This window comes from Hevea brasiliensis, chromosome 9 (assembly GCF_030052815.1).
Source record: "Hevea brasiliensis isolate MT/VB/25A 57/8 chromosome 9, ASM3005281v1, whole genome shotgun sequence".
NCBI classification, from domain to species: domain Eukaryota; kingdom Viridiplantae; phylum Streptophyta; class Magnoliopsida; order Malpighiales; family Euphorbiaceae; genus Hevea; species Hevea brasiliensis.
In genome coordinates, this window is record NC_079501.1 from 32,774,779 (window position 1) to 32,846,475 (window position 71,697).

The 71,697-nt window shown below is 36.5% G+C and overlaps 4 protein-coding genes, 1 long non-coding RNA gene and 1 other non-coding gene across 8 annotated transcripts; 3 read left to right on the plus strand and 3 right to left on the minus strand.

Moving 5' to 3' along the window:
* Positions 1-522: 522 nt before the first annotated feature.
* On the minus strand, positions 523-9,646 carry LOC110634127 (uncharacterized). The gene is made up of 3 exons (XM_058153701.1): positions 9,135-9,646; positions 8,790-8,919; positions 523-1,041 (listed from the first exon to the last, which is right to left on the minus strand). Exons 1-3 carry the CDS (start codon positions 9,549-9,551, stop codon positions 821-823), a joined length of 768 nt encoding a protein of 255 aa, XP_058009684.1. The 5' UTR covers positions 9,552-9,646; the 3' UTR covers positions 523-820.
* Positions 9,647-9,793: 147 nt separating this feature from the next.
* On the plus strand, positions 9,794-11,705 carry LOC110634128 (uncharacterized). The gene is made up of 3 exons (XR_009151378.1): positions 9,794-10,057; positions 10,227-10,797; positions 11,052-11,705. It is a non-coding gene; the product is annotated as an uncharacterized LOC110634128 (long non-coding RNA).
* A 4,985-nt stretch (positions 11,706-16,690) lies between these two features.
* Positions 16,691-19,203, plus strand: LOC110634131 (reticulon-like protein B3). 2 transcript variants are annotated; one of them, XM_058153704.1, is made up of 5 exons: positions 16,691-17,261; positions 17,923-18,103; positions 18,185-18,326; positions 18,667-18,736; positions 18,844-19,203. In XM_058153704.1, exons 1-5 carry the CDS (start codon positions 16,931-16,933, stop codon positions 19,011-19,013), a joined length of 894 nt encoding a protein of 297 aa, XP_058009687.1. In that variant the 5' UTR covers positions 16,691-16,930; the 3' UTR covers positions 19,014-19,203. The 2 variants fall into 2 exon arrangements, with proteins under 2 accessions (XP_058009687.1, XP_058009688.1); XM_058153705.1 differs by lacking the exon at positions 18,667-18,736 and having other exon boundaries at positions 16,889-17,261.
* A 274-nt stretch (positions 19,204-19,477) lies between these two features.
* LOC110634130 (peroxisomal ATPase PEX6) lies at positions 19,478-26,830 on the minus strand. Of its 2 annotated transcripts, XM_058153703.1 has the most exons (17): positions 26,585-26,830; positions 26,203-26,411; positions 25,111-25,232; positions 24,912-25,000; positions 24,789-24,824; positions 24,492-24,585; positions 24,182-24,224; positions 23,937-24,034; positions 23,368-23,432; positions 22,725-23,221; positions 22,559-22,646; positions 22,320-22,463; positions 20,930-21,498; positions 20,697-20,835; positions 20,544-20,612; positions 20,242-20,373; positions 19,478-19,995 (listed from the first exon to the last, which is right to left on the minus strand). In XM_058153703.1, exons 2-17 carry the CDS (start codon positions 26,403-26,405, stop codon positions 19,882-19,884), a joined length of 2,502 nt encoding a protein of 833 aa, XP_058009686.1. In that variant the 5' UTR covers positions 26,406-26,411; positions 26,585-26,830; the 3' UTR covers positions 19,478-19,881. The 2 variants fall into 2 exon arrangements, with proteins under 2 accessions (XP_058009686.1, XP_058009685.1); XM_058153702.1 differs by lacking the exon at positions 26,585-26,830 and having other exon boundaries at positions 26,203-26,564.
* A 13,564-nt stretch (positions 26,831-40,394) lies between these two features.
* Positions 40,395-40,478, plus strand: TRNAL-CAA (transfer RNA leucine (anticodon CAA)). The gene has a single exon. It is a non-coding gene; the product is annotated as a tRNA-Leu (tRNA).
* A 432-nt stretch (positions 40,479-40,910) lies between these two features.
* Positions 40,911-44,445, minus strand: LOC110663917 (uncharacterized). Its single transcript, XM_058153706.1, has 4 exons — positions 44,021-44,445; positions 43,508-43,663; positions 42,414-42,485; positions 40,911-41,963 (listed from the first exon to the last, which is right to left on the minus strand). Exons 1-4 carry the CDS (start codon positions 44,174-44,176, stop codon positions 41,295-41,297), a joined length of 1,053 nt encoding a protein of 350 aa, XP_058009689.1. The 5' UTR covers positions 44,177-44,445; the 3' UTR covers positions 40,911-41,294.
* Positions 44,446-71,697: the final 27,252 nt, after the last annotated feature.

Below are 71,697 nucleotides of genomic sequence, written 5' to 3' on the forward strand. Positions count from 1 at the left end.
AAAAAAATAATTAAATAATTACATATTTTTATTAATTGAGCTAATTTGAGTATAAATTAAAATTTATGGATTAACTTGGATCAAAAATTAAAAATAGACTAAATTAAACTTCTCCAACAAATACAAAAGTACAAATTAAACCCTATTCTAAATAAAATTCTATAACAATCCTCCATTGCTTAAACAAGCATTTTTCAACCTCGAAGTACCAATAAAGTAAGAAGAGGACTCCACTCTCAAAAATTGGACTCAAAAGGACCATTTGTGGAATCTGTTAATCCACAGTCCAATAATGGAGCTTACTGTGAAACGACTATGGCATACATTTTTTTTTTTTTCCAAATCACCATGGCATTCATTACTTATGAACCTATTTTTCACCCAAAAAAAAAAAAAATTATGAACCTACTCATCATAGAATAAGTCACAGAAAGGATCAGGCCTTGTTCCCCCCAAACTTCCAGACCGACAAAAGATAATCCTGTATATTAATCCCTTCAGCAATTAGATTCTAAAAATCAATTAAAGGAACAAGAAAAATTATCCTAGAAATCCATAGTCATTATAACAAGAATAATGATTATAAATAAGGAATTATTTCTTGGATCAGTAACTAGCAAGTCCAAAAATGGCAGGCTCTGACCTCCACTATTCTCTCACCCAAAAGTGAAAAAGGAATCCAAAAAACAAAAAGATTACAACCACTCTAAGATTGGACGGACCTGCCCTCTACTATACAGTACAATAACTAAGTTTTGATGATCAGAGAACTACTTTTGCCTGTAAATGCTCCGAGGAGTGGGGATGAATCCTCAAGTGCTTATTTAGATTTCCTTTGGTCAGAAACCCTGGCTCCCATGATCTTAACAACAGGCTGTTCTTCTGACTGGATGAGCTGTAGAGCTGGATGAACCTTGAGGTCTCCCATTACCAACTTTTGGCCCACGTCCAGTTCACTTAGATCCACCTCAATATATGGAGGAATTATATCTGCGGGGCATAGGAACTTGACGGTCCTCTTAATGATATTCAAATAAGAACCTGGCAATTTTGTAAGTATAAGAAATGCTTCCACAGATTAGGTCAATCAACATGAAAATTAAAAAAATATATATAAATGACAAATTTATTTGCACATAAAAAAAATGCCTAGTGAAAGAAAAAAAGATAATAGCTTCCTGCAGGAATATTATCTCTAGAGGAGACTACTCGCTCACTAGTCACTGCTACAAATATCTTCTATGACAATCAAGCACATGATTAACAATCATTACCAAGTAGCTTGATTCTGTGAAAACTTATAAAATATATATTTAAGCACCATTTTTCCCACTAAGCATGAATACTATCCATTGTAATTGCCTATCAATAAAACCTCGCAATGTCATGTTAATAGGAAAGTGTCCTGGTTGATGCCCATCTAATTTATTTTCCCTTGATAACTAAATGCTGGTTCCCGAGGGGGATGCCTGATATAATTAGAGCCTGGGGTTCCAATTTGGAGGTCTAAAATTCAAGTAATTGCAATGGGCTGCGATAAAGTTGGCCATCCCATTGCATATCTCACCAAACAGACCAATAAGGAAATAAAAACATGTTTATATGACTAGGAAGCACTCACTGAAATCGATAGTAATGAAAACCATTGTGCACAACCATTTTAGCTAGGGAAATGACCAGGGACTGCACTAACGGCAGCTAACAATAAAGTAAGCACAACCATAAGTGACATGAACTTGGCTAACTCCACCTCAAAAGCTAGCTCGTAAGGAGAGGTTTGCAAACCCATACATATTACACCCATAACCTCCCTGCAGAACCGATGTGGGACACATCATTTCGGACCCTTTAGACTGAACGTCCTCACGAAGCAACCGGAGTCATGACTCGTTCACCCCGACCTCTCTCGAAGAACGTTAGGGAATATTTATACATGGCCCAGCCCCATCGATTGGACACACCAATAAGTAGGAGATTTCCAAGCGAAGCAGTTTATTTTTTTTTTTCAGACATAAAACGCCTCAATGAAAAGTGCATCTATTAAGCTCAGGTTGAAAATTTATCAACTCAAGCACTTCTCATGTCATTGGTTAGTTGCTTAGTACCTGTACCAAGTTTATTAACTCGAATCTGCTTCTATAGTTTCATTAGCACACTGTAATCAATCTATCATCATTGCCTCTTGCCATGCAATCTTATGTTTGGAGACAGCTATAATCAATTGTATACAAGTTGGTATCATTGCCGAACACAACTACACCTTCATAACAATTTTTAATGAAAAACAGCGTCCGAAAAACCTCAGTTGTTTTGAAATTGCAAAAGGAAAAGTTGAAAAGGATGTCCTTAGATTTCAGGTATGAGATTTATAAAGTCAATCTAAAAGGACTGTGGTAAGCTAAAAGCTAGAAAATGAGAATGGATATAAAAGTTGAAATGAAGGAAAACATAGATATGAATCAAGCTTCAACTACTTCAGTAAGTACTTAGATTCCTCATAAGGAAAACAACTTGATACTCAAGTTACTTTAACGAAACAACTAACATCAAATTGACTTGCAAATATGAAACTCAACAAGGTATGTAGAAGATAAAAGAATGTTAGGGAGGGTCTGTAGAGAATATGTAAGTTATTGGAGGTGGGACAGTTGTTAGGAAGTTGGGGCAAGTTGTTAGGAGGTTGGAGCTGTTAGCTGAGCTAGAGAAATAGTTATAAGTGCTTGTTAGGCTGACAGATTGGTGATCAAGGCACGTGTCTTGTGTATATAAAGAAATGGTAACCAACTTAATAAAGTGATTTTTTATTCCCTTTTCCATTTTATGTTTCTCTAATATGCATTCTCTCATGGTATCAGAGCATTGCTTGCCTCTATGGATAGAGTGACTATACCAAACACATGCTAAACTAATTCTAATCAGATAGATCATAAGATGCGGTTAGATCTGAAGAAGCAGCTTTTCCCTAATATCTGATTTTACAATTGCTTATATGGCTACTGGTAGCTCTAGTGAAGTAGGAAACTGGATGGATCAATCAATTGAAGAGGTGTTTCATATCCAAAACTCGGATAATCCGGTATCTTGTTGGTGAGTGTGCCGCTAAATGGATTGAATTATCTCGCCTAGAGTCGCTCAATGGTCATCGCGTTATGTGCGAAGGACAAGATGGGTTTCATAATTGGGAAGGTTGAGAAGCCACCAAAAGATTATCCTCTATTTGAGAAATGGAGGCGCACAAATTATATGGTAATTTCTTGGATCTTGAGTGCTATTTCGAAAGATTTAGTTGAATCGTTCTTGTATGCATCTTCAGCTAAAGATTTGTGGAATGAAATAGAACAAAAGTTTGATGATAGTAATGGGTCACTTTTATATCATATTAAACATGAAATTTGTTCATTTACACAAGGAAATATGTCATTGATGGTGTATTTTTCTAAACTAAAAGAGATTTTGGGACGAACTGAGTTGTTTGAAACCAAGCCCTGCTTGCACTTGTGGCGGGTGTACTTGTGGGGTTACAAGAGCCATTGCCGAGATGGATAAGTATGACTAGTTAATCCAATATTTTATGGGCTGAGATAACTATGATCATGTGAGAAACCAAATTCTTCTCATGGATCCTTTGCCACGCGCAAATAAAGCCTATTCTATCGCATTGCGAGTAGAGAAACAGCAAAATGCACTTGTTTTGGTAACTGAAATGGGTGAAAATAAGGTTATGGTTGCTAAAAGTGGTTTTAACAAGAAAGATGTTGGGAGCGGTAAGTGTGAAAGGGAGATAAGAGGATAGATTCTATAGCTATTGTAACAAGAGTGGTCATGTGAAGTGATAACTTGTGCTACCGAGGGTATCTAAATAAAGGACACATTGACAAGGGTACTATTTAAGGGAACTCGGGTTCCTTTAAAAGATATACAACTACTTTCGAGTACTTCTGTGGAATATACAACTACTTTTAGATGGGTGTAAGAGCATTACAACTACTTCATTATGAGGCAATTGTGGGATAGCAAGAATGGAGTACCAAAGTAGCCTTTTCTTTGGTGCATTAATGGAAGAATTAGAAGTAAGACTGGGAATGTTCTAAGTTAACTTTTCCTAATATGAAGGGTCTTACTTATAGAACAAGTAAACCAATACCTAGTAGACACTTGTAAAGGCATCTCAAATAGGCTGTTCAATTGCAAGGGTCTGCATGAAAAGTCTAAAAATATTATTTTAGTGCAATAATGACTTTGACATTTCTGACTTGATGGGGATGGAAGGTATTAAGGCAGACCTATAGAACGAATAACTTATGCAACCTGCTCCTTTGGGGTAGCATATTGACCAACCTGTTTATCCAAGACATCCAATGAAAGTAGGTCGAAACGAAACGTGAGCTACTTCTAAGTGGGATAACATCTCTTAATCATTTCATAGGGCCATATGAATCATGGTTAATAAACACGATCACTTCATCCAGGAGATTTACATAGAGTCTAATTATCCTGCATGCCTCGTCTTTGGGGTATCTCCATTGTGAGGGTACCCTTTCAAAGTAAGTAAAGCTTAATAATTAGATTCTTTAAGAAGATAACCAATGGTAATCACCCAACTCTCAATGGAGTGAATTTGTTACAATTATAAAAAGTCGAAGTCAGATGTACGACCCCCTTTTCTCTTTAATTAAGGCATGATCCAAGCCAAAGTAGTCATATGAAGAAGTGGGGTATCAGATATTTGGGTAATAAGAGATATGACTTCTTTCTACACTTACATGTATCTCTTATTTAAGGACTTGGCTAATTATATTGTATCATGAAGGAGTGTTTCATATTGCACAGTACCCTGAGTGGTTTCATGAATTTAAGCAAAAGAAATCAAGCAAAGCAATAACATATGCTGCTATTCAAGATACGCCTCTTGATTATGCACCAATTGATTGGGGAAAGAATTTTTCCTATAGCCATGCAACAAGGAGTGGCTTGGTGCATGAAGGGCAAGGTAAGCATCGAGTATGAAGGTCCCAATTTCTCTAATTATGCAGGTATGGTTGTTTGTCATTCTCTTCTGAGTTCTGAATATAATTGGAATGGTTCATGGATTATAGATATTAGCACTTCCACTCACATGATATATGACCATACACGACTTCATTCTAAGTATCAACCCGCTAATCACACTCATTTTTTTACCTAATGGCATGAAACAAATGTTCAGCACCATAGGTATTGTTTCTCTAAACCCATGCTTGCATTTAACTAATGTTCTTTGTATACCCACTTTCAAACATAGCCTATTATCCGAAGGAAAACTTGCCACTACTATGAATATCATTGTCACATTTTTACCTTCCCATTGTCTTTTACAAGACCGATGGACTAAGAAAATTATTGTTATTGGACAATTGGAAGGTGGTCTATACAGATTGGATGAGACTTCTTTTCATGTAGCCAAGGCATGTATTAGCCAAGTTGTACCCGAGTTATCTACTACTATTGGAAGTTGTTGCAATGAACCCAATGATACTTGTATTGTTATGAACACTACCATTTCGAACGATGGTCAGTTGTGGCACAACAGATTGGGCCATGCTACCCAGAATACTTTTCACATGTTCCAAATGTTTCACATACAAATGGTATCTTGGGATTGTAGTGCTTGTCACAAATCTAAGCAACAACAACTCCCATTTCTTCCTAGTAACACTCAATCTGACTTCCCATTTCAGCTTATACATATTGACTTGTGAGGACCTTATAGAGCTCTTTCAATAATGGGAACTAACTACATGCTTACAATTGTTGATGATCATAGTCGTGCAACTTGGACATATCTATTGCAAGACAAAACTCAAACACATTCCACGCTCAAAATATTTCTCAACACTATTGCCAATCAATTCTACATATCAGTCAACACGATTAAAAGTGATAATGGCAGCGAGTTTCTTAACCACGTGTGCTCAATAGTTCTAAGAAAGAGGTACCATTCGACAACGATCATGTGCCTATTCCCCACAACATATTTGTGGAAAGAAAAACAAGCAGCTACTACAGATTGCTAGATCATTAATATTTCAATCATCTCTTCCATCAAAATTATGGGGAGACTCCTTATTCACTGCTATGTACATTGTCAATCGCCTCCCTATCAAATTGTCGTAATGGAGGACACCAAACGAAGTTCTTTATAGCAACATTCCTGATTATTCATACATGAGACATTTGGATGCTTATGTTACACCACAAACACTTTGCCTCACAAAAACAAATTTGCTCTATGAGCCTACAAGTGCATTTTCCTTGGTTATCCCCTAGGTGAAAAAGCTTACCGCTTATACAATCTTGATACCAGTTTTGTTCTTATATCTCGCAATGTTGTCTTTAAAGAAACTATTTTTCCTTTCTCCTTTTCACCAATTTCATCTATTCCATCTTCATTTGACGCTCCTATTCTTCCAATACCAATACATGATCAACCTTCCATTTCTCCTCAAAATGTCTTACCCACAAATCATACACCAATACTCTCACAATTTCCATCGCTTACCTCACACCCTATTATGCCTTCATCTCCACAACCTACACAATCCTACATAATGCACCTACACCTCGTCCATCCTTACACCAAGATCAAAACATTGTTCAACGGAAAAGTAGTAGAATCACTCATAAACCCACTTGGCTACGTGACTTTGTTGCTCATGTCCAATCTGGTGATCTCCCTCATTTGTTCAATCAATCAACTAACACTGGTCCAACATCCATTGCAATGTCATTAGGAATTTTCCTCACCTCTCTTAATTCATCTTCCTTTACATTTCACCTTACTTACCTTCATTTTATTGCCAATGTATCTACGATTCCCAAGCCTACTAGTTATGTTCAGGCTAACAAAGATCCTAATGGCACCGTGGAACAATACAAGGCGAGATTAGTTGCTAAAAGCAATAATCAATTGTCGAGGCTTGCTTACACTGCTAGTTTTTCTCCTGTGGTTAAGACTATTACTGTTCAAATTCTTTTGGCACTTGCTTTTGCACGAAATTGGCCATTACATCAACTTGTTATAAATAATGCATATCTTCATGGTTTCACTGATGAAGAACTATACAAGAAATCTCTAGAAGGGTATGAAAAGCTAAGCTCGGCCAAGTTTTTAAATTGGTGAAATCTCTTTATGGTCTCAAACAAACGGGCCGCCAGTGGAATAAAGAATTGACTTCCAAATTAACAACTTATGGCTTTACTCAATCCATACATGATAATTGCCTTTTTATTAAAGGCGCAGGCAAAGATTTCCTTGCGTTGCTTGATACGTAGACGTATTGATTATCGATGCCAAGGAAGCTAACATCATTGCTGTCAAGGATTATCTCCATCATTCTTTCACGATGAAAGACCTTGGCCATGCCAAGTATTTCCTTATAGTCAAGATTGCTTGGTCTACTACTAGTCTATTCATTAGTCAACAAAAATACATCTTTGACATTCTCACCGACACCGGAATACTTGACGTCACAATAAAGGAATTTCCCATGTCAAAGGGGCTGCACTTTAATAATTCAGCAGGTGAAGTCTTTGTTGATCCTAAACACTACCGACATTTGGTGGGATGCCTCTTGTACCTTAATCTTACCCCGCCCAATATCTCTTTTGTGGCACAATGCTTAAGTCAATTTCTTCAACAAGCCCGCAACCACATTGGGATGCCTTATTTGCTTTGCTTCAGTATTTGAAAGGAACACCAAGGGTCTATTTTTCCCACCAACACAAGCCTTCATCTTCGAGCTTATTGTGACGAAGATTGGAGCACATGTACCTTGACAAGAAACTCACTGCAGGATATTGTGTGTTTTTCAGGCTCTTCACTAGTTTCCTAGAAGAACAAAAAGTAATGGCCAAAAACCACTTGTGAGCTCCATGGATGTTATACTTGTTGCATGACTTGCAAATTCCGTTATCGCTTCCAATTTCTTTATCCGTTGTTCACATCTCCGAAAATCCAGTGTTTCATAAAAGAATGAAACATCTGGATATTATTGCCACATCGTCTGTCAACAAGTCTTCCGCAAGTTCATTGTTACTCATCACATTAGTGCCAAACTGCAGCTTGCCAACCTGTTTATGAAACCTCTAATGGTTGTTTCATCATTTTTTGTCCAAGAAGGGATTGGTTTCCGTAAACCCATCTCTATCTTGAGGAGGGACTGTACAGAATGTGTAAGTTATTGAAGGTGGGAAAGGTGTTGCTGTTAGCTGAGCTGGAGAGGTAGTTATAAGTGCTTGTCAGGCTGACAGATTGGTGATCAAGGTATGTATATTGTGTACATAAAGAAAAAGTAACCCAACTTAATAAAATAATTTTTGATTCCCTTTTCCATTTTAAGTTTCTCTGATATGCATTCTCTCAGGCTCTACAAAAGGAAGCCTATACTTCACTTCTATCTCATCTCTTACTTTACCTAGATGGCAATACAGAAGGCTACATCTCAATCAAAATTGCATTCGTAATCTGATCATTCTTAAAGAATATCAGCAGACAGCTTTTCAAAAATTCACTATATTACCAGAAGGAGAACATGATACCTGCATTATTGAATGAATTGAAGTTCACAAGAAGAAGATACCTACAAGTTTTTGTTTTCATGTATCTAAGATGGTTTGTAACACAAAACCCCCATTTTAGAGATTACAGCTTAATTGTTGCATAAGTGCATAATTACAATAATTAGCCAGAGAATTATGGAGCCAAACCACAAATTAAAAGTGTTGTACGACAAAAAGAAGGAATGACTAACCTTTCCTGAGTCCAGGAGATACGTCTTCGCCTGTGAAGACAAGAGGAACATCAACCTTCAACAACGCAGTGGAAGGTGCCCTTATGAAGGTGCCATTAATGGGTATATCAGTTATCGAGTGCAAATGAATCTGAGACAATTCAACGAGACAAATCTCAATGTTAATAACAGCATTTTCGAAACTTGATTCTAACTTTTTCATATAAGCTTCCCCATCTCATTTGGGTTAAATATCCATCAAACTTCTCAGGAACCAAACATTACCCCCACAATTGACTTAGTAATCCACATTAACATAGGAAAATCCCGAAATGCATCGACATTGAACAAAAAAGAGTAAATTACCAATCTAGGCAAAACCCGGACTTCCTCGATGATCTCGTCCGACTCAAACTCCGGTCTGACCTCAAGTTTAAAAAGCCTGGACAAGAAGAATGATCTTCCAAGCTTATTAACCAAGTTCCTAACGTGATTCGACTGCACCGAAATCAGCCTTTTATTACCGCCATGCTGCCCATCTTCCTGCTCGAACAGGATGCTCGGGACTCGCCCAGCTTTTCGCTCTTTAGCGGCTATGCTCTTGCCGGATGTGGAGCGAGGGATCGCGAGGATCGTCTCCACTGGACCGGGCTTGGGGAGTCCTTCGAGGTAGGTCAGTGGGGCGGCCTCGATTGCTGGTTCTTCGATGAGAGCAGCGGCGGACGGAGAGAAGAAGCGTAGGTGGAAGGATTTGGCCAATGCAAAGCGGTGGATTCTAAACATAGTGAGATAGAGAGAGGTGGGTGGAGTGAGGGGTTCAAGGGAGGCTTTTGCAATTTGGGGGCTCTTTGTGACGCAGAAGAGAGGTTTTTCGAGAGTGTGAAAATGTGGATGATCCGATTGCCTGTTGGACGGGTCCCCGAGAATTACAAACGGGTTGGATACGGCAGCGTATCATACCTAATATTCAAACGCTGCCGTATATATAGCCAATGGCACCTAGCGCATATTCGTTCAGATGTTCTGTTTTTCCTTGTCCGTCGTTAGCCGGTTGTAGTTGCACAGGCAACTAACAAAACGACACCATTGAAGAACATCAAAAAAACCCTCATCGACACCGCAGACGAAGAGTTTAGATTACGAAATTATGATGCTTAAACATGGATAAAATTGTCAAACGAAGAAAAATAATGTCCAAGGAACTGGCATATCGGTCAACTAAGGCCTCAATCCTCTGGCTCACAAGGGCTTCTCTGTTCTTAGTTGGTTCTTTTTCTTGGAAAAATAAGGTAATATTCCTTATTACTATTATATTTTTTTTGCTGTTTGTGGTGTCAGTGCAATCTTGTAGTATGTTTGATATTTTAATCAAGCCATGACGGCTTGCTGGTGGTATTAAATTGCTTGAAGATACGGCCTCCTGTGACTTTTTTTATCCTTGCTTTGATCTTTCCATAGATACATTCAATGGGTTTTGGAAATTTTTGGAGATGAATCCCTAATAAGCTTTGAAAATGGCAAGAGTGTTTATCAAGGTTTGTACATATGCCAATAGATCTCTAAATCTACTCAAATCTGTCGCTCTGCATTTGTCTTTATATCTGAATTATTGCTTAACAAGTTGCTTTTCCTATTATACATCTTCATTCTCTAGGAAACTAGAAAAGCGCTATATACTAAAAGTTCTTCTTGCTTCTACTTGACTTCTAAGGAGACAGCAGCCAGTCTCATCAATGAGACCTTTTCTTTTCATCTTGGCACTGTAGTGGTGGTGGTTTGGTTGGTGGAATCCAAGAATGGACCACCTAACTCAATGAAATTAGACTGTAGATTCCCATTTTCACTTGATAATATAACCTGATTTATGTCCATCCAACCTTACCCTTCACAGAATTCCTCTTCATCTCTTGACTTCCCCTAATGTGTCCTGTAATTTCTTCTCTCCAGTCTTTCTCTGTTGAGGTGAATTCTGCAGTGAAATTTTGGTAGCAAGCTTGCAAGACTATATAATTCATTCAATGTTCTATTGGTACTTATCTTTCCCTTTTCATTTCCTGAGTGTCTCAAAGTTGATCTTTTTAAAGAACTAACACTTCTACAATACATAAACATTTTCTGTTTCATTTGTCACATAAAACACTGCCATGTTCCTGGATCATGGATCATGAAATAGCTGTCTTTGATCTCTTATTGGCCTTTTTTAACATTGCTAAGGATCTAAAATGCTTCATCTGCATTGTTGATTTGTTAATTGTTATCCTCTTGTTTGCATTGTTTGGATAGCAATGGAATGGTATCTGCGGAATCACAGAATTGGCGACTTGCATGTGCCTGGTTATGTGAATTGATGGGCTTGATGGCTACGCCCAGCCAGTTTTCAGAGAGAGATGGGCACAAAATATTAAGGTATGCTACCCTCTGCCTTTGGTGATGAATAATCTGCCATCAGTGTGCCTGTTTACCGTTAAGATTGGAGGACTAAAAAGTAAGTATTATTTTAGATACTATTAAAAAAAATAATTTCAAAAAAAATTTGTTTTATCATTTTAATATTTTTTATAAATAAAACTTATCAAATTTAATTTTAATTTATTTTTTAATACTACCTCACTAATATATTTAAAAAATTATGTTTTACGATAGCAATTCTATATACCAAAATGCCAGGACTATATGACTAATCTCCCTTTCTATAAGCTTGTTTATGGGGTAAATTTAATTGTTCTTAGTAGTCATGTAGGACTGAGCATTCTATTCAAATCGAATCAAATAGAATCGAATTATGAAAACTAAATTAACTGAATTATTATATTTTAAAACTAGACTGAATTGAAATGAATGAAAAATTGAATCGAACAGAACTATTCTATTTTTGGTTCAGTGCAGTTCAAACCAATCAGTTTTTAAGTTTTGATAGGTTTTTCAATTTGGACTTGATTTCAAGTTATTTAGTATAATTTGACATTGATTTAAACCTAATAACCATTAATCAATGAAATTAAATAATTTATATATATATGATCACATATAATTCATAAATTCCCTATAAAAATTAATCAATTTAAAAATCAATAAAGTAATTCGGTTCGATTCAGTTTGGTTCAACATATTTTTTCTTTTCAAAACTGAACCGAACCAAAATAATTGAAATTCTTATAATATAAAAACGAATCAAATCGAATCAAACTGAATTATCTTAAAAATCAAATTAATGATTCGATTTGATTCATTCGAAACAAGCCCAATAGTGCTCACCCGAATAATCATGTGGAATCCATGGATCATGCAAGACACATATTGATGATGACATTTTGTTCACATCTCATATTTGAGACTCAACCATTAAATATATAGGTGGTTGAGCCTTCAATGCTGTGGCTGCTTTAATTTCTTTTCTTTTTTTTTAATAATTAGGTTTGATTAAAAAAAATAACTCCACTATTATTGAATTAAAAGCTTATTAATAGAATCTATATATAATACAATTACAACTAATTGTAACAACCGATCAATTTCACTCTAGTTTTAGATTGAACAATTCGTGACGAAAAATATGCTAAATTAGACTGCATAGAAAAATTGTTTGAAATCGTGATATCAATTAAAAAAAAAGAGTTTTGGATCTAATTCCTATTCAGTTCCAAATTTAATTATACAATTTCAAAATCATATTTTCTTAATTTTATTCTTTTTTAATAAAAATAAATCTATATTTATATCTATATATAAAATATAAATATATTCAAAAAAAATGTAACGTGACGTTCTTTATTATAGATAGGTTATAAATTATTTAATAATTACTTTATCAATACTATAATAAATAGTCATTATTATAAGGTAACTTATAATATATTAAAAAATATTAATTATATATACTTATATTTATATTATATATAGATGAGTTTTAATTATTTCTATTATGAAATAATTAAAAAATTTTAGAGATAAAAGTAATAAAAATAAAATTTAAAATATTATATATATATATATATATATATATATATATATATATAAACTATTAATAGTCACAGTGAATATCCTGAATTGAATTAAACTGGATTGTTATCAATCCTGAATTTGATTGGATGGATTCTAATTTGATTTTAAACTTAATTTGAACAGTGGCTGGTCTAACTTATTAAATCTATTTTAATTAATTATGATTCAAACCTATTAATTTTGCTGAAAATATTTATTTTGACCATTTTGATCAGATTTGAACTCGAAATCTCTCTATTTTTTATTTTTTTTAAGATGTAGAAAATCGACCAATTCATCCCTGATTTAATTTTTCTTAATTCTCCTTTTTATTTAAAAAAGAAAAAAGAAAAAACTATGGTTGAATTTTAAAATTTGTGCTAATTTTATCATATCATATGATTAAATTAATGATACACATTAAAATTGTTTATTAGTAACTTGTCAGTCACCATGAATTAAAAAAGTTGGATGCAAATATTATGATTAAATTAAAAGGTTAATAAAGGATTATGTTTTATGAAACTGATGTAAATATTTAAGTTCTATTTTCTAACATTGAATTGAGAATTTTTTTTAATTTATTATAGAATTGATTTTTTTTTTCAATTCATTAGTATTTCTTTAAATTGTTTTATGTCTTTTGCTTAATAACCAAGGTTTTCAAGATAGTATGACCTATTGTGGCCACGGATTTCGGTTTTGAAATTAGGGACTTAGCATTTAATTAAATAATTTATTTTTAGTTTATTTTTAAATATGGTTTGATTCTAATATAATCTGTTAATCTATTTCTATGGCTAATTATTAATAGCCGTCACTCAACTTTTGAACTTCATTTTTTTTATTTATTTTTAATTTATCATTATAAAATCTCTTAATTTTTAAATTTGTTACACTTCAATCATTTAAGTTAAAAACTCCTCGTATAATTAACTAATTTTATATGTGATAATTCCATAGGATAAAACAAAAATAATTTTAAAAAAAATGTCACATATGGCATTCATATCACCTTCTCTCTCTCTTCATCTAATCTATCTTTTTGCTCCCTCTCTTTTCAAATAAAAAAAGAAAATTCCTTAAAACAATTTTTTAGAATTTCCTTTTCCAGTCAATTATAGTTAAAGAGGAATTCTTATTTTTTTGTTAGTTCTCTAATATGCTTTCCTGATGCTTTTCAAATTTGTTACAAAAAATACCCGATTTGAATTTCATATGTGGCAGTTTTTTTTTTATTTCTTTTTATTTTACATTGTGGCACAGCCACATATCAGATAGGCTAGAGATATGAAGGATTGCTGGCGTGAGGGATTAAAGTGTAACAAATTTTAAAATTGAAGGACTTTATCGTAACAAATTGAAAACCGAAGACAAAAGTATAATAATTTCAAAAATTAAGGAATTAAAGTATAATAAATTTCAAAATTAAGGAATTTAATAATAACAAACGGAACATGAAAATAAAAATATAACAACTTAAAAAATTAAAGAATAATTAGTAAAAATTAGCTCGATATCTATATATAAATTAGATAATATTTTTTTAAAGTTGCCACTTGTCACTTGTATATTCTTAGTAGTGTCTTCGTGATGCTTGCAATGTAGAGATTAATTTCTTTATAATTAATAACTATTACCATTTATATTGGATATTTATTTTTTTCTATTTTTAAACTATTTTATCATTATTATTTTATTTTTCATAATTTAAATGATTATTTTATTTATTAATTGATTATCAAAATTTAAAGTGTTAATAATTAAATTTATTATATTATTTTTTAATTTATCAAAGATATTATATATATATATATATATATATATATATGTATAGAGAGAGAGTAAAACTTTCTTTGAAGTTATCATGTGGCACTTATACTTGTTGTTGCTACATTACACTTATCATATAAAGATTAATTTCTTTATAATTAAGTAGCTACCGCCTTTTATATTAGGTATTTAATTTTCTTTTTATTTTTCTTTTAATTTTATAATTTAATAATTATTTTATTTATTAGTTGATTATCAAAACTCAATGCCTTAATAATTAAATTTATTATTTTATTTTTTTTATTTTATTAAAGATATAATTAATATTTTTTAATGCTCATGCATGTATCTCATAATATTCATATATTTTTATCATATACTTCCTCCATTCACTATTATTTTTTGCATGATAATTAAAAAATCAATTAAATCACTTAAAGTATAATAAAATACTTAATTTTACTAAATTACTATTTATCTCACCTAATTAAAAGAGATAGAAGATGAGGTATTAAAATGAGTTTTAGAAAATCATATAAATAATTTTTGTATTTAATGGAGATAACGGTAAAATTAAAAAAAAAAATATCCTTAATTTTCTTAAAATAATAAATAATTATGGACAAAATAATTTTTTAAAAAAATAAATTAATATATATGTGTGTGTGTGCATGCATTATTCATTCACTTATCCTTGATGCTCACATATGGCAGTTATCACACAGTGATTTTTTTTTTTTAATAATAAATAGTTATTACATTTATAATAGGTTTTTATTTTAATTATATTTCTTTTACTTATTTTTATTATTGATATTTATAGTTTAAATGATTATTTTTATTCATTAATTGATTACCAATATTTAATGCGGTAATAATTAAATTTATAAAATTTATAATTAATATTTTTTCCTTTAATGTCTATGTATTTCATAGTATTCTTATATTTTTATCATGCATATATATAAATTTTTTTTTATTTTTACAATTTCGTAGTATGCTTCATTGAATATTATACATTAATTTTATAAAAGTAATGAATAGATTATTATTGAAGTACTTGAATTACGTTTTATATAACTAATTTAGAAACGATTAAAAATTTAATTTAAAATGAGAGAATTAAATAAAATTGAAATTAAAATTTCATGATTTGTTAATTATTATACTTGACAAAAATATTTCATTTAAAATATGCTTGAATTGTCCATGTTAAAATTATTTTTAATAATGTGCAAAAGTATAAGTAATTCTCTAATGTATAAATGAAAGCTAAGCCATAGAAAATACTTTACAAAAACAAGCCAATTGGCTTCTTAATTTTTAATTCAATTTAAAAAGGAGAAAATAATTTAATTTTAATTAACTTATACCAAATTAATTTTAATTATATTTTTGACATATTTAATATTATTATTTAAACTGTTGTTAAAAAAATCTTTTTTATATACTAATAAGAAAATATTAAAAAATAAGTTAAAATTAAATTTAATTATAAAAAAATTAAAATAATAAAATGATTTTTAAACTATTTTTTAATAATATTTAAATTATTATTTTTTTTTATAAAAAAGAAATTATAACTTTCCAATTTCAATGCCAAAACACGCACTCTAACCTTATAACAACTTGACTATAATTTTTTTTTTTATTTACAACCTTAACTATAAATTAATATCTCTTTCATTAAATTATGATAATCAATGACTTCGAGTATCATCAATCCGTGAGATTAGTTATGTCATTCGGTACGCTCTAGCGTTACACGTGACTTTCTTCATTTCAATCTCAAAATACTTCATATTATCTTAAAAAAATTTAAATTTAATATATTATAATTATAAATTTTTTATAATTATAATTATAATTATATTATTCTATTTTGATTCAAGTTTTTTTGATAATATGATAATTAAATATTATTTTTATTTAAAAGTGAAATAAAAGTTAATGATGAATTTTATAATTATTTATTTTATTAAGTGTCATATTAAATTTAGTGATAAATTCTTTCCATGAAATTGAATTAAATTGTTAATCGATAATGTGAGCTCACCATAGTTATCATATCGGAAGTCCTTTTTTTTACATTTAAAAAAAAAAAAAAAACTCTCAAAGTAAAAAAAGAAAGGGCTTGACTAATCGCTTCTCGAATCTTGTACCCAATTTAACGGAGTCCCCGGCCATCCGTGATGAAACAGAAATCGGAGGAGCCGTCAAGTTTCTGGCGTTAATCCTCGGGCCTATAAAATAAAATGTACTCGTTCGTTTATCTCTTTCCACCTGGACGATTACCGCCCAGGCATGTAGCTTCGGTTGCCAACCCTATCAACGGCTAAGATCCATATTTCGATCTCAACGGTCACGATTCGCTCTTCTACAAAACGCCTCTTATTTGGGCCAAGAGAATGCGTTATAGGCTTATTGCAAAGAAAGGAGATTCTTTTGGAGTTTCGCTCCTTCTCCGTTTCGATAGTGTAAGGGTTTTTAGGGTTTGGCTTTTGTATTCTGATCCAATGGCGGAGCATCAGCAGGAGGAGTCGGTGTCGGAGTCATTGATGGATAAGATATCGGAGAAAATTCACAGTCACGATTCGTCGTCGTCGTCGTCGTCGTCATCTGATTCCGATAATGACGAGAAATCAAAATCGACTTCGTCTCAATCATCCATGAAATCCAAGATTTATCGCATGTTTGGCCGTGAAAAGCCCGTTCACAAGGTCCTTGGTGGCGGCAAACGTGTGTTTCATTTCTCAACTTTGTTTTATTGTTTTTGCTATTTAGTATCATTTCTCTGTGTTTGGTTCCGGAGATATGTGTCAATAATGGTAGATATTTGACTTTGATCTGATCTCGCTGTCTCTCTTTGTTTAGTTTATTTATTATTCTTATTTCTTGAATGTATCTGGTTGTTATTAAGATCTAGATTTGTTTTTGCGTGTTAGTAGATCTGGCTTCTGTGATTTTGATTAATCGGTACGTATTTGGGCCTAAAAGATAGGAATTTCACTTTGTTGATCCGAACAGTGCTTGATGAGATTGGTTCCAATAAAGTTAACTTTATAGCCCAGTGAATCTCGCCGGTTTTCTGCTTCGTTTTGAAGCAGAATTAAGCTAAATAATTATATGTTAAGCTTAATAAGTATTTTAGTTTTTCATTGGCTAAAATTTTTCAGCGCAAGTACTCTGCTAGTTTAATTTGATATCGGCTATTTTCCTTAGAAAAATAAATCTGATATTGTGACTAATAAATCCCTAATATTTCTTGTTCTTCTCATGAACTTTTCTGCATCATTGTAAGTCGTTGATAATTCTGATGTGTTCTGCTCATTTTATTGTGATGCCAAACATGTGCTGTATACTTTTCTCTAATTTGTATAAAGTTGTATGTATGAAATAGCTGCCGATATTTTCCTCTGGAGGAATAAGAAGATATCAGGAGGAGTTCTTGCGGCTGCAACTGCTGTGTGGGTTTTGTTTGAATTGATCGAATATCATCTTCTTACTTTGGTTGGCCATGGCTTGATACTTGCTTTAGCAATACTGTTCTTGTGGTCCAATGCCTCCACCTTCATCAACAAGTAAGTATTGGATTTAGTACTGCTAACACACTCAAGAACCTGAGTTTGATGCTCAATATAGCCCGTTTTGTTTGGCTTTAGGAGCCCACCACGTATTCCAGAAGTCCATATCCCTGAGGAGCCTGTTCTTCAGGTAGCTGCTGCACTTAGGATTGAAATCAATCAGGCTTTCTCTGTCCTTCGGGATATTGCATCAGGAAGGGATCTGAAGAAGTTTCTCTCTGTAAGTTGTTTCCCTTTATAATTTCATTCTATTACCTTGCTGGACAATTGTTATTAAAGTTGACAATGCATCTTAATTAATTTAATTTGTAAAAGAAAAAGCTCGATATTGGCATATTGGTTGATATTTAACAGTACATTTTCCTTCATCTGAATTGTTGCATTTTGTAATTGAGTTGCATTTTAGTGATGTTCTCAGAATTGTCTCAGTGATCTTCTGGGCATTATGAGCCCTTCATATTGCATACTAATGAATATTTGAACTGCTGGCCGTGATGCTAAGTGAGTGTTGTGTGTGTATTGTGTTAACAATGAATTTCAATGGTATTGTGTCTGAACAGGTTATAGCAGGCTTATGGGTCTTGTCTATTGTGGGGAGTTGGTGCAATTTCCTGACCCTGTTCTATATCGGTGGGAAGCCACTACTGTAGCTATAATTTTTATTTTGGCAAATATTTTTTTTTTTAATTCAAATTTTGCTATTCTCTTAATACGAAAATTTGTGGTTTTGCTAGCAGTTTTCGTACTGTTGCACACAGTGCCTGTTCTCTATGAGAAGTACGAGGACAAGGTAGATTCATTTGCTGAGAAGGCAATGATTGAAATCAAGAAGCAGTATGCTGTCCTTGATGCAAAGGTTTTAAGTAGGATTCCAAGGGGGCCATTGAAGGACAAGAAGAAGGCTTAGAGGGTTGGTGTTAGGTTTGGACACAATGAGTACCTGTGTTTTATGACACTCTGCCCAGTATTGTAGAACTCTGTTCTTTTGATTTTAGATTTTGGGTTCACGGTGTGGATGAAATATGGAATTCTTATACTCGCATATCTTCAGTTACTTATGGTTTATTAATTATGAATGGCACATCGCGTTTACCTTATGCATTGGTGTGGTCTCTGGAGATCGCATCATAAATGCTAGCAACTTTATGAAGAGACTTTAGAGATGCGAGATTCATGTTTTTTTTGTGAGATTTGGTTTCATAACAAGGTGAAGATGGCTATTGAACTTTGTTAATTAAAAATGTTGCTAGCTTAATTTTCATATATCCTTGGTTGTCTAATGAACTTTCACTCACGTTGGATGTGCGCTTGTTCGGGTTTCTCATGCATGGAATTGAAGAAATGGTTAAAAGGTGAGGTGGCACAAATGCGAAATGAAAATGGCCTTAGCCATTGTTTTCTTCTTTAAAAATACTTATTTGTCCGCAATGCAAGGATGTCAGAAAAAAAAAAAAAACCTTGTCAGCCTTGCAACATTAATATTAAGAGAATACGACAAAAAGCAGCGAGGAGGACACCGGTTTATTTCTATTAGGCAGCATGGCCTCTATCTACCCAGTGGAGTGTAGCATGAAGCAGCTGCAAACCTGGTCTACCTGAAGCGTTATACACACACAAATCAGCTACATAATATTACGTGATCGCAGGCTTTACCCCTGTGCTAGTTTTCCCATCAAGAAGCCGCCTTAAGCCATCATCAGCATTTTCCTTTCTATTATCCCCAGAAAATGCAAATGGAGCTAGCGTGAATGTGGGTTCTATCCCCAACCCCAATATCATAAGAAATAAGACAACTGCTGCTTTTTTCTCGAACCCCCTTCCCCATACGAGTCATTCCACTGTTTCAACTCGCTCATTATAGATCCCTCAGCTGCAAAGCTAGCAGCAACCTGCATTGCGAAGGGTAACAGAGTTATGAACTATATTTCTCGAGTAAGGAGAACGCAAACAGAGAACTGATGTCAATTCTACTCCTGGAACATTATTCCAAGAATAACCTTAATTACAGACCAACTTCAATTCATATACATTTATGATTCACCTTAAATCCTACAGAAATAAAGGGAAGGAATAGAAAAGAGAAAGAACGCTGCTCCCTCATCTGATTTCAAATTTGGCACAAATTCATGCATTACCTGATTTTTCGCTTGTCTGAAGTCTTCCATGTTTAATGGCCTAAGGGTTATTACCCTGTCCTCTTTGTTGTCTTCTTTTGCTGCTGCAGTTTGGCCCAACTTTTGTGCTTCCGCAGCTCTCTGTTTCTTTTCCTGCAAGAAGAATTTTTTTTTTCAATATTTCCTCGGCAACCTTCATGTAACATGAAAACATATTTTGCCAGACAAAATCTCTCCTCAAGATGTTATTTTTTTTTGGGTTAGAGAGAGAGAGAGAGAGAGAGAGAGAGAGAGAAGGTAATTGAAAGAAAAATGCAACTTGCCATATCCTTTAATCTTTCTTGCCGTATCAACTCTCTAACAGGCCGATAAGCAGCAGTTGTGCACAAGTTCTGTTTACACGACGATTTCATGGTCAACCAAATCTAATGATAAATTAGAACACCAAAAACTTGTAAAAAAAAAAAAAAGCAGACCTTAAGGTCACTTCCTGTAAATCCTTCAGTCATAGTAGCAAGCTCCTTAAAATCCAGTCCTCCTTCCACCTTTTCCTTTGACAAGAGAGTTCTAAATATCATTTCCCTGTTCTCAGGGGAAGGAAGTCCAACCATAATTCTGCTCGTTGTAGTAAGAATTAGTCCAACAGATAATCATTACGTCTTAATATCTGAAACTAACAAAACATAAGATTTTAAAAGAGCAGAAGTACCTCCTCTCAAAACGCCTAATAATTGCTTCATCAAGGTCAAATGGTCGGTTGGTTGCAGCAAGAACAAGTATGCGCTCACCCTGCTTTGTCATAAGCCCATCCCAATGGGTCATGAACTCATTCTTTATCTTTCGCATGGCTTCATGCTCCCCAACTCTGGTCCGCTGCCCAAGCATGCTATCTACCTCATCAACAAAAATAATAGTTGGGGAAACCTTGGCTGCCAGTGTAAATAAAGCTCGAACATTTTTTTCATCTTCCCCAAACCATTTTGAAGTGATTGTAGACATGGATACATTAATGAAGCTTGCTCCAGCCTCTTTGGCAATGGCCTTGGCCAGCATTGTCTTTCCTGTGCCAGGAGGCCCAAACAGCAAGATTCCCCTACAAGGCTTTAGAAGTCCTCCTTTGAATAGATCCGGTCTTCGAAGAGGAAGCATCACCAGTTCTTGAAGGGATTCTTTGGTCTCCTCCAATGCACCAATATCAGAAAATGCTACATTGATCTCATTTGCTGGTATGACCTCAGGCCTTATGCGCTTCTCAAATTCATTGTCAGGAGGAACTTCCTGATACAAAGTGATTTTAGTGACATTTAGAAAGTTCTTAAAAAAAATTATGGTAAGATGTATGAATTGCATTATTGCATAAATATAAATTTCACCATTTTTCATTTTCTTCTTTACAGCTAAATTTTATTCATTTCTCTTAATTTAGGTGGTTGTATCAACACCATCATCAAGACTTCAACCCAAAGTCTTTCTTTCCCACCCATTGCCCCCTCTCTTTTCTCTCTCCATCTCAGTCTCTCTCACACTCTATCCTCAGTCTTTCTCACATTCTCTCCTCTCCCACCATTTCCATCCAGGCACCAGGTGCAGCCACTGCGGCACAAGGAAGAGAGGGATTTTCGCAAGAGATGTCCAAAAAAAAAAAAAAAGAGGGGAGTTAGGTTGTAATTGTAGGGGAAGGGTATTTGGGTAATTTCTCTCTTTTTCTTAGAAAGAAAATGACTCGTATAGCCATCCCAACCAGTTTGAAATTAAGGTTTAGTTGTTGTTGTTGTTATTATTATTATTATTATTATTATTATTATTTTAGCAAAATGATGCCAAGTAACCTATAAACTAGTGATATTAGGTTACATAATCTTTAGGTTTACTCAAATTGAAATTCAGGATATTTGTGGTACAAACTAAAATTAAGAGATGGCTAATGCAATCACCTAAGTTTAGAGACGAGGTAAAATTTAGCCTCTTCTTTGCATCCAATATTTAGGGTTTCATATATGATTCTTAATTTTAAGCATATGATATGTACATGTGACTGCAGGTGCAGAGGTATATATGCACAGATATCATGAGAACAGTAAAGAGAACAGTAAACGTACGAGAACTTTTGAAGCTGGCAAAGAATTGTCACCATCTGTCTTTACCCCTGGATCCGGCTTCTCTGCTTCAGTTATGTTTTCAGGTTTCACGGTATCAACTTTTGTTTCTGGCTTCACACCAATGATCTCAACTCCTCCGGATTCCTATAATCATCCAACAAGAAAAATGATTAATATTAGTTCTCTGCCAGTGCAATTGTTCTTAAATTCAAATCTAAGCTTGATCAAATGTATAAAACCTTGGACATTTCGGCTTGTGCTTCCAACTTCAGTGTATCTTTGTCAACAGACTTGCATTCCTGGAATATACTCAGTCCATGGGACAAACTGTTTCACACGTGGCATAGTAATTACATTAACACAGCCTTGAAGATGAAAAACACCATTCTGATATTCTAATCTTACCTCTTGGATGATATAATAAGTTTTCCATTTCTGTATTCAGGATCTTTGCTATTCATTAAATGATAAGAAATTGCAGACACCACAATCTCTTCTATGTAGTTGCTGAGAACCATTGTATCTGCCACGCATAATAAGTCAAGATCATCACAATCAAGATCATTTGATGACAACACTTCCATAATGTGGCTTTTATTATCCTGAACTTGGATCATCTTCATATCTGCCTCCAGTTGGGCTTTCCAGCTTACAAGATGGTTTTCGTCTTTGGGAGGCCTTATCTCAATGTTGTAAGGAAAAAGATCAAGAAGCCTCTCATCCAGCTCTCTGTTGTCATTGCCCAGATCCACAATTTGTGAACCAAGGATCAGCACTGATCCAGACAATTTCTTCAGCATCTTCTGGAACAAATTATATATCCTTTGTGACCTAGATAAGAACTTATCAACATCCCTCAGATACAGCACAATCGGACTGGCTTTAGACACATACGCCAAAACCTGCATGTGAATGAAAAATTGAATAACTCATCAATATCTTTACAGAGACAAAATAAACTATGCCCCAACATCAAGCAAAAATGTTCATATGATACACCCGTGTTATGGTTTGCAAAGCTGAAGCCCTCCATCAAATGTTTAATTACCTTGTAAAGGGACTGTATAAAAAGCTTCTCATCAAAAGACCAACTGCTTATGTGCTTCAAAGGAACTATAGGGAAGGGAAAAAAATGAGGTGAAAAGATAATCAGTAAAAACAACTGTACAAGATATGATGAAGTTATAAACTAGCCTCAATTCCACTAAAAGACATGGTAAAAAAACAAGAATCACAGTTAAACAGGGGGAAAAAGAAAGAAATAATCAAAGAAAGAAAGAAAGAGAAAGAAAAATAGTTAGTTTTCAACAAGCAACCTGCAATCACACATCAGGTCAGATTTGATGTCAAAACAAGATAAACAAGTAGTGCACTGGTATTTTAGGTAAGTACAATCATCAGCACTTAAATGTAATTGAACATTTAACTAGCTGCATCTACAGATATGAAGTATCTATGATGCATGAGGATGAGACTGCTCTGTGCTTCTAGGTTTACAACATAATGCTGACAGAATCAAAAGAAAGCCAACTTCATTGCATACACCACTCTTTAAAGGTAAATGGAACGAAACATCCACAAGATATCTTCCAAAAAGTAAATTTCCAAAGAAAGAACCTGTATTTGCAGGAGTGCATTGTGTAGCTAGGCTACTTAGATTAGCTGCAGAGGCATTTCTTCTTAGCTTAAGAGAATTAGAGGAACCTTCAAAGCCCCTGTAGTAATAGGAACAAGATAATATATATATATATATATATATATATATATATATATATATATATATATATATATATATATATATGTAACTTAACTAGTTAAACATTTCCACAAGATCAATCAAGCACAATTTTATCCTACAATACCTTGAAGAAATATCCACACCACTATATTGCCTTCGTAGACCACCTGAAAAATATCACCTTGGTTAGAAGATAAGTCTTTTAAAATTAGCATAGAAAATAAACCATCTCTGTAATTAGATAATCTGACAAAATCATATTAATAAGTGTGGCACGAAGCTACCTTTAGAAGCTCTTAAAAGATCCTTATACATCCTAGAAAGTCAATCAGATTTGTTATGACACTCAAGTACTGTTAGCATTCACATCAGTGGAATTTCCCGATAAGACTTCTTCGGTAAAATGAAAAAAATTACGTATTTCTTTACCATACCTTTTGGTTCTTCCTTCTGAGGATGGATTGGTAGTGATCTAAAGAAGCCAGACAGTCGCTCCAGTGTAGATTCTGAAGTAGACCTCTTGAAAGACTACAATATAAGATCATGCATTTAAAAGACAAATAAAATAAAGTTGAATTGTTATACATTTCTGATATAAATCTCTCTCTCCCCCTTTCAAACTCATAAACACAAAGTCACAGTGAGAACAAAGCATGATATAATCTGACACAAAAGCAGAAGGACAAAAATCCAAGTACCAAACATAGTCAGAATAAATCAGGAAAGCTTACTGATTCTTTCATTGTACTGCCATATTTGCCCTGAATCTGCAGAAAACAAAACTTTGTTGATATATGAGTCCAAAAACTAGAAATAAACAAAAATACAAAGAGTTCGCAACTGCACTAACTTACCTTGAGAGAAAAGCTAGTAACATCTAACAGCAGCAATTTAGTTTCAAAGTAATGAGATAAAGCCTTGGCAAGCATTTGCTGGTAAAGTTCTTCAGGATTTTAAAAATGTAAAATTGCAATTAGAATTTCTTCAAGTGAACCAAGTATGCAAGTGCATTAATTATATACAAAGCCAGAATACAAAATCCAGATAACTAACCAGCAGGGCCTGAGAGCAATATAGCCCTACTTGCAGGCGCAAGGTTCCTGGTATACTTGGAAACGTCAGCATGCTTCAAGTGAACATATGCAGCATTTGTTAGTAATGCCCTGGTCTGCTTACTGTTAATACGATCAAGAAGGATATCAGAGAGCAAACTTTAGCACTAGAATAATACTGTTCACAATAAACAAGTTTCAGTGGGCGAAATTTCTTATTAAGAACAAACAGGGAGTATAAGATGTTATTTTATAATATTCTTCTCTGGATCCCAAATATTTCATATCAGTATCACCAGCACTCCACACAAGCTATAAAAGCTAATGAGGCCTCGCTCTAGTGGTAAATGTAGTTAAGATTGAGACCTTAGAACCAAGAAGTTTCAAGTTTGAGTCCTACAAATATTGGGCTGATTATATTTCCATATTATTTATTTATTTGCTTATTTTTACTTTGCAAATATATTTTAGTTTTTAAATTTCAATTGTGACTAACATTATTCTATGTCGCAAAAAACTATGATTCAAAATCAATGTCTAACCATGCATAAAAAAGCTATTTGATGCTAAACAAAAACAAGAGATTCCCATATCTCTGTAACCCTTCCCTGTATCTACAAACAACATATGGATACACTATAAAATAATCAAAACGATAATTGTGCTCTGATACTCCATTATTTCATGCAAAAACAAGCACTTTACACTCCCATTCTCGTGGCCTCTTCTCCAAAATACCAATAATATTCATTAAATGGTACCATGCTTCCATAAATGGCCGTGCAAATCATATAAATCCTCCACAGAAGAACAAGTTTAGATAATATTAAAAAAAATTATTTTTTTATAGAAATTAAATGAAACACAAAATTTGCTACAAAGTTGAATATCAAACTTTGATTATAAAAAGAAAGAAATGATTTGTGATGGAAATATAGAGGAACAAAAACACAATAACCAATAAATTCATTTCATCAGATTCTAATTTTACACTCTGCTATTGTTTAGCAAATGTGGCAACAAATGATTCAAAAACAACATCTTCTTGACAAATGACAAAGCAAGAAGAGGATTGAGAAAAATGATTATGGACCTGAGGTAGTAAGGGAATTGGTCGAAGGTGACACCGGTTTCTCTGCCATCAATCACTTGCCTGAACATTTCTTGCTCCAAGTTCTCTGCGGTTACAGCGTTAAGAGTCGCATTCAATTTGTTCTGTCCCGACGCCAATCCCAATCCTACCCCCACCCCAACACCAACGCTCAAAGCCGATAACAGCATATGCTTGTGTTCCATTTGATCCTTCACAAATTCAAACAAAGATGACGATCAAACAGAAAAGAAAAACAAAATAAAACCCAGAAAAGGCGACGCTTTTTTTTTTTTTCTCGAGAAAATTCAATTTCTAAGGAATGGAACGAAACAGAGAGTGGAATGTTATCTTTTGTGATTCAGACAGTAACCGAAAAATATACCGAGGTATGCGAGTTGCCACAACCGCTCGCGTGTCTGTGTTACTCGTGGAAGGTGTATCCTATAATTATTTTATTATATTTTTTATTAATTTATTTAAAGTAATTATTAAAAAAAATATAATTTATTTGATAAAAAAATAAACTTATGATCATAAGTGGCCTAATAGCGAAAGAGTGGGATCTGGAGACACTAGAGGGTGGAAAGGCGCGGTGGAGAGTGGCGGCGGATGAGAGGTGGTGGGAGAGGTTTTGCATGGTTTGGTTCCCTTCCCGCCACATGGCGGTTGTTGAGCTTTTAAATTGGAAAGGATTTGTGATTGGTGCTGCTCACTGTTCAAGACAATTTGCGTACGTGTCACTCCTTTCACGGTTTCTCAGTTTATGCAAATTTTCCCAAATAATATCGCACTTTTTTATAGAAAAATTATTATGTTCACCTCTGCATATATATTTTTATTTTTTATATTATAAAATAATTATTTTTTTATGAGAGAAAAAGTATTAATTTTTAATGTTCACAATATATTTAATAATTAGTCTTTTTTATATTATATTGAAATAAGATATTAAATATTGTAATTATAAAAAAAACTTATAAATTTACTAAGTTAACATAAAAATTTAAGGCAAATTATAGCACAAGAAAGATGAATAAAAATTAAAAAAAATTAAAAAAAAAGAAAAAAAAAAAAGAAAGAGGAGATAAATGCAAATATGCATTGGACGTAGCATTACAAACAAACAAGGAAGCATCTTGTTTGACGACGATGGAGCCGAAACTATGATCAGAGGCACTTGCGCACTGTAGTAGTAGTGGCAGCAGCAGAGTTACGTTGGTCTCTTTATATTTGGACTGTTGGTATCTTCTGATGGGTTCAGGTGCTGACGTAATGACAATTGACAAGTGAACCATTGATACATATATATGAAGACAACGCTAATAGTGTCCAGATCTCATCTTAATGCATACATTTCCCTTGCGCCTCATAAGGTTTCATTTAATGGTTAAAAGGTAGATGTTAGTCGACTGTTGAATTTATCAAATATCTTATATCAATGGTTGAAACTTGAAACCTTGCAAGCAATCTTTAAATTTTCCAATTTTTGTGCATCAAACAATAAATGTATACTATGGTCATTTCCAAGAACATTGGATTTGGTACGATGAATTATGGAGTGAAACCAGAGCCTGCAACTTATGATGCCATGAATAATGGTTGCATATCAGAAGATATCATATTGGAAATGAGGAGCAACAACTCAGATGGCAACGTAGAAGATGGGGAGCCATAAGAACAGCAAAGCCATGTTGGGTGGCTAGCAAAGTTCCGCTGCTTGCAATTCCACTACAGCTGTATTACAAGTGAAATAGTGACAGAGAAATACCACTCTATTGGGTCTCATCGCATGGAGGAGAACAAATTAGCATGCAGAGAATTGCTCATGTCCTGAGCCTGATCAGTGATCCCCACATAATATATATAGGCCTGTGTCCTATATGTGCTAATGGCTAACCTCCAAAACCCAAGTGAAGTCTTTGCATGATTTGCAACTTGGCACGTCTTGTCCAATCGAAGTTCCATCCTGAAAATTGACAAAACCAAACCTGACGAGAGCGAGAGTGCACAGAAATTCAAAAGAAAGCACAAATCATCCATTTTGTACTGGCATAACCCTACAATCTTGCCTTCTCTCTTTTTGCAATAATAAAGCGCTGTGTATGCATGTCACCCATTTTGAAGAGCTGTGTGTACATATATGGGATGCATGTCGCACCACGTTATGTGTTCAGTGCACATAATTGATACAAGGAATGACTCATCATCAAGGAATCTTCAATGAATTTGATGAATAGTGAAATTTCTGCTTAGACGTAACCTGAAATTAAAAGGAAAGAAGTAATAGAACGATTCAAGTGGAAGAGATACTTTAGCATCTAAGTCGACCAGAAGTTAAACGGAGGTGTAAGAGAGAGGATAGGAAAAAAAAATTTTGATAATAGTTACTCTAGAGAATAAATAAGGCCTAGGAAAAGTAAATACATGCCTAAAGAAATTTATCTTTATATAGTAGCTAAGAACAAATGTAACACACTAAATTTTTAAATAATTATTTTGTGTTGATATTGATGAATTCATTAATATAATTATTTAAGTGACCAGAATCAGCATTCTTCTTCCCTTCAGCTGCTGCAGTGATATCTAATAGATTTGTGAGTAGATATTGATTTTATTTATAATTTCAATATTATTATACATACAAGGAATGCTCATACATTTACTTATAATTATATATATATATATATAGTTATTATAGGCATGCTTTGTGTTGTATTATTATTTGATGAAATTAATATGAGTGTCCCCTTAGGGTAATTTGGAGCTGTGTGTGTGTGTCAGCATGCGTGAGGTGTGGTACTGGATATGGATAGGACGAGTAGATCGATTTGAGCTAGTATCGCTTGGGGCCCAGTCCTTTTTGCTATAAATAGGGTGAGTACGACTTTGAGTTGATCTCGCTGACCCTCGCATTTGGATTATTAAGAGAAAGTCCGGCTTGAGTTGATCTATTCGGCAGACGTTGGAATTAAGAGAGCTGTGTAGGAGATCAGGTCTCATATGTATATATTTAATTGATGTGACACACGAGTGTGTGAGTGCTCTAAATTATTCTTTGTGCGAATATTGTTCGAACTTGGTTGAATGTATTGATATATGTTACATTTTATCCTTAGGAATACATTAGCTTTAGATAGTTATAGAAAATGTATTTAAAATCAATATCTTATTCTATGAGTCAAACGCTTACTCCTGTTCACCTTATTTTTCCAGGTTATAGGAGGTTCTCTTTCTTTGTGATTAACTTGCTTCATTCCTCGCAGGTTTACTAGCAGTAAATATTAATATTTCATAGTATTGATTAAAAATCTAGACTCCGCATGTGCTAGAAATATTATATTTGGTGTGGGACTGTAAAAGATTATTTGTTTTAAAATTGTAAACCTATATTTATGCATATGTGGTTGAATGGGATGAATATATACCTTAGATGAGAGAGCTGAACTCCCATTTGATATAATTGTATGTTGACGATTGTGAGGGTGAGCAGAGCTCCCTAAATTTATATATTTTGTGATCACAGGTCAGGTGAGCTAAAACTCCCCATTGGATAGTTCAGTTTATGGCCGGACTCTGTCCGGTTGATTTCTTAAAAATGGACTCTAGATATGGGCTTTATTGTTAGGCTAAAATTAGTTAGGCTTACTACAAGCTTTGGGGGCCTTATGTTGACCCAAGTCCTAATTCTGGTTCGGCCCATAATTTGGATTGTGACAATAAGTCCCTCATGAATATGTTACCATAATAAGCTACTTTTAGGCTATAATCAAGTTAACAGTTGTCAATAAGATAGGCATGATCTAACTTAAACCCCTTCAGTAAATGTATAAAAAAAAAAGAATAGTACTTCATAGGCATCGTATCCCTGTCAAGTATTGAATGTACTCTTTTATTTAGATTATGTGATGTTGGGTCAATTTTGCTGAGTCAGTTATGCCTTACCTGATTGGTTCATTAACCAACTTGGTCATCTTGGTTGCATGGTGTCCAACTTCACTCCTTTTCATCATCACCTTGTCCATAATTGCTTCCATAATCAAGCATCCTCTTTTACTATTTAAAAAGGCATATGTTTGACTTGTCAATCTCCATATGTTGCCTTCTCATTAATTATCTATTTTTATCCTTCATTAATTTTTCTTTACTACGAACTCATAAAGTCTTCCCTTTTGAGGTCTGGGTGCTTGTTTGCTTCCTTTTGCATTTCTTCCTTGATGATGCATGGTGTTTCCATGGACAGTCCTTTCAATTTCCAAAACGATTTTGTGTAGTTTGAGATATTTTTGGAAATCACAAAAGTCTCATCATTGGAAATTGTTTGTACATTTAATTCTTTGGAATTGGGACTAATTATTTTAACTACTTGAATTGATATGGGTCATTGATTGCCCTTGATCTTAGAGGCATAATTGCCTACAATTGCATTTCACATATAGTTTTTTCTTCACTTTACTTCCTAGGCTTCTCCCTGCTTTCTTCTATCTTATGAAGTAATATTTTACATTATTTTCTGTACTTATAATTGAATGGCAGAACAATCACAAGTTGGTGTTTTAAAAAAAATTGCAGTGTTGCTTGAAGGTAATGATGTTTTTCTTTTTATATTTATGTTATTGTGTTGCTCATTTGATTTTACGATATAACTCCTGACTTTATAACTTTTTCAAGCTTTTAAGCTAGTTCAACGACTTTAATTAGGATCATAGTAAGGTGGTAATTAAGAACCATGCAATAAGGATCACTAATAATAGAGATCAACAGATTGCCATATCTTAAAAGCCAATAATGATTTGAAGCTAAAGCAACTTTGAAGCAAGGTGAAGTTGGGAGATTTTGTCAAAAACCTTCAAGAAGGATTGAAGAGTTTCACTTTGTTGTAAGGCTGACTAAGTTATACGTACCCATGGACTCCCTCAAAGGTCCAACGGTTTAAAGAGGGCAAGTTTGGACATCTTTACTGAGGTTGATGAGTTTCCCGAAAATCCCAAATGTTTTCCCACACAACTTATGGAGACAAGCTCCCTTATGTTTTGTGTAAACTAGGATTTACAATATGCGATCTAGATCTCGGATCATCTTATTAATGGAATTTATGCTCTGCTAGCCTTTAGCCACTTCAACCCAGTTCTAGAACAAATAAAAAGAAAAAAAGGAAGCCCATAGTGTGTGGTTAGAATCAAGCCTAGCTGTGACGCCCCTTACTCGTCTACTGTATAGCTGAGCAAGAAGTGCCACATTCGGTGTTGGAGCACCTTATCTCGTTTTATTATATCTATTGTAAACTTTTGATGTCATTTAAAACATATATTTTATGTGTAGATTTTTTTTTTTATATCTTATTTTTGTGGAGACCCGGACAGAGCCTCTCCTGTTTTATTAACATCTTGCGGGTTCCACTAATCACCTATTAACATGTCCTGTCATGACCCAACCTGTGGGCCGGACCGACACTAGGAGCTGGGCCAGCCTAAAGCCCCCGAGGCCCGCAGTAAGCCTAACTATTCCTCAACCTAACTCTAAGGCCCATTTGGGCCCAATTTCAAGTATTCAACCGAACAGAGTCCGACTATAAAAGGACCTTTTAACGGGGAGTTTTTGACTCACCCGACCTGTAAACATAACATATAATCAATTGGGGAGCTCAGCTCACCCTCCACATACTCATAATAACATAAAGTCAAATGGGAGCTCAGCTCCCTCATCTAGTCCAACATACATGCATAAAATAAGTTTACAGGTCCAACATAGCAATTTATATTACAGTCCCAAATCAAATAAATATTTCTAACATATGCGAAAATTTTAGGAGTTAACAGAATTATACAAACATAAATAAATGACCTGCGAAGAAGAAATGCAGGTTAACCACAACAATAATCCTCTTGTAGCCTGGAAAAATAATGAACAGGAGTGAGCGTTCGACTCAGAGAGTAAAATATCAATCTTAACTATAATCTCTATAGCTATCTAAAGCTAATGCGCCCTATAGAGTGAAATGCAACGTCGTCAATATTTTCACATCATAACAGCAAAAAGGTAATCTGGAGCACTCACACACCCGATAAGGTCAAACAATACATATATAGGAGCTGATCCCCTATACAACCCTCTTAATCCAACCTATGCCAGCGAAGAACTCAAGCCGGACTTTCGCTTAATAAACCAAATCGGGATCCCAGTGAAGAACTCAAGCCGTGTCTACCCCGAAGGATCGGGTCCCAGCGAAGATCTCAAGCCGTGTCTACCCATCCTGTCCATAGCCAACACCACACCACACGCACGCCAACTCGCGCACATTGCTCCAAATTACCACAACAACATCCATGGCACTTTAACAGTTGTGAATGCAACATAAAAAGTGCCTAGAGTTTAACTACATAGATATATACATATAAGTGATGCATGGGCATGCTTGAACATATAATAATATTGAAATTACAATTAAAATTAATATTTTACTCACAGACTCAACCGAAATCACTATGGCAGCTGGGCGGAGGAGGAAGGCTGTCCCGGCTCACCTGACAATTTTATTACAATTATTTAATACAATTGACTCAATACAAACCAAGAAAAAGATCAAAGATGTCCTAAGTCGTGTCGAAAATCCGGCAGAGTCTCCCCTACACCTAGGACCTACCCAACCTGTAAAAGAGCTTAAAACACACTTCTATATCCACAAACCATATATCCACAACTCAATTATATCACACAGCCTCTCCTGGGCCCATCCAAATAGTCATCAATCACAACATGTAAAATTATAGTTTAGTCCTCATAATTTAACCCTTTTGTAAAAACTACCCTAATGAGTTCTAAAAATTTCAAAACTTTGCCCCGCGGTCCTTAGCATCATTACTAAGCTAATGCAAAAGGAATTATGATTTTCTGAGCTACCACAAATATTTTATGAATTTTTAATTCAATTCAAGCACTAGAAAATTACGAGAAAGTGAGGTTTAGGTTTACCTATGTCGATTCTGACTCTGGGTACGCGCTTAGGACGTCTGACAATGGTGGGATAGCCAAAATCTCGATCCAATTCAAAGACTTTTTCGGTAGCCGGTCTGTCTGGTCGGAATTTCACAGACCCGGGCAATCGTCAAATTTTCGCGAATTGAAGGTACCTACACGAAGCCCACAACACTGGGGTTAGTATATAATTTTTACGAAATTTTCTAAACTCATTTAATGCTCGAAAAATCACTACGAAGTTTCATGGGACCCAACAAAAAATGGTGTCAGAAAATTTTAAAATTTATATTACCGCGAAGCTCTCGATGAGTGGAGCACTCTGGTACTCTCGGTTTTCTCGCGGGGTTCACGATTTGGGAGAAATCTAGCCCATACCAAAAGTCGAAATGGGCTAAAAATTTTCGGACAAAAATTGGGCAAACCGCTCAATGGATTTTGGTGTTCTTGGTGTCTATGGAAAGCTCTCGACGTGTAGTTGGTGTTTGACACAAGACCTGGCCCAATCAGTGGTCGGATCGACCGGATTATGGCCAGGAAGCTGAAGTAGTGCGCTGCGCATCGAGGGTCTTCGCGCTCGCTTTCCTGGAGTTCCAGGCGGCGGCCGGCGAGGAGGGAAGGGCGAGGCGGCGCGCTGGAAAGCTAGGGAGGCTGGGGTGGTAGCTGGCCGGCATGGGGAGGAGGGAGGAGAGAGAAAATGGGAGAAAGAGGAAGGAGGGTCGGGACGCGCGGGGAAGAGAAGAAAAGAAGAAGGGAGGCCGGTCTGATTCGATCGGTCCGATCCGATCTGATTTGATTCTACAGGTTCGATTCAGGATACAAAATTTTGAATTTTTACTTTGCCTTGGGACCAAAAACGAGGCCCAAAAATTCCAAAAAAATTCTCGAAAACTTAAAAAAATTCGTAGGGTCTAAATATATTTTTAGTTTTGCCACGTGGTCTTTAAATAAATTTTTAAAAATCATCAAAATTTTATATTTTTGAAAAATTGAACCCGATTTCTAAAATCTAAAAAATTTCAAATAATTTCCTAAAATTCAAATAAAATAAAATATTAATATTTACTCATAAAATAATAAATTTAAAATTAGGGGTGTTACATGTCCATATTCATTTTACACATTTCCATATCATATTCTTGTGTACCATATCATTTACAATTATTTATGAGATCTAAAAATGAAGTATCATCTATTGCATTCACATAGAAATTTATAGATAATAAATTACAAGTTTTCATTTCAATCTCAAAGTTTAATTACAAGTCCAAAATGAAATACATCATGACTAGACATAATGAACCAAAATACTAGTCTATACATGGGCCCTACCAAAATACAGAAGATCGGTGAGGTGACTCTAGATAGTGGCAGATCTGGTTAGAGCTTTGTCAGTGCACTATTGGTGCTGCTGCTGCGGCTGGTGGGACTGATCTCCAGTACTTATGCGATGGAAAACCAACGCGCTAAGCATAATGCTTAGTGGTACATAATTTATAATAACAATAATTTAACAATTGAAATAATATCTGCAAATCATAATTTCTGGGTCTTTTACATTTTTATTGCTCTTTGGAAGCAATTAACATTATCGAGATCTTTTATGATTACTTATTGTATTTAAGTCTTAATTAATTTTTATCAGTGCCCAAGAAACCTATAACAAATTATAAAAACTGGATGCACGGGTGTATACTGATTAGACAGCCATATGTCTGTCCAATATACGTCTGTCAAGCATGAGGCCAGCTGTCGGGCACGAGACCCGCTGTCAGGCTTGTAAAGCTAGAAATAAAGTTAGGCACAATGGCCAATAAGTAGGCATATAGCCTGTAGAATAATCATACCAGACATATTTTATCAGTTCATGATTTTCTCGGTAGGCAGTACTGCTATCTGTAGTCCCTAATTGGTATACCAATTTATCCAAACTAAATAAATAAGTCTAGATATACTATGGGCAATTAAACATTTTTAATTATTTTAGCACTATTCACTATTACTATTTTCTGGTACTGTTCATTGGTACCATTAATTTCATATTAATAGGACATTAGTCCCAATTTACATATTCATATCATTTTTAATATTTAATTATCCTTATGAGTATTTTAATTATCATATATAGCATTTTTTCCATGAACCTTTCTTTCGGTTCATGTTGAGGTGTTATCTTTATCTAGGAATTTGACTAGGTTAGGATGTCTATTTAGTCACACTTCCTTCATAACAATTCATCCTCTATGTTTAGACTTGAATTTCAGTTCTTGAATCACTGAATTTGGGGGTTATAGAACTCAAGTTATGGTCAAAATACCATAACTGGTCCCTTTGCCTCAAAGCTGTCCAGAATTTACAATTCCTAGTCAACAAATTTTGACCAGTCATTTGATCTTTTTATGGTCATAAATGACCTTTTTATGGTCATTTTTAGACTTAGGTTCCTTCACAAGATATGTTCCTCTATGTCTTAGGGACTCCCAGGAACAATTTCATAATTTTTCAAGCTTGGTATAGTAAGTTATAGTCAATATATTAACCTGGACTCTCAATCCTATAAAGGCAATAATCAAACTTCAGGGCAGTATGTTTGACCCTCTTTTTAGGGTCCTTACACTTAGAATTTGGCAAAGGTTTCTAAATCAATATTGTATCCCTAAGTATCATGTTTCCAGATCATATTGGCACATCTCAAATAGAATTTCCTAGTGGGAGTTATGGCCAAATGAACACACGGGTATCAAAATGGCATATGGGTTCCACTTAACATTTTCCAAATTTCAATTCCTAACTTTGGCTAATATTTTCCCTAGGATGCAATGGTTTCTAGAGCTTGGTCAAAACATAAAAATTGTTGTGCTATGTCTTATAAAACTTTTGGCACTAGTTTCACTCAATTTACAGCTTTGGAGACCAAGTTATAGCATTTTTGCCAAAACTGGTCAAGCATACCAAAGGAACAGTATTTTGGACAATTTCTGGGTTGGCAGTTTTAGTAACTCAACTTGTGCTAACAATTTGATTTAGTTAAAGGCAAAATTGGGTCAAGTGGTCTTCATGAAAAGTGTAGGCCTATGTCTAAGCTTTCCACTAATGTAAATTTTAGGTCATTTGAACCAGTATAGAGAGAGTTATGACCAAATGAACACATACTATTCATTTAGTCATTTTCTGGGTTTCAGTGTTTGGTTATCCGGGTTTGGGCAGAGAATTGGTCATGATTTTGGTAAATTTTGGGCATGGTGTCAACATGAAAAATGGGATATTTTGAGTCTATTTTCACCTCCAATTGGCCTCATACCAATTGGAGTCACACATTTTCAGTTATGGGTCAATAAACCCACTGGACTCATTGAGTCCAAACTTGCAGAAAATTGAACACTCCCAATATCTCAATTCCTTCAACTTTCTTACTTCAATTTGCATGCAATATACTTCTATAAGCAAAAATCTCAACTCAATTGGTCAATTTCAATATTTACACCAATTCCTCAAGCATTTACACAAACCCTAGTTTTCAAAGTTTTAAATTTTTAGAAACACAACACAATCAAACACCCAAACATTCCAACTCATCACACATTCTCATGGAAGCATTTTTTATCACTTAAAAGCAACAAACTTCAAGTTCCATGGTTGCCAAAAATTCAAGGGTTCTTTCCTCAAGATTTTCTTTTTATTTTAATGATATTTATGCTTGACTAAACATGCTTTTCATGTTTAATAAAGAGAAGAAGAGGGATTAGTGCACTAACCTCTTGTGACCCAACTTCAAACTTCAACTTTTCTTCTTCTTATGGGTATCTAAAGCTTCCTTATAGAGTAAGCTAAATTTTTAATGAAGAGAGGTTAAGGTTTTGGTGAGGAGAAAGCTTGGAAAATCAAGCTTTAAGGAAAACAAAAATGGTGGAAGGGAACATCCATGGCAGCCAACTCCAAGGAGAGAGAGAAGAGGGAGGAAGAAGATGGTTGGTGGCTCTTGTCATCTTGTGTCTATATATATATATATATATATATATATATATATATATATATTTTTATTGTACTTTATTTTTATTCTATATCATAAGTCTTTTTCATTTTCTTTTTTTTTTCTTTTCTTTTCTTTTCTTTTTTTCTCTTCTTTTCTCATTTTCTAATTCATTTCATAAATTTTTAATTTATGTTAATTATTTTATTCTCTTAATTTTTAATTTGACATTTAGATCAAAATTCACCTCTGCGGGGTGAAAAGACCAAAATGCCCTTTTGTGGGTACATATTGGGTTATTTTTATTATTTTTTTATATCAATTAATAAATTCTCTAAATTTTATTTTATTTTCTCTAAATTTTCTTTAACATTTTTAATGTCATTTTTACCTAAATAAACCTTAAAATTGGGTCCCAAAATTATTTCCTATATTTATTAAATTTTCTTTACATTTATTTCATTAATTTAGGTATCTTCACTATAGTTTAAGTATAGTTCCAGACATTTTTTACCGTCCGAACAGACATGAGTCGTCGGAATAGTAAAATGTAAAGACTACCTGTGGTGAGGGCGTTACATCAGCAAACCAAATCAACAAAAAACCAAACCCACAAATCAATCTATCCCCAACTTAGAAACCCTAGGTTATAGAGAAAAGCACAACATAGAGCAGCACACCGCCCACCACCTCTAGAGCTTGCCACCACTACAAATGCTGACAAAAAGATCTAAGCCATCGACAACACAAGGAACAACCATCATCACCCATCAAAGCACAACAACTCACCCCTACAGATGTTGACAAAAAATCTAAGCCATCGACAACACAACGAACAACCATCATCACCCATCAAAGCACCAACTCACCCAATAGCGCAAACCTGCCATCTTCCTCAACAAAACACAAGCTTAGCTCTGCAACAATAAGAGGGTGCTGTCACAGAGCTTTTCAACCCTCATATGCCATTAGGACAACCATCCTGGTTATGGTAGTAGATCTTGAAGATGTGAAACATCCAAAGCAAGATGATCCCTCTTCATGCACAAAACAAACTCCTAGACCTAAAAACCAAGCACCAAACAGATCAATTGTGAAATCCCTCACCATTTCACCTAAATATCTGTAAACAACACAAACACACCCAAAACTGTACAACCCAGATAAAGTAGATGTTGTCCCAAAATAGTCCAAGAGAGGGGTGAATTGGACTTTAACAATTTTTTGGCCCTTGCTTGTAGCCTAATAAAAAATTATGGCTTTATTCAACTAGGTGCTCTTTTATATATAATGAAAGAGATATGTGTTTCAATAATGTGTCCCTAAATTACAATTCAAGCTTTAATCAATATTTATAGCAATTTTTAACAGAACATACATCACAAAATATTCAACTAATTTTTCAATTTACTCAATATATCCTTAATTATATCAACTCAATCTATTCAATCAACATTCAATATCATGTATAAAAACACAATGATTTTTATAGTGGTTCGGCTTAACTAGCCTACATCCACTCTCTCAAAGAACCCTCTTTGAGTCTTCTCTCCACTATTTACTCTTTTAAAGGCAAGAGACCAAAAGCCCTTTACACTTTTTCAACACCAAGCTTTTACCAAGGTAGCTTGAACCCTTGACAAGTGCTATCTCGAGCACTCACACTCTCAAGCTTCAATAGGTGCTTATACAACCTCTCTTAAAAGCAACTTAATGTTTTAACACTCACTCTTACTCAATACAAATCAAACTATAAAGAAGAGATGAGTTGATTTGTCAATGGTAGCTCAAAGATTTTAAAGCTCTTGAATGAAAGCAATAAATGAAAAATTAAAGTTGGAGTTCAAATATAAGCTTTCATCAAGTGTAAAATGAAGTAAAGAAGGTGTATTTATAGTCCCAAATCATTTTAGACCATTTGAAACCTTTTTGAAACGTTATACACACTGCTCAAGACAAAATAGCCGTTATTTTGTCTTTTTGTGCGAAGTTGAGCAGCTCTGATCATTTAGCAAACTAATGAAATTTTGGCAACAGCAGTAAACTAGTTAGTAAACTAATGTTTTAGCAAACTAATATTTTAGCAAAGCAGTTAGCAAACTAAGTCAACAGCTGCATGTCTCAACTTGTAATATTTAAAAAAAATGATTTAGACCTTAAGAAAAAATAAGTTCCAATAGCAGCATCTAAGATCATGATGAGAACAAATTTTTTATAAAATAATTAGAAAATAAAGTTTCATTTTTGAACTCTATTCGACTAAACTCTCATCTATTCTTTTCACATAAGTCCTAAGACTCAATTTCTAACTCTATGACTTTCATACCTTTACTTTGAGTCTTGACTTTCATAATCTTATTCTTTTCTCATCTTGGATTTATCTTGAGATGCCTTTGAGTATTCTTTCTCCTTAAGTACAACTTCAAAGGTTCTTTATACATAAGAAAAAGAATCTACAAATCACTTTAAAGTTGGGTTAGATAGATTCTGTTTGAGTTTTGTTATCATCAAAATCAATGCTCATTTTGAGCTACACGGGGTCAACAGGAGAGAAGGGAGACCTTTCTCCATGTTGGAGCGGAACACTATCCCTTACCCCCTGGGCAAGAAAGGGTCATTGGAGACACTCGGCTAAAGCATGAGAGAGAGAATAGAAACTAAACGGGAGGACATTTCTCTCTCTAAGAGAAACCAGATAATATAATTTATTTTCTTACCCTTTAGCCACTTGAATTCTTGATTTGTAGGACTTTATATATATATATATATATATATATATATATATGAGCACCATGTTTTTAGCTGAATCTCAATGTTCTATTTAAAGGATATCATTTACAAGGAAGATCTTCTTGTATTACTTTCCTTTCTCTTAAAAAATAATCATAGGGTAAAGTTGAATAAAAATTCAAAAAAAAAAAAGAGAATTAATCTCTAATTAGAATGTCGTTTTACTATTGCCTTTAGACGATTAGCTTAAGTTCTTCTTCCAGCTTTTTTATTTAATGTTTCCAAATGCTTTTTTACTGGTACAGATTTTGAAAGATCTTGGTCACAACCTAATTTGTTGAAAAGGACTTCGCCTCGAGGCCAAATGAACTCTCTACTTTCATGTCATTTACGAATTGTTTTTCTAAAATAAAATACGCTTGTAGCTGTTTTCTTAATTTCTGTCAAAATAAAAAAACAGCAGGTCCAGCAAGGTGGTACAGCTAATGAGCATTTTGAGGTACACCTTTTCATATGTTCAGTCAGGATGGCCGAGTGGTCTAAGGCGCCAGACTCAAGTTCTGGTCCTCGTGAGAGGGCGTGGGTTCAAATCCCACTTCTGACATATATAATTTTTTCCCGATTTGATCTGGGCCAGACAGAAGATCTGCCGCTTTCTTCTTCATGTGCCCAACCGATGCAAGACAAGAAAAGGGTAAAAAGATAAGAGCCTATTTTCCCATTCTAGAATATACATTATCATATCGACCAAATATTAGCAGATTCATGGCTTCTAGCCTTTGCTTGAATCTGGACATAACGTTGGACCTCATAGGGGACACACTACGAATCTTGGTCTTCTTTAGACAACTTTATTGTGCTCAATGGTAGTTATTGCACCAGTAAGTTAGCTATTTAATGTTAGCCTTATAAAAATTTTCAGTAGCAATAATTTCGTGCTAGTTCTTGATACAGAAGCAACGAGCCAACTAATAGCGTTTCCCCCTCCCCAGCTTGGTCTTCGACGACCTCAAAATAAGAGGGGGGAAAAAATAAATTACAGGAAAAATAGAGTGCTCCTTTACTGAATTGAGAGGTTTACAACGTTGAGAGGCAAGATCTCTGCGGGCCAAAGAGTTATCTTTTTTCCCCTTTGTCCCTGGTATAATTACAGACATCAAAGATGTTCTGGACTAGTTCTATAAATGAACAAATTATAGAATGGCCTGTCAATCTCTGTCAATACTACTTGCTTTTTGTTTGCTGGACCTACAAAGCATTCTGGAGATGAGTGTCAATCAACATTGCCAAAGCAGCAATCCTTATCAGGGGCCTAAAGTTCAACATCCTTGAAAAGAGCATAGCCCACAAGATTAGCCCCAAATAAACTCTTGAGTGATATGATCAACTGATTCTGGATCTATATGTGAAGTGCAAGGCTTTATCTCATTAAATCTAAGAACACAAAGCCATTCCAGAGGCTATGCAAAAGCATAGATGGCATTAAATTCCTTGATCTTGTAAAAATAACACCCATGACCACCCCAAGAAAAATAAGTGGGAGCATCCTCTGTACATTGAAATGCGCTAGAGCAAAGGCAACTGAACTCACAAGGATTGCACACCACACAGGCATGTACCTGGTTAAGGAAGGAAGAAGGAAACCCCGAAAGACTATCTCCTCCCACACAGGGGCACACACTGAAACTACTATCGCATACAGCACCATTGCCACTGGATCCCTTGCTGCAATTGACTGCTCAACACTTGACATTGTAACAGGCGTAGAAGGTAGAATAGGCAATAGGCTAAGGTTGAACTGTGAAAGCCGGTTGACCAAGGGAAACATGAAGCATCCAAGAGCAACATCAAATAGCCAGTTACCTTTCAGGCTAAACCTGAACCAATCAGATGGAAGGGGACGAAATTGAGACAAGCAATGATGGAGGATTGCAATTCCAGCAAGTCCCTCAGTTACATCAGTCACAAGGCTGAACAAGGCTTGTCCTCTAAATGTCAGAGATTCCTTGCTGAAACCTGCCATGTGGGCTGCAAAAGGAATCACCCAGGACCCTATAAACCAGAATGAAACAACCCAGAGAAGCATCACCTGCATCACCATATATAGTTTAGTTGCTGGCCTTGTATTCAATCATTAAATAATTTAATCTATAGAGCAAGAAGCTAAAATCGACTGGTCTACAAGAAAGAGGAAATCTTGATTTCCAAAGACGCTCACTTGTATAAGTTCACTAAGTTATTCCATTTCCAACAAAAACATCAGAATTTTAGTTAAGATAATTTTGCATGGTCAATGCAAATTATTTAGAAAGCAATAAGCAAATAATTCAGGAAAGAAAGATATCCATCAGAATACATATATCAGTAATTGATACTAAGACAAGATCTCCAGCAATAACCATTCATGCTTCTAGTGAAACTTCTTTTACTTTCTTAAAAATTGACTCCTCATCCTTGTAACTAACAGCTATGAAGCTTACTATCTTGTTCTTATTTCCTAGATGTTCCAACATATGGTAACCACATGGAGAAAGCTTACTTGCATTATGGTCTCTGCTTTCCAGGGTACAGTCCATCGCCTCCCAATTGCCCTAAACACAAAATCTGCAGCCTGAAACATACCAAACTAAAAAATGTGATGTCCAAATTACTAAAAAAACATATACATATCACTGTCAATAGCCCAAACTATTCTGTTGAAATTATTATTATTATGTTTCTGTCATTCAGAAATGAGATGAAAACATAATGTTTTCTACTCACGTTGGAAGTCAGAACCCACAGATAATAATAAGAAATCAGAATTCTTTTCTTTTCCATTGATTTTATGGAAAATTGAAGTATTGATGATGCAGATATCCATTCAAAATGTAGTCCCTCACTGAAGCTCAATCCCATCTCTAACGAATTCAGGTCAGCTAACCCTCTCAACGGTCCATTCTACATATTTGTGTTTGAGTTCAGCATGGAAGTCCAGTTAACAAAATGAGGAATTCATTCACAAATATTTAAGAAAAGCTAAAACTATGATGGTTTCAGACCCACCTTCAGAGCAAATGCCAACTTAACAAGGAAAGTTAATTAAATAACTGATCACATGGCACAAAGTTCATTGACACAATGCACAAGAACTATTAATCAACTAGTTTAAATCTACTTAATCATCACAGTAGAAAAACCAATAATGCCTAGCAACATGTTGAAAAGTTATAATTGTAACAACTAGAAGCAGTGCATCTGAATTTCACAGGATATCACAAAATATTTATGAATTCTATGGAACACCCCAACATTAAGCACAAAGGCACTTTGCAAGTCTGAAGAGGGAACTTGTGATATTCTTTTGTCTTAAACCATGTTAAATATAAAGTTTCATCCTATAATGCCACAAGGTAAAGCTTCCAAAACCTTCATTTAAATACCAGGACAAGACACCCAAGACCTTAAAGCTAACATCATTCAAAAGTTTATTCTCTCCACAGAGACCATCTTCACTCAATTAGCTGTTCAATTCAACACATAGAACAAGCACCACATATAGAATTGGAATTCCATTAATTAATTTTACAAGAAATTTATGAAGCAGCAAAACAAGTAATAAACTGCCAAATCAAACCAAACACAGAAATATACCTCTCGAAGACTTGATATCCAATCCCTTTTAACATCAGTAGAATTATCGAGTTCAGGCTCCTTCACCAGTTTCTCAGGCAGGCCGTGTTCAACACCATCAGATTTGGGATTTACAGGAGAAAAATCCTCATGTCTAAAACATGAAATTTTCCATTTCTGCAAAATCGCCCACCAAACAATTAAAAGCTATGTGGTAAACAAATCACCACTTTTAACTATATCAATCACACAGATAATAATAATAATAAAAAAAAAATCAATGTAAATTTGCTAAAGCATCAGGCTTTTGATAATTACTTATCCCAACCACCAATCCCACCCGACAAAAAACTGAGCATGTAATGGAAAATCATCTGTATCAACAGCTTCAAGCTTAGCTCGGTTGGAGGCAGTAAACGAGCTTCTAATTTCTAAAGTTTTAATCTTCCCCACATTTTCCAGCAGCCAAAGCAGACTTAAATTCCTATCGTATTGAAGAGGATTGAAAAAACTGCAAATTGAAGCGATACTTACATTCTTGGAGAACTTGGAATGGGATTCAAAGATCTGAGCATTCCTGGTCAAAAGAGGAGAATTCCCTGGTCTGTCAACAACCCTGAGTCTGGAAAAGGATGGGATGAGAATCGGGCCTCGCTGGAACAGAGATTGAGAGCAACAAGAGCTCAACATTGGAAACGATTAGAAATCGCAATTATTTGCATCACAATAACTCTGGATTAATTTTCTATTGGATTGGAGATTTTGAGGAAGGAGGAAAAAAAAATTGCAAAAACCCTAATCAACAGAAGGGGAGAGAGATATTAGAGCGCGTTTGGCAGCTGGGAGGGGGAGGGGAGACGAGCCACTTGGAAATAGATTCCTTTTAACCTGTAGGACAGGTAATCTGAATTGTGGTTGTTAATTCATTTTCTGGACGGATTGGCTCTTGGAAACGTGCAATTCGTGCCCTTCCAAACGATATTTTGGGAATTCGAATTGGTTAGTCAACTAGTCAATTGATGAGCTCCATGCTATGCCCGAGCTGTGCTGCCAATACTACTTTTTTAAGGAAAATTATTAAAAAAATTATCATAAATTATAAATTAATTTATCAAATTTAATAAAATTTATATATTAATTATTATACATTTCTTAATCTCTATATTTAGTTGTTAATATTTTAATAAAATTATATATTTTATCTTACCTGCATGTATATGGACACAAAAATATTTAAATTACTTTTTTTATGTTTTTGTTAATTATAAAATAATATAATAAAAAATAAAATTTTTACTTAAATATTAAAAAAATAATTAAATTTTTGTTATAAATTTATAATATTATTTTGATATTTTTTGTATAATTAATGAAAAATTAGACAAAAAAAATTAATCTATAGATTTATTTAAATATTAATAATTAAATAAATAAATTTTATAATAAATTATAATTTACTCTAACCTTTTCACAGTATCTACGCAATTTTTCTGAAGCTAAAACTCAAAATATCTTTTTATCAAAAAGTTAACTTTAAGGCTCTACTAGACAAATTCGCCAACCACAAAATAATAAATAGTAATTTTTTTTTAATATTTATTATGTTAATATGATGAATAAATAAAAAATATTTATATAATAATATAAAATATTATTCTTATTTTTTTATAAATAACACTATTATTTATCAATAATTATTAAAAATGTTTAATCAATTTAATTGAATAAAATTTAATCATTTGTTATATTACATATTAATTACGTGTATATTGTAATACCCCAAAATTTTAAATTTTATTATTTTATGAACATTTTTGGTATTTTAATTTTATTTAAATTTTAGGAATTTTTTTGAGATTTTTCGGATTTTAAAAATCGGGTTCGATTTTCCGAAAATATAAACTTTGATGATTTTTAAAAATTTATTTAAAGACCACGTGGCAAAACTAAAAATATATTTGGAGTCTACGTATTTTTCTGAGTTTTCTGAAATTTTTTCGAAATTTTTGGATCTCGTTTTCGGTCCTGAAGCAGAGTAAAAATTCAAAATTTTGTATCCTAAATTGGACCGGCCGGATCGAACCGGACCGGATCGGACCGATCGAATCGGACCGGCCTTTTCTTTTTCTTCCTTCTTCCTCCCGCGCGCGTCGACCTCTCTCCCTTCTCTCTCTCTTTTCTCTCTCCCTTCTCTCTCTCTTTTCTCTCTCCTCCCTCCTCCCCTTGCCGCGCCACCGCCTCCCCTGCCTTCCCACCTCGCCGGCGTCTCACCTCGGTCCTCCCCCACGGCCGGCCGCCGCTTGGAACGCCGGAAAACGGCCTCTGAAGTGATGCGCAGCGCGCGCGCGACATTTCAACTTCTCCGCTCAAATCTGGCCGATCCGGCCACCAATCGGACCGGATCTTGTGTCTAAAATCATCTACTCGGCGAGAACTTTCCATAGACACCAAGAACACCAAAATCCATCAAGCGGTTTGTCCAATTTTTGCCCGGGAAGTTTTAGCCCATTTTGACTTTCGGGCTAGATTTCTCACAAACCGTGAACCCCACGAGAAAACCGAGAGTACCAGAGCGCTCCACTCGTCGAGAGCTTCGCGGCGACATAAATTTCAAATTTTTCCGACACCGTTTTTCGGTGGGTCCCACGGAATTTCGCAGTGTCTTTTCGAGCATTAAATGAGCTTAGAAAATTCTGAAAATTTTATGTACTAACCCCCGTGTTGTGGGCTTCGTGTAGGTATCCTCAATTCGCGGAAATTCGGCGATTGACCGTGCAGTGAATTTCGGCCAGATGAACGTTCTGGAAAAGTCTCCGAATTGGACCGAAGTTTTGGCTACCCCCCCATTATCAGACGTCCCGAGTGCGTCCCCGAAATCAGAATCGGCAAAGGTAAACCCGAACCTTGCTTTTTCGTAATTTTCTAGTGCTTAAATAGGATTAAAAATCCATAAAATATTCGTGGTAGCTTAGAAAATTACGATTCTTTTTGCAATAGCTTAGTAATATTGGTAAGGACCGCGGGGCAAAGTTTTATAATTTTTAGAGCTTGTTTGGGCAGTTTTTGCAAAAATGATCAATAATAAGGACTAAATTGATATTTTGCGTATTGTGATGGATGACTGATTTGATGGGCCCAGGAGAGGCTGTGTGATATGATTGAACTGTGGATATATGGATTGTGAATATAGAAGTGTGTTTTGAGCCATTTTGCAGGTTGGGTAGGTCCTAGGTATAGGGGAGACTCTGCCGGATTTTTGGCACGACTTAGGACGTATTGGTCTTTTTCTTTGTTTGTATTGAGTCAAATTTATTAAATGATTGTAATAAAATTGTCAGGTGAGCCGGGATAGCCTTCTTCCTCCGCCCAGCCGCCTCAGTGACCATCGTCAAGTCTGTGAGTAGAATATTAATTTTAATTGTAATTTCGATATTATTATGTGTTCAAGCATGCCCATGCATCACTTATATGCATATATTTATGTAGTTAAACTCTAGGTACGATTTATGTTGCATTCATAACTGTTGATGTGCCATGGATGTTGTTGTGGTAATTTGGAGCAGTGTGCGTGCGTTGGCGTGCGTGTGATGTGGTGTGGACTATGGATAGGACGGGGTAGTCACGGCTTGAGTAATTCGCTGGGACCCGATCCTTCTAGGGGTAGTCATGGCTTGAGTAATTCGCTGGGACCCTCGATTTGGTTATTAAGTGGAAGTCCGAGCTGAGTAATTCGCTGGCACCAGGTTGGATTTAAGAGAGCTGTATAGGGGATCAGCTCCCATATGTTATGATTGATACTACAGGGTGTGTGAGTGCTCCAAATTACCTTTTTGATGTTATGATGTGAAAATGTTGTTGATGTTGCATTTCACTCTACGAGTGCATTAGTTTTAGATAGTTATAGGGATTATGGTTAAAATTGATATTTTACTCGAGTCGAACGCTCACTCTGTTCAAAAATTTTTACAGCCACGGGAGGATATTTTTGAGGTTAACTTGCTTTCTCCCTCGCAGGTCAATTATTACTGTTTGTATAAACTTGTTAAATCTTAGAATTTCCGCATGTGTTAGAAATGTTTATTTGATTTGGGTCTGTAAACTAAATTATTATTTTGGGACCTGTAAACTTAATATGCTATGCATATTTGATGGATTGGATGAGGGAGCTGAGCTCCCATTTATTATTATGTTGATGAGTATGTGGAGGGTGAGCTGAGCTCCCCAATTGACTATATATTGTGTTTACAGGTCGGGTGAGTCGAAAACTCCCCGTTGGTAAGTCCATTTTATGGCCGGACTCTGTCCGTTTGTTTTCTTGAAATTGGGCCCAAATGGGCCTTAGAGTTGGGTTAATGAACAGTTAGGCTTACTACGGGCCTCGAGGGCTTTAGGCTGGCCCAGGTCCTAGTGTCGGTCCGGCCCATAGGTTGGGTCGTGACAAATGTGGTATCAGAGCTTAGGCTCTAGATTCTTAGGGATTGATTGTCTAAAGTGTTGGAAAGAGTCTGCTAGGAGTCACATGCGGAAAAATAGGGTCCATATTCATCTTGCATTGTCATCTTTGCTTCTAGTTTCTGCTTCATATGTTGTGTATAAATATGAGTCCATAGAGCTGTGTAACATGCAGTTTTGAATTTTGTGGGCTAATACTGCTGAATTTCAGGAAAATGCGTAGAAGGTGAGAGGCGCCTTGCACGAGAACTGGATGTGCCGACGAGGTGTCAAGACAAGATGAGGCTTTGCCAGGAGGCGGGGTAGGAGGCCTAGAGTCGCTCAAGTAGAAGAGCACCGCCAACGGTCAGATCGATCTTTCATGGCACAGGGTCCCATAGACCCCATGGCAGCTACTCTAGCTGGTTTGCAGAGGACCATCGATATGATGGCGTAGTATATGGTCCACCCTCCACAGCAGCAGCAGTCCACTGTACCAAGAGGGGAACCTTACAAACAGATCATCAATTTCAAGAAATTGGTGCCTGGTACTTATGATGTGTCAGACGATGCATATCGATTTTTGGATTCCTGCATGTGCAGGAAACGAGTTGCGATTGGTGATAGAAGACTAATAGAGTGTATGCAGCATGTCATGGGCCTATGCCTAGACAGTGGATGAATGACTACATACTATCTCAGATGGATGGTTTGTCGTGGACTCACTTTGTGGAACTGTTCATCAATCGGTTTGTGCCAGAAAGCTTCAGAGATCAGAAGCAGTGGGCCTTTGAGGCCTTGAGACAGAATGGCAGGTCTGTAGATGAATATGCTACAAAATTTCTAGAATTGAGCAGATATACCCCTATAGCAGTATCTACAGAAACTATGAAGGTGAAGAGATTCCTAAAGGGGCTGGACAGGAGGTATGCAAACCTGGCCATGATGTCTGATCAGTCTTTTGATGTGGTAGTTGATCGAGCCAGACAGATAGAGATTAGCTATGCTGTGGATGACAGCGGAAGAGCAAAGAAAAACAGAGCAGAGGGTTCTACCGGTGTTCCCCAAATGGGTACTCCAGACAGTGGTGGCCAGAGTAATTACAGAGGAAAAAGTAGGAACAAGAAGAGTGGTTTTAGACACAAACCTCGAGGGTTCAGACCTGGATACGGATCCAGCAGTGGTCACAGTTCAGGGTACAGCAGTTCTGGGTCTGGTTCAGGATCCTCCTTGGCACCTTGTGCACAGTGTGGAAGAGGACATTCAGGACCTTGTTTGATGGGATCAGGAGTATGCTTCAGGTGTGGCCAACCATGTCACTTTGCTAGAGAATGCCCCGTGTTCAGCGAGCCACAGATGGGGTCACAAAGGTTCTGTTGCGAATGTTCCTCGACAATTGTATCCGGGTGCTTCCAACATGGCAGGTAGTCAGTTCAGTGGCCAACAGGGCCGAGGACAAGGGGGACGTGGATTTGGAGGCAGATCAGGAGGTAGAAGTCAGTATCAGGGTTCTGCCACTCAGGGTAGGGGTCAAGCTCGGGTTTTCACCCTGACCCACCAGGATGCTCAAGCTTCAAATGCAGTTGTGGCAGGTATTCTTCTGGTCTGTTCCTATGAGGCTCGTGTTTTGATAGATCCGGGTGCTACGCACTCATTTGTCTCCCCTGTGTTTGCCATGAGGATGGGTAGAAACCCTACAACCTTAGAATGTCCTTTGTCGGTAGCTACCCCACTTAGTGACAACATAGATGTAGATATGGTTTTTCCGGGTAGCCCAGTAGTAGTGGATGGAAAGATTCTCCCAGCAGACTTGGTTCCTCTACCAGTGATGGATTTTGATGTAATTTTGGGGATGGACTGGTTGGCAACTCATTATGCCACTTTAGACTGCAGGAACAAAAAGGTGTATTTCCACATACCCGGTGTGAAAGAGTTTAGCTTTGATGGTGACAGGAGCGTGGCTCCATATAACTTGGTGTCAGCAATTAGTGCTAGAAAAATGTTGAGGCGTGGATGCCAAGGGTATTTGTCATTGGTGAGAGATACATCTGTCGAAGGTGTCAGCATGGAAAATGTTCCTATTGTCAGAGAATTCATGGATGTCTTCCCTGAAGAGCTTCCAGGGTTGCCACTAGAAAGGGGAATAGAGTTCTGTATTGATGTTGTTCCGGGTACAAACCCCATATCAATGCCACCTTACAGGATGGCACCAGCAGAATTGAAGGAGTTAAAGGAGCAACTACAGGAGCTTTTGGACAAGGGTTTCATACGTCCGAGTACTTCACCCTGGCGTGCTCCTGTTCTATTTGTGAGAAAGAAGGATGGGTCATTGAGGTTGTGCATTGACTACAGACAGCTGAACAAGGTGACAGTGAAGAACAAGTATCCACTTCCTCGGATCGATGATCTATTTGATCAGCTCCAAGGAGCTAGATTCTTTTCCAAGATAGACTTGCGATCAGGCTACCATCAGTTGAGAATCAGGAATGAGGACGTGTCCAAAACGGCTTTCAGGACAAGATATGGTCATTATGAGTTCTTGGTGATGTCTTTTGGACTCACTAATGCACCAGTAGCCTTCATGGACTTGATGAACAGGGCGTTCAAGCCATTTTTGGACCGTTTTGTCATCGTATTCATAGATGACATTCTGGTATACTCTCGGACCGAGGAAGAACACGTGTGGCACTTGAGGATGGTGTTGCAGACGTTGAGGGAGCACCAGCTATATGCCAAATTTTCAAAATGTGAATTTTGGCTAGAAAGCATCTCATTCTTGGGACACGTGGTTTCTAGTGACGGCATTCAAGTGGATCCCAAGAAAATTAAAGCTGTAACTGATTGGCTTAGGCCTACAACAGTCACTGAGGTGCGAAGTTTTCTGGGTTTAGCTGGCTACTATAGGCGTTTTGTACAAGATTTCTCCAGGATAGCGGCTCCCCTAACTAAGTTGACCAGGAAGAATGTTCCATTCATTTGGACATGATCGTGAGGTGAGTTTCGAAGCTTAAGGAGTGTCTAACCACGCCTCGTGTTGACACTACCTGTGAGTGGTGAAGGATACACCGTGTATTGTGACACCTCCAGAGTTGGCCTAGGGTGTGTCTTGATGCAGAATGGAAAGGTAGTGGCTTATGCTTCAAGGCAGCTGAAGAGGCATGAGCAGAACTACCCCACCCATGATTTGGAAATGGCGGCTGTAGTCTTTGCACTAAAAATCTGGAGACACTACCTGTATGGTGAAGTGTGCGAGATATACACCGACCATAAGAGTTTGAAGTGCATCTTCCAATAGTGGGACTTGAACTTGAGACAGAGGAGATGGATGGAGCTTCTGAAAGACTATGATTGCACCATCGAGTACCACCCTGGAAAGGCCAATGTTGTGGCAGATGCCTTGAGCAGAAAATCTTCTGGCAGTTTGGCGCACATTTCAGTAGAGAAGAGACCATTGATTCAGGAGGTACATGAGTTGATGGATCAAGGTTTAATCCTAGATCTTTCAGATGAGGGGGTATTGTTGGCTCACTTTTCAGTGAGGCCAGACTTGAGGGACAGAGTTAGAGTTTCCCAACACAGAGACCAACAATTGATGAAGATCATAGAAAGAGTACAGCAAGGTGAAGGTGGTGAGTTTGGATTTGCCAAGGATGGTGCCCTAGTACAAGGTTCTAGGATATGTGTGCCCGATGTAGACAACCTCAGGAATGAAATCATGCGAGAGGCACACTACACACTGTACAGTGTCCACCCAGGTTCCACCAAGATGTACCATGATGTGAAGGATAGCTATTGGTGGAATGGCATGAAGAGAGACATAGCAGACTTTGTGTCTAAGTGCTTGACTTGTCAGAAGGTGAAGTTTGAACACCAGAGACCGTCAGGGAAGCTGCAAGAGCTCCCTATCCTAGAATGGAAGTGGGAAATGATCACTATGGATTTTGTGACTGGGTTGCCTCGTACCATGCGAGGATATGATTCGATATGGGTAATTGTAGACCGCTTAACCAAATCAGCTCACTTCTTGCCTGTAAAGACTACATACTCTGTGGCATAGTATGCCCGGCTCTACATTCGAGAAATAGTCAGATTGCATGGAGTTTCAGCTTCCATAATATCTGACAGAGGGCCCCAGTTCACTTCTCGGTTTTGGAGAAAGTTGCAGGAGGCACTTGGCACACAGTTGAACTTCAATACAGCTTTCCACCCTCAGACAGACGGACAGTCCGAAAGGACAATCCAAACACTGGAAGACATGCTTCGCATGAGTGTCTTGGATTTTGGAGGTCAATGGGATGAGCAGCTAGCTTTGGTGGAGTTTGCCTACAACAATAGTTATCACTCCAGCATAGGGATGGCACCCTATGAGGCATTATATGGAAGAAAGTGTAGGTCTCCTCTATGTTGGACAGAAATGGGGGAAGTGAAGATGCATGATGTAGACCTAGTGCAGTACACTTCAGAGGTAGTTCCTTTAATCAGGGAACGGCGAGGACGGCTTTCGATGAAGCGGAAGAGTTATGCAGACCCCAGACGGAGGGATGTGGAGTTTGCAGTGGGCGACTATGTATTCCTGAAGGTTTCTCCAATGAAGGGAGTCATGAGATTTGGAAAGAAGGGCAAGTTGGCACCTCGGTATATCGGACTTTTTGAGGTTATGGATAGAGTTGGAGCAGTTGCCTACCGGTTGGAGCTACCACTCAACCTTTCTCACGTTCATCCCGTATTTCACATCTCCATGCTCAGGAAATACATTCCAGATCCTTCTCATGTACTACAACCAGATGTAATAGAGCTAAAAGAGAACTTGACATTTGAGGAGCAACCTGTAGCCATAGTGGACTACCAAGTGAGACAGCTAAGATCCAAACAGATCCCTATGGTTAAGGTCTTGTGGAGGAGCCAGTCAGTGGAAGAGTGCACCTGGGAGTCAGAACGGGATATGCATAGCAAGTACCCTTATCTGTTCAATGTATAATCATGTGCTTTATTCTGCCTTGTGTAAAATTCGAGGACGAATTTTCTGTAAGGGGGGAAGAATGTAACACCCCAAAATTTTAAATTTTATTATTTTATGAACATTTTTGGTATTTTAATTTTATTTAAATTTTAGGAATTTTTTTTAGATTTTTCGGATTTTAAAAATCGGGTTCGATTTTCCGAAAATATAAACTTTGATGATTTTTAAAAATTTATTTAAAGACCACGTGGCAAAACTAAAAATATATTTGGAGTCTACGTATTTTTCTGAGTTTTCTGAAATTTTTTCGGAATTTTTGGACCTCGTTTTTGGCCCCGAGGCAGAGTAAAATTCAAAATTTGTATCTCGAATTGACCCACGGATCGACGACCGGATCGGACCGATCGAATCAGACCGGCATTTTCTTTTTCTTCCTTCTTCCTCCCGCGCGCGTCGATCTCTCTCCCTTCTCTCTCTCTTTTCTCTCTCCTCCCTCCTCCCCTTGCCGCGCCACCGCCTCCCCTGCCTTCCCACCTCGCCGGCGCCTCAGCTCGGTCCTCCCCCACGGCCGGCCACTGCCTGGAACGCCGGAAAACGGCCTCTGAAGTGACGCGCAGCGCGTGCGCGACGTTTCAACTTCTCCCCCCAAATCTAGCCGATCCGGCCACCAATCGGACCGGGTCTTGTGTCTAAAATCATCTACTCGGCGAGAGCTTTCCATAGACACCAAGAACACCAAAATCCATCGAGCGGTTTGTCCAATTTTTGCCTGGGAAGTTTTAGCCCATTTTGACTTTCGGGCTAGATTTCTCACAAACCGTGAATCCCACGAGAAAACCGAGAGTACCAGAGAGCTCCACTCGTCGAGAGCTTCGCGGCGACATAAATTTCAAATTTTTCCGACACCGTTTTTCGGTGGGTCCCATGGAACTTCGCAGTGTCTTTTCGAGCATTAAATGAGCTTAGAAAATTCTGAAAATTTTATGTACTAACCCCCGTGTTGTGGGCTTCGTGTAGGTATCCTCAATTCGCGGAAATTCGACAGTTGACCGGATTTGTGAATTTTCAAAGCATGCACTGCACTGGAAAAGTCTCGAATTAGACCGAGGTTTTGGCTACTCCCCATTGTCGACGCCCCGAAAAGGCCCCTCAAGTCGGAATCGGCAAAGGTAAACCCGAACCTTGCTTTTTCGTAATTTTCTAGTGCTTAAATAGGATTAAAAATCTATAAAATATTCGTGGTAGCTTAGAAAATTACGATTCTTTTTGCAATAGCTTAGTAATATTGCTAAGGACCGCGGGGCAAAGTTTTATAATTTTTAGAGCTTGTTTGGGCAGTTTTTGCAAAAATGATCTAAGGACTAAATTGAAATTTTGTGTATTGTGATGGATGACTGATTTGATGGGCCTGGAGAGGTGTGTGATATGATTGAACTGTGGATATATGGATTGTGAATATAGAAGTGTGTTTTGAGCCATTTTGCAGTTGGGTAGGTCCTAGGTATAGGAGAGACTCGCCGGATTTTCGCACGACTTAGGACGTATTGGTCTTTTCTTTGTTTGTATTGAGTCAAATTTATTAAATGATTGTAATAAAATTGTCAGTGAGCTGACCTTTCTTCCTCCGCTACCGCCTCAGTGACCATCGTCAAGTTTGTGAGTAGAATATTAATTTTAATTGTAATTTCGATATTATTATGTGTTCAAGCATGCCCATGCATCACTTATATGCATATATTTATGTAGTTAAACTCTAGGCACGATTTATGTTGCATTCATAATCGTGATGTGCCATGGATGTTGTTGTGGTAATTTGGAGCAAGCAGCGTGCGTTGGCGTGGTGATGTGGTGTGGACTATGGATAGGACGGTTAGTCACGCTTGAGTAATTACCGGGACCCGATCCTTCGAGGGGTAGTCACGGCTTGAGTAATTCTGGGACCCTTGATTTGGTTATTAAGTGGAAGTCCGAAATGAGTAATTACCGGCACAAAGTTGGATTTAAGAGAGTCAGATAGGGATCACTCCCATATGTTATGATTGATACTACAGGGTGTGTGAGTGCTCCAAATTACCTTTTTGATGTTATGATGTGAAAATATTGTTGATGTTGCATTTCACTCTACAGGGTGCATTAGTTTTAGATAGTTATAGGGATTATGGTTAAAATTGATATTTTACTCTCTGAGTCGAACGCTCACTCCTGTTCAAAAATTTTTACAGGCCACAGGAGGATATTTTTGAGGTAAACCTGCTTTCTTCCTCGCAGTCAATTATTACCGCTTGTATAAACTTGTTAAATCTTAGAATTTCCGCATGTGTTAGAAATGTTTATTTGATTTGGGTCTGTAAACTAAATTATTATTTTGGGACTCAGAACTTAATATGCTATGCATGTTTGATGGATTGGATGAGGGAGCTGAGCTCCCATTTATTATTATGTTGATGAGTATGTGGAGGGTGAGCTGAGCTCCCCAATTGACTATATATTGTGTTTACAGGTCGGGTGAGTCAAAAACTCCCCGTTGGTAAGTCCATTTTATGGCCGGACTCTGTCCGTTTGTTTTCTTGAAATTGAGCCCAAATGGGCCTTAGAGTTTGGTTAATGAACAGTTAGGCTTACTACGGGCCTCGGGGGCTTTAGGCTGGCCCAGGTCCTAGTGCCAGTTCGGCCCATAGGTTGGGTCGTGATATATATAATTTAGTTCAAGACCTATTAATATTAATAAAATAATATTTATTATTTATTTATTATAATACGTTAAATAAAATATAATTTAATAATAAAAATATTTTTTTATAGGAAAAAGTTTAGATGAGGTGGCTCCCAGTTCAACATACCATTATAATAGAGTTTGTAGATTGCCTTAAAAAAATATGGTTGTAAAACTTGAATTCTAGAATTTAATACAAGTGCTAATTAAATATTATCAATTAAATTAATACTCATTGGTTAATAATAACAAAATATTTAATTATAAAACCTAATAGGTTTAGTATTTAATTAAAATTATACTATATATATATATATATATATAATTTTTTTTTTCTCTTATTAAGTATGTTATGGTTTAATTTGATACATATGAATGGATGAGTTCTCAATTTATAAAATACAAAATAATCTAAAAGTCTATGGCTGGCCACAGAGGTGGAGGAGAGAGCCTGATTATCCAGGGAATGCATTGACCGAGCTGGATGAGGATGCGCATTGGATAAGTACCATGTTAGTTCCATCCATCCGATAAAGTTCAAGAAAAATATAATTAATAAGACGATATTTTATTTATTGAATGAAAATGAAAATGAAAATGAGAAGACGGATGGAAATTTCATTGTTATTAAGCATGGTGAAAGGGTCTCCTACTACTCTTTTAGTTATATATAATAATTTTAAAGAAAATCTTTTTTTTTTTTTTAAATATATATATAATCGCCAAGGAAGTTGTCCCAAGTGAAATAAATATGAAGATGTGAGAGTAAGAGATTTTGACCACATGGGTATATTTTGAAAATAAATTTATAAAAAAAGGGTTAGTTTTAGAAAAATTATCATTAAACGGTGAATTTTATTAAGATGACATATATAAAATAAAATATAAAATTAAGACGTTAATAGAATTAGCTTTTTTTTAAGTAAAATGCTATTTTTATAAGCGTTTTGAAACAAGGCGCTATTTATATTAGTGTTTTATTTATTTAATATTAAATTATTTATAATCTTTACGTAAAATGCAATGATCAATTTTGTCTTCTGATAATATTGGCATTTGATGTGCTATTATTAGTAGTGTTTTGCATTGGACGTTGATAGCAATGGCGTGCCGCCATCATGCTCGATTCCCTCTGATTTTTTTTTTTTTTTTAATTTCCATTTATTGTTATCATTATTAATATGTTTTTTTTTTAACTGCAATTTCATTTATCATGATCAGTCTTAAGTTTAATTGCAATTTTTTAAATTTTATTTTTTTAGTATTAGTTAATAATATGGAAATAAAAAATAATTTTCTAATTTTAAATTAAAAAGTGAAAATATAAAAAATAATTTTCTAATTTAAATAATTAAAATTAATCATAATAATTTTAATTTTAATTATATGAAAATAAAAGATATATTTTTATTATTTTTCAATTTAATTAAGTATAATTTTTATTTTTAATTAATTATATAAAAATATAAAAATAATTTTTTATATTTTCAGTTTAATTAATAATATTGAATAATTAAAAATAATATTTTGATATTTTTATTTAATTAATTATACAATACAAAAATAATATTTTAATATTAAAAAATAAAAAATAATTAAATAGATGAGGTCAACATTGAATTCTTCGACTGAGACAATACATAGAGAGACTTAATTGTGAAACATGACTTAATTAAATAGGTATTTTAATTTATATATTCGGTTATAGTTATACTTTTATTTTTTGTTATTATATAACATATTTTAAACTTGATTCTAAGTTTTTTACTTATGGAAAAATTATTGTCTTCTAATTGATTTTTTAGGACTATGCAACTTAGTAAGTTTGTCATATACAACCAAAAATATCAAATTAATTATTTCTTGATAATTTCATTATAATAACAAATTAATTGTTACTATGATATTGTGCTAGTGAAAATTATAAAAATTAATATATTTAAATCCTATAAGCTAACATATTTCAAAAATATATAATTTTTTTTTAATTATTATTAACAATAAAAATAATAAATATAACCTAAATCAATATCACATAAAAATTACGAAATAAAACTCAATTTACTCTCTATATTTATTGAGAGGTTTAATTTAACCTATTTTTAATTTTTATTAATTTAATTTATAAATTTTAATTTAAACTCAAATCAGTCTAAATTCTCTCATTTGATTACACGCGATATTTTTTTAATATTTTTTATTATTTTTTTAATATTAAAATATTATTTTTATATTATATAATTAATTAAATTAAAATATCAAAAATATTATTTTTTTATTATTCAATATTATTAATTAAACTAAAAATTTTAAAAAATTATTTTTATATTTTCATATAATTTATTGAAATTATTATAATTAATTTTAATTATTTAAATTAGAAAAATTATTTTTATATTTTCATTTTTTAATTTAAAATTAGAAAATTATAATTAAATAAAATTAAAAATATAAAAATATTATTTTTTATTTTCATATTATTAATTAATATAAAAAAAATAAAATTTAAAAAATTACAATTAAACTTAATACTGATCATAATAAATGAAATTGCAGTTAAAAAAAAAACATATTAATAATGATAATAATAAATGGAAATTAAAAAAAAAATGGAGGGAATTGAGATTGATGGCAGAGCGCCATTTTTCTTCACGTCCAATGCCAAACGGTGTCCAATGCAAAACGCTATTAATAATAGCATACCAAAATGCCAAAGACCAAAATATTACTATGCTTTTCGTAAATTTTATCAATAATTTAATATTAAATAAATAAAAGCGCTAATATAAATAGTATCCTACTTTAAAATACTTATAAAAATAGCCACCTATCTTAAAATGCTAATTATATTAACGTCTTGGCTCTATATTTTATTCTGTGCATGCCACTCAACAAAATTCACCATTTATTAATAATTTTTCTAAAACTAATCATTTTTTTAGTAAATTTGTTTTCAAAATATACCCAAACGATAAAAAGCTCTTAGAGTGATTTATGAATAGAGTATAGAGAAATATGAAGTCTAGCAAAAATCAACTAATTTAATTTAATATCGACTCATCTATTAGTTAATAAGCTAATGGTTAATTTAAACAATAAGAAATGTATATGTGTATGTGTGTAGGGTGGGGGGTTAAGCTTGTTCTTCGACTAGGATTTGGATTGAAGTCACTGTAGATTTGTTCTTATTCTCTAGTTTAATTATTTTAGATTTGCTATGGGTTTTACTAACCTTATACTTGTTTAAGTTCTAGTGCTAGTCTCGGTCATGAGAATGTTTGGGTTGTGACACAAGAAACACTTAAAAAAGCTTACTTTGTTCAACTCAGTCTGCTCAATTGCTCATCATCTCAGATTTAAGATCATTGAGCATTTATTGTGCCCTTTCATAGGCTTTGAGATGGAATCAACAACTCTTGGGCCATTTGCAATGGCTTGTATCACTCATCATATAGTGTCTCTTTAGCCTTGCACAAAACTTTAAAGGTATGATTTGTTTCTTCCATCTTTATAATTTTTGCTGCCGATAAGGTTTCAGGTGTGAAATCAATTAGAAGAAAGGCATACTAGAATCAAAGACTTCTTTATTACATATGGCACAACAACAAAAATGTAATTAGACTAAACTTGGAGCAATAATGACTAACCTCATAAAGGTGATGACAGGCTAAGAAGATAATGTAACAACCACAAAAAAAAAAAAGAAAGTGACTTTGGCGTGTGACAGTGGGTTTCCATTGTCACTGCCAACCTTTTAGAAAAAAAAAAAAATGGGACTCCAAAAAATCGGGAGGAGGACTCCTCCCCCATTTTTCCCTTTTCTCCTCTCCTTCCCTCTCTTCTTCTTCTTTCTTTTTCCGGTGACCGGCCTGCGACCTCCCCAGCAGCTCCCCACCTGGCCGGCGACCCTTCGGCGACGGCCAGAACCACCAGAAACGGCGGCAAGAGAGGGAGAAGAGAGAGAAAACGCGCACAGTGGGCAGCGGCTTTCCGACTCGATTCTGGCTTCATCCGACGTCCGATCGAGGCGATTCAGGTGGCGTTGGAAAGCTTGTTCCGAGAGCTTTCTTTTGATACCAATTTTGCAGCAAATGTAGATAGGATGAGTAAGATATGGAGGACAGAAATTTCAAGTTTTTCGAGCTTTTTTGTCAGATCTAGGACGATCCGACCGTTGGATCGACGATTCGAGGCCACCTATGGACTGAGGAAGAGGATAGGAACATGATGGTATGATAAGATCCGGCAAATGTCGCTGGCGATCGGCGGCCGGCCACCGTGTGCGGTGGTTCTGGCGGTGGCTCCGATAGGCTATGGAGGTGATTCAACTTCCAGAGGCTTCCTCATAAATTTTTTGAATTTTTGAGACACAGATCAACTTCGGGTAAGACAATTTTTATTATTTCTCTGTCTGTGGAGCATAAATACAGTGTTTCTTAAACAGGAAAATTTGGAGAAAAATTCTAAGAAAAATATATGATGAAAGTAAAATTATTTGGAGATATTCTATGGTGTTTGTTGAATTTTTGAATGATTGTAGAATATTTTTGAGAAATATAGATGGATTTTAGTTAGATTTTTAGCATATGGGCATATAAGATTATTTGAAATTAAGATAATTAAATTTTATATAATTGGTTAAAGCTTGAGGATGGAGGTTTAAATATGTGAATATTGAATTGGGTTGAATTAAGAATATATTAGATATTGGAAACTTATGGAATCGAGTAAAATTCTTGGATAAAATATTCATGGGTGATTAGAAAATTACAATTCATTTTGCAATAGCCTTATAATATTATTAAGGACCACAGGACAAAATTTTAGAATTTTTAGAGCATGTTTGGGTGGATTTTTACAAAATGTCAATTATAGGGACTAAAACGTAATTTTTAAGTTTTTGAGTATCGCTTGGTTTGGAGGGCCCAGAAGTGGCCATATAATGATGATGAGATATGAGTTGAAATTAGAAGTATTATTTGAGCCTTTTTGTAGGTTGGGTAGGTCTCAGGTATAGGGGAAATTCTGCCGGATTTCCGGCGTAAATTAGGCTATTTATTGCCTCTTTAGAGTTTTATTCTAAATTAGTACTAATAAATTTATAATTTAATTATTAGGTGATCGAGATCAACTATTTTTCTGCATCCAGTAGCCACAATAGTCATCGGCATACTGTGAGTAAAATACTAATTTTAATTGTAATTTTGATATTATTATATGTTTAAGCATGCCCATGCATCACTTATATGTATGTATCTATGTAGTTAAACTCTAGGCACGTTTTATGTTGCATTCATAACTGTTAAGGTGCCATGGATATTGTTGTGGTAATTTGGAGCAGTGTGCGTGCGTTAGCGTGCGTGTGATGTGGTGTGGACTATGGATAGGATGGGTAGACACGGTTTGAGATCTTCGTTGGGACCCAATCCTTCGGGGGTAGTCACAGCTTGAGTTCTTCGCTGGGACCCCGATTTGGTTTATTAAGCGAAAGTCCGACTTGAGTTCTTCGCTGCCACCATATTGGATTTAAGAGAGCTGTATAGGGGATCAGCTCCCATATATTATGATTGATATTACTGGGTGTGTGAGTGCTCCAAATTACCTTTTTGATGTTATGATGTGCAATTATTGTTGATGTTGCATTTCACTCTACATCAAAGACTTCTTATTGATTTGGTGCTTAGCACAGAGGTTGGTGCTTAGCACAGAGGTTGGTGCGATATAACTTTCATTCCCTTTCAAAATGAAAGAAATATCTCTCGCAGATTTCAATTCAGCCCCTGAAGGGAAATTATGACGCATTCTCTCTCAGTCAGATTGGTTTGACACCTCTTTAGCTTTCTGAACCTCGCGATGTCTTCGATGGTCGATTTGTTTTCCTCTCCTGATAAAAGCGTAAATTCAGCCCCAACTACCCCTGGTGAAATCGATCCATGAAAAGATTTAACAAAAGAGAAAGAAATCCACTATCCGGTTACGTCAAGCAATACGTAGAGATCATTTTGTGTAACGAAGAAGGAACAAAGACCCAAAGGCATGGTTACTGGGCCCACCAAAGAAGAGATTCAAATTCAAAGAAGGAGGGAGATCTAGCATAGCACATGGAATGAAAGATTCGTAAACACCGCCCAACTTTTGCTTCGACAGTTCAAACTCCTCTTAGGGATAGAGGGATAGATTATTCCATTTTCTTGATACACGTCTTGGTGAAAATCCTTCCAGGAAAGGTAGGAGCACGCCTTTCTTTTCCCTATCGGGCCATGTATGGAAAGAAGTAGATCCACCCTTGATACTTGAAGAAGCACTATGCTTCTAAAAAGAAAGAGGAAGACTGATTTCTTAGGGACTTCCTAAGCCGTGGACAATCCGGATGGAAATGTGAAGCCGATCGATGGAAACTTGGAGTAAGTACTCTATAAAGCTCTAACTCGTCTAGCTACTTGAAGAAGAGAAAGATGAAGCTAAAGAAGTCGTGCAAGTGAAGCCTATTTGAGATAGTTTCACAACTTGGGATCCCCAACCTGCCGAGAGGCCGAACCTTTATTGGAAGGGTCGTGGATAGAAAGAAGAGTGTGACGACGTTTGATTCGGTCTAGACTAAGAGCGAAAGGCGCCTCGTGCCTAACGTTAGATTGCTCACCAAGGAGGGGAACTTTGGTAAGAACATCAAGAACATGTGGCCTTTCCAAGGCTGACTTTTAGGGCGCTCTTTTCATCCTACTAGAAAGATCGTTAGAGAAGAAGCTTCCTGTTTGAAAAGTCAGCAGAAGGTGCTCTATTGAGCCGGCCACCGTCTGGTAGAGTAGGAGCCAACAAAGAACAAAGGAAGTCATGGACTGATCGCTTGAGCATTCAATTGGTTAACACCATGTAATCGATCAATGTGAGGAAGCAGGACCGGACCACAGCATCTCCCTCTTCTTCCAACGAAATAGTCTCACTTCACGCAAAGCCTTGCTATTTTCAAGTGAGGCAATGAAGAATTGGAAAAAGTCAAGAAGGAGGATTCATGCATTCCATGCCTTTGTTTGAGACGAAGATCACCTCTTTGAGGAGAAGGTCTTGGGCTTGTTGTCGAACGAGATGGGGGCTTTTTACCGACTTTCCTTCTTAGACTGACTTTCCTTCTTAGTAAGGGTCCGACTCTAGAAATTCCCTTTGAATAAGCTATTAAGGTTAGGAATCGACGAATAGGTTCTAAAAGGGAGTTCTCGCGATTGGTACTCGAATATGCCTTCATCGGCCTAAGGACCGCTAAAGTCTTCCTACCTTCCCAAGGAGAGTGCTAATTCTATAACTCTATCTAGCCTTCCTTCACCTCTGTCCTCTGTAATAACCTTCACTTGAAAGAAATTTGTAAGGCAAGGTTATCGTTGACCTAAGTAAGTAGCCAACTTCTCCCGATAGCACAGAAAGAGACAAGGGCGGATTCTTCTACTATTCTATTGCTTGCTACTACTAAAACTTAAAACAAGTCAATCTTGAATTTCATTGTTGATAATATGTTAATGATACTTTTCTCGGGGTAGTGATTCTTCCCGCTCTCTTACTATTCGAAAAGTTCCGCTTTACAATGAGAGCAGGAGGAAGTGCGTTAATAGGTCAGCGATGGGAAAGAGAATCTCGATCAATCGATCTTTTTTAATCATCTCATTCGAATAGCTAGTCTTAGCACGCTTTCTTCTTTCTTCTTAGCCTTGGTGGGTTTAGCTCGCCCACTCCAACGGAACTTTCTCTCGGTCCGAGACTTTTCGACTAAGCCCGCTTATTACGCTTTCTTGGGCTTTATAAGACACTCCTACTTTATTATTTACTTAGTGATAGAGAAGTCACTCTTGGTGCTCTTTAGCACTTAGGATCATGAGCTTAGGCCCCTTACGTAAGGGATCTCGAGAAAAGAGGGTTTCGGCACTGTGAGCCTTTGGACCGAAATAGTGAACCCTGGGGACCCAGTGAGCAATGTCAACATTTCACACTTATGGAATCACTTTCTAATCCGATCCGTTGAAACGACTTGAGTACGAACATTCATGAAAGAGGCGAAAGAGAGTGCAAAGCTATGAATAACTATAGCGAAAAGGTGTGTAAATTGTCTTGAGTACTTTTACAACTATACAAAAGAATAAGAAGAAAGCAGGCTAATAATAAAAGGGGATGCCAAGGCAAATGAGACTAGAAAGCATGGACGATCGAAGCCTTATACTATACGTAGGGTACCTCTTTTTGACTATAGCGTCCTATACTCATCGATCCTTCTTTTGAATCTAAGCGAGAGTCCGAGACAAGGCTGTCTAGAACGACTAGCTAGGCCTTCGAGACTTGGTACCTTGACGATGATAGAAATTTCAAGTCGCTTTCTCTCTTCCTACGTCTTCTTGATCTCGCTCAAGAGGCCTTTACCACCGATTACTATAGTTACTTAAGTTGATCTCTTCTTTTCTCCCGAAAGGGAAATGAATGAGTGAAGGCGCTAAGGAGTCGCGCTTACCATAGCAAAAGAAGAACTCTTCCTATTAAGTGCTCCATTGCTGGCCAAGGAGTCACCTTAGTCTTGAAGGCGGGTCTGCTAAAGCTCGTTCCAAAGACCTATACTGATTAGGAGTAATGCTTACCAATGGAAGGAGAAAGAAGGCATACTAATATGGAGAAAGGGCGCTAGCCGAGACTCTTACGCAACTAGAATACTTGCCCAATAGGTGAAGGATCGCCTCTATGTCTGAGTTCGAACATTCGATGAGGGCATTCCTTCGAGTAGCTAAATGCCCGAGTCAGTCTTCGCAATGACTTTTCTCTCCGCATAAAAGGTCATCCCAGCTTAATTCACTACAAGAGAAGAAGATAAGCCTTCGCCTACCTAGCCCCATATGGAAAGTAAGGGAAGCAAAAGGAGGGCTAAGAAGGGGATGGGGAAGAACCTTTCGATTAATTAGTCTCTTTCTTTAGTCTATTTTCTTCCACATTCAAGATAGCGTCAAGACGTGAAAATCGTCGATCGGCGGATGCCTTCATCTCATCTATGAAGAAAGCTAGTGGATAATTTCTTTGAATTGATTATAAAGTCCGGCCTTTTCGTGCAAGCGCAGAGAAGCATTAGTGAAGTGAGCGGATTGGGATAGGATCAAGAACTGAAACTCTTTCCATTTCCAATACCTACAAGCAGCCTCTCGCTAAAGTCATTCTTTCAACTCCGAACCCTCCGCTCAGTTCTTCCCAAAAGGCTTTTTCTCTCCCAATCCAAGTATGCGAATGAGGTTATTCACCGTCTTTGGGTTGATCGAGAGCTTCTTGGTGACTCTAAGCCGTTGTTGACCTTATTACCTTGAAAAAAGAGCTTCTTGGTGACTCTAAGCCGTTGTTGACCTTATTACCTTCGCTTTATGCCTTTCTAGTGTTAGCGCAGTAGGAGAAGAAGGCCAAGTCGGTCGGCTTTTGCTCTTTGGCTCCTTCGACTCTGTTCCCATTCAAGCTAGTCTTTCGGTGCTGCGAAAGCATTTGTTGGCGCAAAAAGCTCTTGTTCTTTGCCGGGTAAAGCATTTGTTAGTGATGGATCACTGCTAAAGCCTGTTCAAGCTCTTGTTTGGGCTCATGCGAAAGAACTTTTAGCGGCTCCTTCTAGCATTTGGTATTCGCGAAAGCTCTTCCCGCCTCACTCTTACATTCAGGGGATCCAGCTAAAGCATTTGCGGTTCAAAGGCTATTTCACTCGTTAATCAATCCAATACTTGCTTTGCGAGATCGACAGCAAAGGAGTTCTTTGACTCTGGCAAAGCGGGAATGAAAATCTACACTACGCCGGTCAAAAGCGGCTCCTACACTCCTTTCTCTTCCTTTGTTCAATCGTTGACTTTGCCGCTATCATCATATCGAAATAGAAGTCTCGGATCGCTACGCCTTAGGCTAGTTCAATCACCGAGGGAGAGAGCAAGTGGTATGCCATCGCTCTTATCTTATTTGATCTGGCAAGGGCAATGAAGAAAAAGTCCCTTCCTTTAGCTTGGTTAGCAAGGTGGGCGAGTCGGTGGAAGAGCCAGGCTGCGATTCTAAAATTTCGAACTTTCTTCTTAGCTCTCGAGGTGGTTAGTTCGGTGGTGAGGTAACTCAATACTCAATAATAAGTTAAGTGAGTAACCTCTTTCTTTACTTATAAGGTCTTCTGGATCTTTTCCTTGCCTTAGCTTTCTTGGGCTAGGAACCAGATAGAAAGTGGTAGCCTAGCGGTGAGAGTATGCTTGAAAGCTTTCCTTCTTGTTGTATTGCCTTTATAGTCAAAGTAGATTGATTCGGCATAACCATAAGCGGTCTTGTAGGCCGGACTAGTAGAAGTGGTGAGGTACACGGGAATATGAACTCTTCTTTCTGGATTCCTTATCGTCGAGAGATGCGGCATTAGCGGTTCCGATGCCATAAGTAGTATCGTGCAAAGGCCTCTTCAACTGTCTCAAATAGGGAACCGCGAGAAGAAGATGCCAATGAATCCTCGCTTGGATCTTTGAAGGAATTACCGGCTTTACTAAGCTTGGCACAGATGTTCGAGAATAAGTCGTGGGACTTGCGGAATAGTTAATTCGATCAATAGTATAAGTGGACAAATCCGGTCTTTGCGAAAGGGTCCGATCCGTAGCGATATAGACCACCGCTACGCCCCTTAATGAGACTAGGAAAGATGGCTAAGCCCAAGAGATTCGGAAGCTACCTCTACTTCTCACTTTGCCTCGTCTGTCTAAGACTCCTACCTGAGACTGATCCATATCATACCTTGGTCTTTATTCATATATAATACATTGTTTGGGGTAAGAAGAAAATGCTTCATCGGACGTAGTGGGCTAGCTCTTTCCCAATGGGGTACTAAAAGCGAAAGAGATCTAGCTGGTTTGAGCAACTTTATTTAGAGTAAATGGTTGGATTAGCTCCAGGCTCGTAAGTAAGAGAAGAGATTCAGGACCTAAGGAAGGGACACTCGGTACTCGAAAGTTTATTGCATTGGTCAAATAAGGATTACGATAGGGCATGTTTATGGGAAGAGTGAATGACGAAGCGATTCGAACCGGGTGACTCAAAGCGGGCCGCAATTGTAGCGACTCCTTCTAGCATTAATTTCCGGGCGTAGCTACTGGTATCGAAACCCGTAGAAAGGTTTGCTTGCCCTACAATGGCTCCTACCGCTAAGGCATAAGTCTAAGAATTATGGAGTCGAATTCGGGAGATTACACTAAACATAAAGCAATTCTCTTAATCTGGTTTGTGTTCAATATCTGCTCTGTATGAGAAACATAGAATAGATCCAATGAGTTACGAATGAGTGCCGATAAATCTACCTCGCGCTAAAGCAATTAGAGTCTTTCTGCTCCTGCGTAAATGCATTTGGGATACAAACATGCGATTGAAAAAGCGGAGATTTAGCTTCTAAGGTCAATTGCCGTGAGAAATGAACTCCCAAACAAAGAGACAAGGGACCTTTCTATGTTAAATAAGTAAGACAACTTCGATCCATACTAAACCGTCTTGAGTTCCATTACGGTTCTCCCGCTTTGAGGCGAGGTTGAATCTTTCCACTGCAGGGGCTTGAGTTCGGTTCGAAAAAGAAATGGTAAAGGTACGCAGCAGGTTAGAAGTCGAAAAAACGACATATTTCCCTGTTCTGTTGGTACGTTGAATTGATTGTTGGGGCGAAAGAAAGATTTCCCTTTTAGGTCAATTGCGATTACAAAGCGAATTGGAAGAAGAAAGGATGCGGTTGAAAAGAAAGCCGGGGAAGAAGAACTAGCAAATCAATCTTTCCCAAGTTCCCGAATAAAGAATCTTTTCCGATTACACGATTTCCAAAGGAAAGATTGGCAAAGGAACATTGGAAATGTGAGAGAGAGGTCTCTCGAGCCCTTTCAACTCCTTCCACGTCGATTTGGAAGCCTTTCTATTGAGCGCCTTTGAACTGATCTTGTATTGGAAAACCCGGTTTTCCGAGTGAAGAGGTCCTAGCGCGCAAAGAGAGTTGGGGAGGAAGATATAGTTACGATAGGTGTGTTTGCGAAGAAGAAGGATTGCCCGGCCCAAAGCAAGGGCTTAGCCCAACAAGCGAAGGCGGCGATGAGTGTTTTCCGCCATACGGAATCAACTCGGTATGCGGCTTGGAACCGAATTTAACGTGTAGAAGTCGAATTACTTAAGTTTTTTTTTTTTTTCAATTGTAATTCTTAATAGTATTAAGCAAAGTTTCATACTCTCTTTCTAAAGTGGAAGACTTTCTTTATTTTATAATGCCCTATAAGCAAAGCAAGCTACTGATTTAGCGTTTCCAGTGAGAAAAGCATAAAATACCGCTCAGGAGTTAAGCCACTAGAGGTAAAGTGTCCAGAAGAAAGCTTGACGCAGGCGTTTAGCGTGGTATCTTTATTTCATATGCATATGCTAAACGAGCTAGCTTCGTGTCATCGTCGCGAGGCGGCGATTCTGCGGATAGTTCACGATAGATTGGGGTTTCTCAACTAGATTACATTTACTTCTGACATTGATTTTGTTTCAGTGAGGTTGCTTGACGTCTTAGCTTGATTGAAGAGTCTGCGTAGGAATTCTTTGCACTTTGGTCCACGCCGAGAATAGATTCCGCGTGCTTTGTGGAAAAGAGTACTAAACTAAGAAAGAGGACCGACGAAAACCCTTTCTCAAAGCTTGCCCGATGGTTGAGGCTGCGGCCCCTGGGGGTCTTAGCATAACCTTTTGGCTACTCAACATCGGACGAAGTGCCTCGGAGACTTTCGCTGCACAAACCCACTAAGCTTGGTCGAATAGCAATCGAGTCGCCTAGCTCTATTTAGCTACTTTATCTTAGCTCTCTGCTGAAATTGGATGAAAAGCATGACTTTAACTTTAACTTTATGGCAGCATAGAGACCGACTTATCCGATCCGAGATGGCATGCTTAGCCGCCCTTAGCCGATATGGCATTGAATGCCGATTTGGCGGCATATCCGACTAATTTCTCAAATTCTGTTTGAGGGCCGCCCTTTAAGTAACAAGGGTTTAGGCTGCTAATTGATAAGGGCTCGGTACTCATTCTATAGAACGAAAACCGTGTAGATTCTTCTTTTTATTATTATTATTATTAAGGGTTCGAATCAGTATTTTGACCACTAATTACACTAATTAAGCGATTCGGGAGTGCCCAATACCAATAAGGGAGCTCTTTACGGGACGCTTTGATATCTTCCTTTCAGCGGGGCTATCCAATCATTCCTATCTCGGGCGCTAAGGGTCTTTCTTCTGGGGTAAATGAAAGTCTTTTCTAATTCCGTTTTCGGGTTAAGCAAGATGCGGGAAATCCGTGTAGACTACGCTTTTTAAGGGAAGCGGTGGCGATAAGGCTTGTGTTAAGCAGCGACGGGGAATCCGCGCGTCGGGCTTCTTGCTTGATTAGCGTGTGTTAAGTCAATATCGGAGCGTCGGCCGGAACTAGACTCGGGGAAGAACCAATCGGTGCGATGAAGGCTGTATCATATGCTTTCCTAAATCGAGGCATCACGCCGCAGGAGTTCCGGGTTGAATAGTGGCTTGAGGACTTTCGGTTTCTTGATCGAGCTGCTCTGAAAGAGTGTTTGCGAAAAGGAGAATCGATTAAGAGCAAGATCGGTAGATCGGTGAAGTTTATTTGCATCGGCCAAAGAAGGAGCCTTAAGCGAAGGTGGCAACCCGCGCATTGAGGAGAGAAAACTTTAATATCGATACTGGACCGGAATGCGGCTAGAGAAGAAGCGAGTCCCGACCTCCCTTAATGGAATTGAGTTAGAATAAATCGACTTGAAATGCCCTTCTCAAAATTTGTTTGTCCTAAGGTTCAAGAGCGGAGTTGCAAGACTAAGGAACTACTAGGCCAACAGGGACAACTATGACAGAAGCGGTTCCACCTAGGGCGCCAAGGAGCGAAAGAAACTCGAGCACGGCCGGAGGAGAGAACCCTATGAGAAGAAACGTATCTCTGTATGAAACAAGCAAAGTGAACCCGGGGATGGGAAGGAAGTTTTGTAAAAAGTACACACGACATGCTTAGTCACACATTATCTCGTTTACAAGAGGATTTTGCTAAAAAAGAAAGAATCTACGGGATCATCTCAATTGGGAGCGGGTTCTATTATTGATATGAGCGTTTGATCACGAAACACATCATCAAGTATCGGCGATGCAAATCGGAAATATTAGAAATTTGGAGAAAGTGTGATCAAGGAAATGAGTAAGAAAATAGAAGTGAGCTCTATAGTAGAGTAAGTCAACGACTAAAAAAATCCATTAAAGAATGCTTTGCAAACTTTATGGCGCGTATTGAAATGCGAGAATATGCAGAAAGAAAGCCCCCTCATTTCTTCATCAACGAATACCATCAAAGGTGGACTCATTCCACTACCACCTTTAAAAAGAAAGGTCTTCTACTCGGGGACACCTCAATTGTGAAAAGCACGAGTGTATGCACAAAGGGAATGCTAATCAAAACAACACTCACTTGCTTATCTATTGGGACTTTCATCTTTTGGGCGGGGATTTTTATTTTTAAAATCTGTTTTACAAGTAAATGACTATGTTGCGTCTACCATCGGGGTAGATGAATCGACGGATTTCTATGAAGAAATAAGAGCTATGTCACGGGCCAATTATCGTTTTGACGAATGCTTCAATCAAACATTAAGAGACTTTCTTGAAAGACTAAGACAAGGCAGAAGTGTCTATGGCCTTGAGAGGATCAAATTTTTGAAAACAACTTTATAGATCTTATGAGGAACACTCATACTGAGCGATATTCAACTCCATGATTCTCTGAAAGGGGTGAGGGCCGTATGACCATACTTGGGGTGCTATGCTAGCAATCTTTCTTGTCAAGCGGCAAGTATTTCTGTAAGTTCCACTTTTAGGAAATACCTTCGATAATATATATTTCAGTGTCGCTACGAAAGAAAAGAAAAAGAAATATATTATTATAAGATTGAATCGCCAAGGAATAAATATAAGCAATCAGTCTTTGAATTATTGAAAAATGCCATCGAATACCTATAACCACTCCGCTTTCAAGCCCCCTTTTTTCAGCGAATTGCATTCGATCGTATGGGCGTCAGAACCCTACCTATTGGCGTGTATCGACCTACTAAAGGAATTCTGACGAAGCAAGGCATTAGAAATCTAAGGCGGAAGAAAGGGATAAAGATTCATCTGTAACGTATTACCTACTCTCCAACTACAACTCCAACCGCGAGAATAGCGTAGGATAGAGAAAGCGCCACTCTATATCCTTTAATAAATGTAAACCACGATAATAGGGCTATATATTAATAGCTAGCTACTTGCCAATTCATTTGAAATAGGCCTTGCACGAGTTACTCATATCCTAAATAAGGAAAGAGTCACCTTTCAAACCAAATTCTTAGTCCCTTTACTTTAAGAAGTTTGTAAAAGGCTCGTGAGAGGAGATCATGCGTAAACGGAAGAAAAACGTAAGCCTTCTTGTAGAATATATAGGCGCTACCGAAAGGACCTCTATTTTGACCCTTTTTGAACCACTCATGAGACCACGTGAGCGTGGGTTACCTGGTTTATCTGACGAGACAAGACTCTGCATCGAATATGGGTGGAGGGTGGATCGGGATAGAAAGGTAGTTTCCTCGGCAAGGGGATGACTTCTCCCTTGCCCTTTGAAGAGCGAATAACAAGCGCTTTGAATCAAGCTCTTAGAGTACTCGTAAAGATCGAAAGCGTAGTTTTCTTTTTAGAAAGAGATTTTTAGACCTCGCCTCGATGTTGGAGCTAGGGCTGGCCTCTCGGCCTACGGTGAGGTTAGGATGAGTGGATAAATCAACCAGCAAGCAAGATCTTGCTAGGCTTAAGCATTCAAAGAAATAAGGCGCATTGAGCGAAGTAACGCGGGTTTTCTCTATCCTATGAAAGGAAGGGCTAGCACAGGCCTTTCCAACTGCCGTCTTTGCTTATGCAGTAGTACTCCCGGTGTAAGGCAAATAGCACGGCATACCCTCACCAATGTGAATGAGCGGGACACCACCACATCTTAATCTGTCTCCGCTTCACAAAGAAGAAGAACCCATTCTAGATGAAATTTTGTTCCTTTACTCTGGGG

What these genes read in the sequence shown, in the direction of transcription:
- LOC110634131 (XM_058153704.1), top strand. Translation starts at nt 16,931, where the DNA reads ATGCGTTATAGGCTTATTGCAAAGAAAGGAGATTCTTTTGGAGTTTCG. An exon ending in GGTCCTTGGTGGCGGCAAAC is followed by an intron (nt 17,262 to 17,922) that starts GTGTGTTTCATT and finishes TGTATGAAATAG; the next exon opens with CTGCCGATATTTTCCTCTGG. An exon ending in ATCTGAAGAAGTTTCTCTCT is followed by an intron (nt 18,327 to 18,666) that starts GTAAGTTGTTTC and finishes GTGTCTGAACAG; the next exon opens with GTTATAGCAGGCTTATGGGT.
- LOC110634127 (XM_058153701.1), bottom strand. Translation starts at nt 9,551, where the DNA reads ATGTTTAGAATCCACCGCTTTGCATTGGCCAAATCCTTCCACCTACGC. An exon ending in TCCGGGTTTTGCCTAGATTG is followed by an intron (nt 8,920 to 9,134) that starts GTAATTTACTCT and finishes GAATTGTCTCAG; the next exon opens with ATTCATTTGCACTCGATAAC. An exon ending in ATCTCCTGGACTCAGGAAAG is followed by an intron (nt 1,042 to 8,789) that starts GTTAGTCATTCC and finishes CAAAATTGCCAG; the next exon opens with GTTCTTATTTGAATATCATT.
- LOC110663917 (XM_058153706.1), bottom strand. Translation starts at nt 44,176, where the DNA reads ATGTTGAGCTCTTGTTGCTCTCAATCTCTGTTCCAGCGAGGCCCGATT. An exon ending in ATTCCAAGTTCTCCAAGAAT is followed by an intron (nt 43,664 to 44,020) that starts GTAAGTATCGCT and finishes GCGATTTTGCAG; the next exon opens with AAATGGAAAATTTCATGTTT. An exon ending in GGATATCAAGTCTTCGAGAG is followed by an intron (nt 42,486 to 43,507) that starts GTATATTTCTGT and finishes GGTATGTTTCAG; the next exon opens with GCTGCAGATTTTGTGTTTAG.
- LOC110634130 (XM_058153703.1), bottom strand. Translation starts at nt 26,405, where the DNA reads ATGGAACACAAGCATATGCTGTTATCGGCTTTGAGCGTTGGTGTTGGG. An exon ending in GGTGTGGATATTTCTTCAAG is followed by an intron (nt 24,035 to 24,181) that starts GTATTGTAGGAT and finishes CTATTACTACAG; the next exon opens with GGGCTTTGAAGGTTCCTCTA. An exon ending in ATTAGGCGTTTTGAGAGGAG is followed by an intron (nt 20,836 to 20,929) that starts GTACTTCTGCTC and finishes TACAACGAGCAG; the next exon opens with AATTATGGTTGGACTTCCTT.